We start from the raw sequence: 72,089 nt of genomic DNA, 5'->3' as shown, positions 1-72,089 counted from the left end.
GAAGCGCAAGCAGACTCCACACTCAGTGCAGAGCCCAACGCGGGGCTCCATCCCATGAACCGTGAGATCACGACCCGAGCCAAAACCGAGAGTCGGTCGCTTAACGGACTGAGCCCCCCAGGCGGCCCTGTGCGCACCCTCCCTGACCCATTTGGGTCTTGGATTTCATCCGACCATGCTGCAAAACAGAAAGAGCCCACAGGTTTTCCTAAAAGTGACCCCATCTTCACGGTGGCTGCAAAGGGGGCAGGCCAGCCGAACGGAGATCCTCCGGACTTGTGCCTCTGTCTGTCCTTTTTGAACATTGTGTATTTCCATCCTAAGAAGAGCCAGTCTTCGGATGCGCCTGGATGGGCGCAACTGAGCACATATTAAACACACGAGCCAGAGCTTTCAGTCACCCCCTGAGCTGGCTCAGCTGGTCTGCCCTTGAACTGCCCATTCCTTCCCCTCCCGGGAAGCTCCCCGGCACTGACTGTCCCCAGGCCCAGCCTCCCGCCAGCCAGCACGAACACACGGAACGCTTCATGAGTGGGAAACAAACTTCTGCTGTGTGAAGCCGCTGACATTTTAGGGTTCATTGTTATAGCAGCCAGCACTAGCCTAGCTGATTTGCTTGGTTGGCCTCTTACCACTCCCCTACGTAACTGCCCACGTGTCTTTCTCACCAGGCTGGGAGCTCGGTGAGAAGGGACCCAGTCTGATTTGCCTGTATGTGTGGAGGGTGATGATCGTGTCTGCAACACGTGTTAATTGAATGAATGGACGTTGAAACGTGCTGACTGTCGAAAATTGTAACCAGAAAGAGAAGCTGAACGTGTTGTTTGACATCTTTCCCGTGAAAATGGGACTGGAAATCCTAGGAGGATTCCTGGAAGAGGTAACTAGAAATTAAAAAAAAAAAAATTCTTTTTTTTTTTTAATTTGGATCAATGGCAAGGGAGGAACAAGTCCTCTGGCAGGGACCACAGTAGACATGTGGGGAGCTGAAACTGAAGGCAAATTGGCGTGTATGGGGGAGGGATAGGGTCTTTGGGAGTGGGAGATGAAGCACCATAAAAATGACTGGGAGAAAAAGGAAGGAATAGAGGGGAGCCTTAACTCTGGGCATGCTCTCTGCACAAGTGCTCTCCCACCCCTTACCCTTTCTCCACCCCAGGAGGGCCTCTCCGAGCTTTTACAAATGAGCCTCGGAGGCTGAAATATTTGCCAGAAGCCATGCCATGGGGAGACCTGGTCTGTTCCCACCCCAAGGCCCTGCTCTTCCCTTCATCACACCCACAAGACGGGACTGCTCTACAGCAGAGAGAGGGGGCCACCTCCCACCCGGCCACAGCCTCTCCTCCTCCCAGGTGAGCAGACTGGCACGACTAGAGGAGCACTTAGAATCAGGACACCTGCGCCTAGGCCCATCCCTGCCTGCGACTGGTCACCTGACCGTGAAACGGTCCCTCCTGTGAGGTTCAACTTGCCCCTCTGAAAAATGACAGATTGGGGCCAGAGGACCTCTAAAGGCTTCTCGCCGCACAGGATCCCCGGCCCTGGGCAGGAGCGTGTGAGCCACACTCTTACGTATGAAGGAGAGAGGCCTTTGCCAGTCCCTTACCAGGGAGGGCTGGGAAGCAGGAAGACCGTGGTGAGGGGGCAGAGTCAGAGCAGTACAGCAGGAGGAGAGACGGGCCCTGACGGCAGCTACGTGTGGCCTTCGGAAGTGGAAAAACCCATCCGGGGAAAGAAGGTGCGGGCTTGGGGTCAGCAGCCCCAACTGTGCCTGCCGAAGAGCCCAGGCTCAAGCCCTCAGTGAAAAAGAGGGAGAGCTCTGCTTCTGTGAGGTCTTTTAGTTGCAAGAGATGCAGACATAAACGTCTCTCTCTCGGAGCCAAGTGCATACCGTGAATGCTTTTGACAGAATGGTTCTCCTTCAGCATTCCTAGTGATTGAGATAAGTACATTTATTTCCCTCCCCACCACCATCTTCGCTGCTCTGGATATGGGACGAAGCTTAGAGTGGATGCCTTTTGGTAATTTACTTTCTTGTCGACTCTTTCATCGGTGGATCTTTATTGAGCACCTGGCATCTTCCAAGTTCTGTGCTCGGTGGCAGAAATACAGTGGCAGGAAAGTCAGTCTTCGTGGAGTTGGCATAGCGGGGTGACCAGGCAGTGATGGTGGTTAAATATACAAGACTCTGTAAGCCAGGTTTTCCCCAGAAGGCATGAAACCAGAGAGATACTGAGACAATGGTCAGATAGAGGGCCTTACTTGAGGTAGAATGCCCAGGGAAGGCCTCTCTGGAAAGGGCCGGCTGAGCTAGGATGTGGCTGGTGAGAAGGAAGCCACCGCACAAGGAGCTGGGAGGAGGGGCCTTTGTAAAAAGACCCAAGAGACCCCGGGGAAGACCGATGCTGTCTGGCACCCAAGGCCACTGAGCTTTTGCTACTTACTGCCTGGGGCAGAGGCATTCTGGGGACAAGACCCCCAAGGAAAGGCCACGACCAGGCAAACTCTCTGGGCCACAGGAAATCACAACCTCTGATTCCGGCGTCTGTCCTCATCAGTCCTGATGTTTGACAACTATTTCCTTCCCACCCCTGGCCCAGCCTCCAAGTGCAGAAACCCCGGAGCACGCCAATGAAATTGATTTAGTGCTGGCGGTACATTCTCTTCCCCAGCCTCGGGCAGAAGAGATTTACGGCTCCTGGAAGTACTGCCCCTCCCTGCTTCCTGTAAATCTCCCACCACATTTCGGGCGGCTGGAGCTATTTGGGTAACCTTTATCTGAACCAGAACTTCCTCGCCAGGAACTTCAGAGGGTACCTCCAGGAAGGACGGGAGAACCCCAGGGGCTGGCTTGTTTTGGGGAGGATTCCAGGCCTGCTGAGGACAGCTGCTCGGCAGGCATCAGGCAGAGAACAGAGTTCTTCTTTGATGCCGTGACTGCCTTTGTGGGGTTGGCACAAAACCCCAAAGGAGCATTTAGGGTTTATGGAGGGCGTGCGGATAGGCAGTGCGTTATTGAGCCTGAAAGCCGGGCCCCTGGAAATAAAAAGGATTCGGGGAATCGTCTGAGGCCAGATGCTCGGGGCTGCGAGGGAGCTGTGCATTGTGGGAGAAAAAGAACGGCTTTGAGTCAGACGGGTCTTGCAGATGTTATATTATATTATATATCAACGTGTTCACGGGCTGTCTGCCTGCCTGGAATCTCGTCTCTGTGAGGCCAGGTCTTTGATCATTCCCAGATATATCCACAGCACCTAGAACCACACTTGGCTTGTCATTAGCACTCAGTAAGTAACTGGTGAGTGCATCGGTAATTCCAGAATATATTCTGGCCCCCCAGTGTGTGACCTTGGGCAAGTCACTGCCTCTCGGAGCCTCGGTTTTTTTTCTCTAAACATTGGGATAAGGACGGATCGATCAAAATGTGAAAGGAGCTGCTATTTGCTTAGACACGTTCAGTAAATGTTCTCTCCCTTCTCTTTCCTCTGCTGCCTCTCTCTGAGGCCTGGGACTGAAGACAAAAAAAAAAAAAAAAGCCTGGGTGCTTTGCTTTCAAAGCGGTAGGCGCTGAGCCTCCCGGGGTGGGCACATCCCAGGTCACAGGGAGACCTCACACTGGTCAGGTCACTTAAAACGTGTGTTTCTTTGGGATTCTGGGACCGAGAGATTTTTAAAGTCGCCTGGTGCACAGAGGCGCTGTGGAAGGGCTTAGTGGAGGGTTGGGGGACCTTCGCAGCCCTGCAGGAGGCTGAGGGAAGGGACAGCCTGCCAGGGTGGCCGCGAACTGCGGGAAAGGGCACAGCACTCTGAGTTCCAGGACAGAGTCCCCCTGAGCAGCTGCCAGGCGGGAAGCCTTCTGGGACCAGCTCTTCCTTTGACCAAAGGGAGCGGGACGGGTGCCCCCGGAGCACCCACGTCCTGTCTCTGAGAGTGCTGTCCCTTCTCCAAGTGCTGCCGCCCCAGACCTCAGAGGCCAGGTCTGCACCTTCCTCCTCTTCTTTCCTAGGCTCCTTTCACAGAGCCAGGTGACACAGGAGGGGGTAAGAGCCGTCCAACCTCCCCCGGGGCCTGTGGTGACATTTATCCCGAACAGGCTAGCCAGTGGCTGCTGTCTTTGCCCAGAAGGAGTAAAGGGAGCACCACTGAAATTGCTTCAGTAAACAGCCCAGTCAGAGCAAACCCCGGGCCTCATTAACCACAATTAGGATTTCTGCTCTGGCTTCCAAGGAACTCGGCTTGGGACCCAAGACTGTTTATTTGAATAAGACCGTGGCCGGGGCTGTGGGAGGGGAGGGACAGAGGTGGAGGTGGAGGTCAGGCGGCAGGCGTTGGATCTTTCTGTCATTCTGGACACTTTAATAATGGGAAAACCTTTGACCTGAGCCCTCCCAGATCCCTGGATTCCAGAACCCAAATGACTACAGGGACGGCAGTTTTGAATCTCCCTCAAATTCTTAATTGAATGGGATAAGGTACCCAAAAGTGCCCTGGGCCTAGCAAGGACTCAAGAGACGCTTGTTACCTCTTCGCAGTTTGGTCACGTCTAAACCACAAAAAGGAAAGCTCATTTTTCACTAAAACGCTTTGTTCGGGTCACGGTATCTTTCACTTGGCCATTCTTTTTTTTTTTTTTTTTTTTCCTGTATGAAAAGCAAACAAGCAAATGAACTACCAGATCTCTGATAGTACGGCTTATCTTTTAGGTTCTGAATACTGCATTTCTTCTAACATTCCCCTCCCCCGCCCCCTGAGATTCTGTTCAACCTAATTTGTCCCTCGGATCCTGGGAGCCCCGTCCACTTCCGTTATCCCGCACGGCGGCAACAGAGCTAACGTTTTTCTTAGGGCTTTGCCGTTCGCAAGGTCTTTCTTTTCCTCCACATAGCTTTTCTTGTCGGAGCCTCCCAAGAGTCATTTCACGTTAGTGTGATTAGTGCTTTCACTTTAGATCAGAGCAAAGAGAGGTTCCGAGAGGTTAGGGGGTCCTGCCCGCTATCTTCAGGCCAGTAAGGAGCTCCCTGACCGCGAAGCCATTCAGCTAACAACCACTTACGGAGCACCTGCACAGTGTGGGCACTTGAGATACAAAATGAGTGACACGGTCCCCGCTCTCCACGTGCTCGTCCTCTGGTGGTTTATTCGGCTGGATTTCCGTGGGTCTCTTCAAGCAGCTTGCACCGGACTGGACGGGGTCCAGTTGCTGGTGTTTGCTGGTTGGCTTGGCGAATGAGCGAACGTGGGACGTTTCAGGCTCCGCCAGCTCCCACTGGGCCGGGGCTGGGGCTGGAAGCCTGTGTGCTGTGGGCACGGCACTCATACTCTTAGGACCAGGGATCAGAGCACGGCTGGCTCCACGTGCCTCCCTGGTGAACCACAGAGTCGGACGTGCCTAAAGAGGGTAGGAGCCAGACCCGCAGACCAGAGAAGACCTCTGCCTTTAACCTGACCCAAGGGTCCTCGGGCCAGGCCACCCAAGGTTCCGAATAGGCTAACAATACTAATGGACAACCGCCCTGGGTCTGAGCAGAGTCCACGGACACATTCATCCAATTCTAAGTGAAAAGCAGGCTTTACTCCCTGAAACTTGAATGATTACCTGCCAGTCTATATGTTTTTGTAGAGATCTAGAAAATATAGCTGGCAGGTTGATTAGAAGTCAGCAGCAAACTTTCTTTTGTTGGGTAAGAAAGCAGGCCAAAAGAGAGTTTGTCTAAGCTCATTTGGCATATTCTAGGACATATTGTAAGATGGGGCTGGAGACCAGAATTGGACAGGGAAAGAGTCTCAGCTCTCCGTTGACTTCCTGTGTGACCTTGAGTGCACCCTCTATCTCTGGGCCTTAGTTTTCCATCTGTAAAATGGGAGGTGGTCACTGTAATCCTTCTAGCCCTAAAAGGTAAGTGAATCTAGATTTTATACTCCATGTGCAAAGATTAGGCTGTATGGAACATTAGGTACCAATGTAATGAGCTACGATAATCACCAGGCAGATAAGTTACCTTTTCTCTGATTAGGTGATCTGGAAAGAGGAAAGGACCCCCTTGTAATGGTGAGTTGAATTCATGCAGGCTTTTAAAGAAGTTTAAAGAAAGGCCTTTTAAAGGAGTTTAAAGAAAGGCCTTGTGACATAGATCAGTACCTGGTCAATGCCAGGCTCTCAAACATTTGTCGAATGAATGAAAGGGAGTTCCAGGTGTGGGTTCTGAGGAGGCCTGTCTACAGATGGACGTCAACTGGTCAGACATATGTAGGTCACTGGGAGCTGGTGAGTGCAGAGATGAGAGATGGATAGGTAAATGGGCACAACATACACCCGAGACCCCGACCTAAGAGGCTCCATTGGTGATGTTCTCTCTGAGGAGTTTCTGGGGTCCGTGCTCAGAGCAGCCCAAGGTAACAAGCCAAGCCCTACTGCCACTCACAGGGCCCCCTTTGTGTTCACCTGCTTCAGACCAGGGGCCTCTCCTTGGCCGCTGTGGTCCCTTGTCCTCCGAGAGCTCTCCGGGGACATGTCATGGGGAAACCCTAGTGGAGCGTGAAGGTCGAGAGCAAAGGCCCGTGGGAGGAAAGCACAGACTTGACCAGTCCAAATCCTCAGCCCTCAGAGCACATGCTCATCCCTCCCCACTTAACTTCTTGGGGCTCCCATGGAAACTTTTCCTTCCCTCTGCTATATTCTCACCTGCTTCTCATGCAAATGTGTGGTTGGCAGTCTCCCTTGCTGACCTGGGAGGCTGTGCGTCGTCTCCATCCCAGTGCCTTCCCCGACTCAGGGCCAGGCTGGGTTCGTGGTCATGCAAGGAGTGGCCGAATGAATGAACGGCTGATTCTACCACCCACAGTGGGTGGATCCCCCAAACTGCAAAGGACGCCGAGTAAACAAGTGTGGCCCTCCATTGTGGTTGATAACATTTTTCCAAATGGGAATAACAGTGTGTATCTTACATCATGGTACGGCAAGAGGTTTTAGATTTGAACAAGAATACTTTCTTTAGCAAAAAAACCTTCCTCTTTGCATGACCCTTTCCAGTTTTTAAGGTTTTATCTTGATTCTCTCATTTTTTCTCAGAGTATCTTTGATAGGAAGCTGGGATGAGGATCATCATCTCCCATCTGGGGAAGGCACCGAGGCTCGCGGAAGTCAAGTGACTCATCCAGGATCATGTTGAGGGTCAGGGACAGCACCGGGGTCAGACCCAGCTTTCCTGGTTCCCCGTCCTGGGCTCTCCCCAAGTCATGGTTTTCTATTTCTACATTCCCCCCGTGGCCATGTGTAAAAGAAGCTAGGAGGCAAAGAAAGGTTTGCTCAAAGAACGCTTAGAAAGAATGATGTTCTTAATTAATAACAAAAGCAAACGCACACTCTTAGTGGGTTCATAAACAGCAAGCTTCAACCTAATTGATTAAAATGCCCTGGCACCAAATTAACAATGACTTCAAAAACAACGAAATCCAGCCAAGGCCACAATAAAACTGTTTTCCCCCCCTTTTTAATTATCTTTGTTGTTTTCAAATTTGCCCGAAACTCTTCCGTATGTCTGGGCAGGTCGCACCTGCCACTGTGACCAGAGCGGGAAGGCAGTGCGTGTGTGTGTGTGTGTGTGTGTGTGTGTGTGTGTGTGTGGAAGCCCACAGACAGGGGGTTTTACTCTGAAACTTGCCAGCTCTGTGACCTGGAGCAGGTCACCAAATGACGATAGCCCTTAGCATCTCCGCCTTTAAAATGTGGAGGGCAACACCTGTTGTATAGACTCGACACGGAAGATGTGGGTAACACAGCCAGCAGAGGGTCTGGCACATGGTAGGTGAACGATAAATGGACATTCACTTCCTCTTTCTGCATACGGTCCTTAAAGGACCTCAGAGACACTTTAAACACAGGAAAGAGAGGTCGCCCAGGGGTGGAAACCTAATGGCCAAACTCCGATGCCCCACGTTACCTGCTTCCTGCAGGACTTTTGCGATCAGATCCTCTGTATGTGATGTGACATGAGGCCTGTCATGTAACCTCTCTGAGCCTCAGTTTCCTGATCTGCTAAATGGCCATCCCAATACCGACATCGGTGGCCAGGCTCCGTGAATGGTGGCTGTTGCTATCACGTGGACTACAAGGGGGGCTTGGAAGAAGGCGTCAGACAGCCAGATTCAAGTCCTAATTCTGCCACGTACAGGCATGCTGTGTCTGCTCCGGGGCCGTGTTTTCCTCGTCTCTAGAAGACAGAGAATGAATCCTGGCTCTCCCACCTGCAGGACAGCTTCGGGGACCCAGGAGCCCAGGGATGATGTCCACCTTGGCTGCACATCACGGCCACCCAAGGAGCTCAACAACTACTCAGTGCCGGGGATCCACCTGCCTCCGATTGGCTCGGTCAGGATTTGGGTGGCTGGGACCCAGGCGGACGTGTTTCTTACACATTTCGGGTGAGTTTAACGTGCTCCCAGGTTGTGAGTCACCGGGATGAAGATGTACCCCTGTTTTCTAAATCGGAGAACCCTGTGCACACGCGGGGGTCAGGCAGGAGGGCCCCCCTCCTGGTCCTGCTCTTGTGGGGCAGAGAATTCTTGGGGCCACCATTAGTTCCTCTGCCGCGGGGTCGGGAGGCTTCAGCTTCTTTGATTTCCTTTCAACACTTCCCAGGATTCGGTCGCATCTGAAGAGGGAAGCAGGGTGCTGGCAGTAACCGGGCCATGCTGACTTTAACCTTTAAAAAAACAAGCTTTATGGTGAAGACCAAAAGGTCTTATAAACCTTAATGAGCGGCATATGTGAAACACATACGTGAATTGCTTGTTTGAAAAATATTTCCCGGCTAGCCTTCAATAGCATAGCCTTATTATTCTAAACGGGGAGCTTGTCTTACCAGAGGACCGAACAAAACCCCAGTTGGAGATAATTATCTTAGCAGAATTCCCCGTGGGTCCCTGGGGAGGGGATGGGGCGGGAGCCTCTGGAACACATGTGCTAACTTAGGCCGCCTTTGTCTACACAACAAACACAAAAGCTGGGCTCTCGGCAGCGAGGAGAATTCCAGCTCCCGAAACGGTGACCTCAAGACTCATTCCGCGGATGGCGAATAGGTTTGTTTCCACGGGTGGGGGCTGGAGGCGGGAAGGTGGGGGTGGAACACACGTGCGTGTCCAAACTCATGTTCCAGGCAGGAGCTGGGAGGCGCGGGGAAAGACATAACGGAGCCAGAAGTCGAAAGACCCAGGCCGTGCCGGCTAATTCGGGCTCGGGGACGTGACTTTGAGCAGATGGCCCACGCTGTGGAGGTCTCAGTTTCTCCGTGTGTGAAATGGGGTCCCTGTGATGATTCCGCGGGATGACAAAAGTGAGGAGAAATGATTTGATCCAGAGTCCCGTGAAGGAAAGCGACCTCTCCCTCTCCTTCAGTCCCTCCCGGGGGCCGCAACCTGCCTTCACTGCGGAAAAGCAGAGGCTGGAGACGCTGCCCGAAGCAAGGATTTCAGGTTCCCAGAGCTCCCTGTGTCGGGAGGCTATTCAGGTGCCATCACCTGAAGGTTCGGGCGGTCAGCCTTCCCAGCCTGGCACCCCGATGTTCAGGGAAAGTGGGCCACTGAGCCTCAATTAGCTGGATAATTGCTTCAATTCCCCACTGCTCCCTACCCCTTAATTATCTCCCTCTTGCCCCCAGTCCTGAGCTGAGGAGTGCCACTGAGCCGCCCTTTTCCCAGGCTGGAAGCCACAAGGGGAAGCCACTTCCCTGGGACTTGTCCCACGACTGCAGGCAGCCTGAGGAGAGGCAGGCAGGCCCCATCAGGCCCAAAGCCCTCTTTGATCCCCGTCTTCCCGCTCCAGACCTCCTCCAGAGGCTCGGGATAAACCTGGCTGTGGGGGTATAAGTGGGGCAAGGGGCGGAGCTGGAAGACTGGGTCGTGGAATGGACCGACCCAGACACTCAGAGGAGTAACCCTGGGCAAAGGACTTGAGTTTCCCCAGCCTCCGTTTTCTCATCTGTAAAATGGGGCTAAGAAGGTCTCTCCGGAAAGATGGTGGTTGTCAGGGTCGAGTAAGTTAATTACCCAGCACGCATGCATAGTTAACCGCAGGGGTGCTCTCTTAAACAGCCCCCTTCTCCTTCTCCTTCCTGACTCCTTCCACCAACGATAACTCTTCAGGCCAGTGAGGCAGCTGAGTGACGTGGGAAGCGGTGCAGAGCAGGGGCCGTGGGCAGCCAAGCCCCGGACGCGCTTTGCGCCTCAGTTTCCCCACGTACAGCGTTACTCCCTGAGGGCGCGTGCACCTTCTGATGTTCTATGAGGAGCGAGGAGAGAACCTCCTCCAAACCCCGAGATTCCACCTCCCAGGCATCGCCCCGTGTTCGGCTCCTCTCCCTGCCTCGAACGCACGCACCCTGCATATGTTCCCACCAGGGTAAACAGAGTCATTAACACTTTATCTTAATTGCCACTAATGATGGTAAATTTGCTTGATTACGTAAAACGGGGCTTTCTGGAAACATCCTAAGCTGAACTGGAACATTTAAAATTTCGGCTAATTCCAGCTTTGCAGCTGAACCTAATTGGTCAATTGTGGGTTATTAATGGAGGATCTGACTTCTCCGAGGATAGGCTGCTGGGGACAAATGTGGGCCAGGAGCGAAAGGAAAGGGCCACCACCCAGATTAGGGCAAGGCTGGCAAAGGAAGAAGCAAAGGATGGATTTTTCCTTGATTACTCCATTCAATTCTTGCTTCAGCCATTTTCATGGGTTTCCTTAGGTATTCGTGTGGGTTTTTCCCCCCACATTTCATAAAGTGTTTTAAATCCATCAAATTGGCACTTTTATGAAATTTACTAAAAGATTCAGAGTTGGTTTTGTCTTCCACCCATCTCCTCACCGTTTCATATACACATTGATCGATTTTATATTAAGGTATCTCTTCCGTTATTTTTTTTAAACCGGAATTCCATTTTGGGTTTTTTGACAACGCTCTCTGATTCTAATGCTTAACTTTTCTCATTTAAATTGCTTCCTTTAAAAAAAAATTCAATAGATTGCCTTGAGGCCCGTGGTAGTGTCTGAATGACAAATGCATATGTGTGTCTGTTTTATTCAACAATCTAAAAGTTAGTTTGCCAGGATCTATGGTTGAAAATTTTAACTTAAAAAAATTGCGACCCTCCGACTCGACTGCTACTTGTGCGGCCACAGTGGAAGGAGGAGACGGTGTCCCAAGCTTTCTCCTGCCCAGTGCGCTCCTCCTCTAGAATGCTGGGAGCAAGCCTCCCAAAACACACAAAGTCAAGGGCTAAAAGGTATTACTGTATATGCTCTTGCCCAAGTAAATCTGACCCTTATGTAGTCACCCTTTCCTTTCTCACTCTTTTTATAAACGTTTTTTATTTATTTGGAGAGAGAGACAGAGAGAGGAGTGCACGTGTGCTCGCAAGCGAAGGAGGGGCAGAGAGAGGAGAGAGAGAGAGAATCCCAAACAGGCTCTGCACTGTGACATGGGGCTTGATCTCATGAACCGTGAGATTGTGACATGAGCCGAAATCAAGCGTTGGATGTGTAACTGACTGAGCCACCCAGGTGCCCTTCCTTCTCATACTTGAGGACTTTCCAGTTTATGAAACCCTCTCGAGTTTTTTTCCCAGATGATCCTACAACAGCTTTATGAGGTTGAGGCAGGTCAGTGGTTGGAAAACCCACTTTACAGATGAGTCCACTGAGGCTCACACTGACTGCCTCCAGCCTCCATTCACATAGATTCAAATCCAGCTCTTTTGAGTCAGAATCACCAGCTGCTCTGCCAACAGTGGAGGCTGTCAGGTTCGAGAAGACCACAAAAGGAAGGCGGCAGTGGAGGGAGAGGCTCGGGTTATCAGCCCTCCACCCTGAGGTCCGTGGCGTCACTCCCTCAGTCTCTGGCTGTCCTTTAGGAAACGATGACTGTGAGTTTGTCCACATGGGACCTGTTATGGACTGACTTACGCACCCCCACCTCCCCCCCACAAGTCGTAGGTGGAAACCCTAACCCATGTGATTGTATTTGGAGACAGGGCCTTTAAAGAGGCCCTGTATGGGTGAGGCCCAGATCCAATATGGCTGGTGTCCTTATAAAGAGAGGAAGGGACACCAGGGACTTGAACTCACAGAGAAAAGGCCATGTGAGGACACAAAAGGAAGATAGCTGTCTACCTGCCAAGGAGAGAGGTCTCGGGAGAAACCAACCTGGCCCACACCTTGAGCTTGATCCTCAAGCCTCCAGAACTGTGAGTCATCAGTTTCGGTTGTTTAAACCCCCATCTGTGGTATTTTGTCCTGGTGGTCTGAACAGACCAACCCAGGGTCTGCCCGGTCACTTTGTGTCTCTCCCTGCCGACACTCTGGCAGGGCAGGGGGGCGGGCAGGTTAGGATGGCTCAAGATGCTAAAACCTAGTCACCTTAGAGCACTTTGCTGCAACCCCACTGCGGGAACAGGGCTGCCCCTGGGTATGCAGGACCCTTTGCAAACATTTTTTTGCTGGGAGATTCATGCGCCCACATGAGACCCAACGGGTCTCATACTCGTGGTGTTACTGCAGACATCAAATTAAAGGACACTGAACTATCACTCCTCGGGGAAATACAGGGGTAGGTTCCTGAGAGCCTCTGGTCACATTTTTGTGAACTGATCACCGCATAACCTTGTTTTATGTGCTTCTGTTTAAAGACAACTTATTCAATACGTATTGTTGATTGATTAACATTGAGCTCATGTCCAACGGCACTGCAACTCATGCCTGAACCCGTGTCCTCTCTGTTAGGCACGTCACGGCCTTCTCATACTCAGGAACACTAAGAGACTTCAGCACTGTGCTTGTGGTGAGCAGGATTTTAAACAGTGAAATCACCAAGAAAAAGCACAAAAATTCAGGAAAAAAGAAAGCGACACTAAATGTAATTGAAAAAGACACTTTTTCGGGGCACCTGGGTGGCTCAGTCGGTTAAGCATCTGACTTCAGCTCAGGTCATGATCTCACGGTTCGTGAGTTCGAGTCCCGCTTTGGGTGAGCTCGAGCCCTGCATCGGGTGAGCCCTGCTTCTGTCTCTCTGCCCCTTGTTCACTTGTGCCCTCTCTCTCCCTCAAAAAAAAAAAAAAAAGACACTTTTTTACAGTACAAGAACTGAGACCAGATAGGTCATTGTCTTATCCAACCTCAGCTGGTGGGAATGTGCACACTGGGTGACTCAAGTTTTTTACCACTCTGCACATTCATGCAAATAACTGCAAAAGCATCTTGGGTATTGGGGGGCACCTGGGTGGCTCAGTCAGTTAAGTGTCCGACTTAGCACTCCTAGAATGTAATCTCTTTCAATGTTGACCTTGCCTTTCACACACTCCTAGGTTACTGGCTCAGGTCATGATCTCACAGTGTGTGAGTTCAAGCCCCACATCGGGCTCTGCACTAACAGTGTGGAGCCTGCTTGGGATTCTCTCTCTTTCACTCTCTCTGCCCCTCTCCCATTCTCTCTCTCTCTTTCTCCCTCACAATAAATAAATACACCTTAAAAATAAAGCACCTTGGGTATTGGTTTTGGGGCTACAAATAAATTTAGCGAGGAAGAAAATTTGCAAATATAGAACATGTAAATAATGAGGATCAACCGTATAATGGCTTCTTGATGAAGATTTTGAATGATAGTAGAAAAGAGGTACTTATATGTTTGTTTATCATCTTTTTAAATTTTTTAAAACATTTTTGCTTATTTTGGAGAGATAGAGTGCAAGCAGGGGATGGGGAGAGAGAGAGAGAGAGAGAGAGAGAGAGAAGCAGACTCTGAAGCAGGCTGCAGGTTCTGAGCGGTCAGCACAGAGCCTGACGTGGGGCTTGAACTCATGGACAGTGAGATCATGACTTGAGTCTGAGTCAGACCCTCAACTGACCGAGCCACCCAGGTGCCCTTGTTTGTTTATCATCTAATCAGTGCTGCTGAAGATTCCCAATTAGTGTCCGAGCACTGTCTGTGACTGCTGAGATCTAGGGATCATTTCAACAGGGTCTTTACTAACAAACGCTTGGTTCCTGGTTAGTTGCCGATCTCCCACTTAAAGAAAAAGAAGAAACACTATCAGTGCTCACAACACTATGGCTCGTCAGGATGTGCTTGTATGGAAACCATCTAGAACCTCTTGCCTCTTGCAGTTTCCTGATACCATTTGTTGAAGGCTGGTTCCATCATCACCAGTGTAAGTCTCATACAGGAAGATGTAATTGATAGCTCATGTTCCGGTCATGTTAAATTTACTGTTCAGAATTTTGTAACATAATTGTAGGATCTTGAGGTCTGTGTGTCATTATCACTGCATTCCAAGAATGTAATCTCTTTCAATGCCGACCTTGCCTTTCACTCACTGCTAGCAGTGGGGAGGATGGGCAAAGGACCTGTGGCACAAGAAACGTCTGTCTTCATCTTTCACAGCTTGATATCACCTGGGGAGAGCATACATCCCACATCAACTGGAGGCAAGAGAGGACATTGATTGGAAGGTCCCATTTGGTTTGTGTAGCAACTGTCTTCAGAAGGCCCAGGAGAAGACAAGAGCAGCCACCCACAGAGGACAGCTTGGTAAATGGTATGGAGCCTGTGGAGGGAGCGGATTGCCACTCAGGGTGCCAACGGTGGGGATGCAAGGGTAAAGGTTGTCTGCTGCCCTCCCCCCACACCTCTGTTGGGTAGAGTAGATTGCAGGAGGCACTGTGATGGGAATATGAGTAGTCAAGAGTGCATGGTGCATGGGCCCATATGTGCAGCTCAAGCCTAAGGGTCAGCAAGGATATCCCAGAACCCTGAAGTCCTCCTATGTCTATTGTGAATCACCCCATATCAACCTGAAGCCTCCATGTTGGCAGTCCATTCTTATGTGATTCTAGAAAAGAAATACAATGATGGCAACAAGAGTGATCTGGTCACCAGGCTGCCCTTCTGGGGCTGGCAATAACCATAGGAACCCCAAACAACCCCGTGGGTACAAGGCTTAGAGTTCCTCAAGGCATCTGGTCAACCTTGTATGTGGGGTTGGGGGGATTAGAAGGTCAGAAAGCACCCCAATGGGGAGAAATGAATGCTAGAGCCCTCCCCAGTGGCTCTGCCAGCCTCCAGCATCCCAGGCACGAAGGAGGGTAGGACTCAGATAATTTTGAGAAGGCGTTCCAAGTGTAAAAGGAGCGATCAGGGTGTTGCAGTAGTCCAGACAAGAGCTTACGGAGGCCACACATTTCCGTTATGAGTGTAAATCAGTAGATTTCTTTTGGAAGACATGTGGTAGAAACTACCAAAGCTATACCTACACACACCTTACGATCAGCAGTTCCTCTCCTGGCTGTGTATTCAGTAAAAATGGCTGCTCACTAAAGGATTTGTGCAAAAATATTCACAGCAGCATCATTTATAATAGTAAAAACTGGAAACAGCTCAAGTGTCCATCAACAGTAGACTGGGTAAATAAATCGTGGCATATTCATACAATGGTACACTATGTAACAGTGAGAGAAATCTACCCACAACAACATGGATTAATTTCCCAGACGTTATGTTGAGTTAAGAAGCCAGCACAAAAGAATACATACTGTATTGTTCCATTTGTACCAAGTTCAAAAACAGGAAAAACCAATATATTATGCTGGAGGTCAGATACAGGTTACCTTGGGGGGGGTATTAATTGGGAAGGGGCACAAGGGAGTGTTCTGGGGGTCCTGGAAATTTTCTACAGCTTGATTTGTGTGTGGTTTTGTGGGGGCGTACATATGTAAAAACTTATGGAGCTGTGCATTTAAGATTTTTATACCCTCTGTATGTAAGATATATGTCAATTATAAATCCTAAAAGGTGTGTGTGTGGTGTGTGTGTGTGTGTGTGTGTGTGCATGTGAGAGAGAGAAAGGGGGGAGGGCTGGAGGGGGCTGGACCAAATTGGTGGCAATGGGGATGGTGAGCCATGAACTAGTTAACTGGAGAGATGTTAGGTGCTAGGGCCTAACTTTAACCATACAAAATGTGTCTCACTGTCCTCATAAAGGAGGAAACAGGCTCAGAGCAAGTAGGTGGCCAAGTAGGGACTTGAGCCCCACGCTGCTTAATTCCAAGTCTGGGAGCATCCACTCCCGCTGTGGCCACATGCTCAGGGAATGTGATCCCATTTTCTGTTCTTGGGTGGCCACTGATCCCTCTAGGCTGGTCATGACAATCCAATTCTACTTGCCAGAGAGTAGTTTAGGGTTGGCAGGGGACCAAGATCTTCTCAATTAGATGTGAAGAGCAGTCGTCCGGGGGTTTCCAAGAAAGTTGTCCTTGCTTTTAAAAGGAGACATCGGGAATGCACGCTTCTTTTCTATCTATGGGCATTGTTGTGTCTGGATGTGTTGGCTGGTTGCTCAGCTGACATTTCTAGAGTTCGAGGGGACTAGCTAAAGCCAAGGCTGACACCCTGAGGGGGAGTAGAGAGATGGGACATATCTGGACACTCATGATACCTCTAGCCACTACAGTAGCCAGTCTAGACCACCCTACCTCAGGACTTTTCTAGTCCTTCGGATTACAGTGAACACTGTGAAGAATGCTTCCCGCCCTTTGGGATCTAATATGTCGGCTGTTCTAACAGCATTTGTGCAAACACCAAAGCAAGCCCATGTGAAGGGTTGGGAGCCAGGTGGTCAAGGAGGATTTCAGGATGATCGTATGGCTACAGGGCAGCTTTGAAGGATACACATGATCGGAGCAGGGGAGAGTGACAGAGGGAAGGCCAGGAGGAGGAGGATTTCGCAGCATGGGACATAGACAGGTGCTACTGGTGCCTTGTGCTACATGCCCTTGGCCAACTGTCGGTTCCACTGCTGGACAGTTCCTGTGCATGCTGACTGCTTCCTATCTCAAGCACCCACTGCATTTCCTAGCTCCGTAACTGGGAGCTCCTTCATCTTAGGAGTCTGTGTGTGTGTGTGTGTGTGTGTGTGTGTGTGTTTGCAGGGGGTTAATGCTTGAAGATCAACCCTGTGGTAGGCAGCTTCTAAGATGGCTCCCAGTGACCTCTGCCCCCATGTTGTACCAGAGTTGATCGGGTGGCCAACAGTGAACCACAAAAGTAATAGTGTGTCATTTCCAAGATTAGGTGATGAGACTACAGATTCCATCTTAGGTGCTCGTTCTCGTCCTCTCTCTCAGATCACTCACTCTGGATGAAGCTAGGTCGTGAGCAGCCCTATGGAGAGGCCCCTAAGGCAAGGAACTGAGGTCTCTTGCCCACAGCTGTGTGAGGCTGTCATCTTGGAAGAGGACCCTTCAGCCCTGGCCAAGCTTTCAGAGTCGGCAGCCCCAGCAGACAGTCTGACTGTGACCTCATGAGAGACCCTGAGCTGGAACCATCCAGCTGAGCCAGTCCTAGATTCCTCACCCAGAGACCCTGTGAGATAATAAATGTATGTTGCTGTAAGCCAGTAAATTCTGGGCTGCAAAACTGTTCCTCAGCATTAGATAACAAACCCAATTCTTAACCAATGAGAGAGAGAAATACATGCCTCAGCCTTTTATCCTTTGGGGGAATAATTCTGTATCATGATTCAGAGGGTTCCCAATGGATCGGGTCTTCGTTACCATGGTGAAAACCAGCTCAACAACATACCTCTTTCTAACTTTCCCCCTAATCCTGTCTCCTCCTCGCTCCGGCTTGCCAGGATCATTTCCCAAATGAGCAAACTGCACTCGAATACTTGTCTCAGGCTCCGCTTCGGAGGGAACTCTAACTAAGACCAAGGACTTCATGTTCAATGGCTTAGAAGCTAGAATATGAAAACTCCATGAGGGGTAGGGGAGACGGGACAGGTTGGCATGAAAGTTTTGAGGAGTATTCATGGGCAGCGCAAAGTTCCAGATTACTTCACTCTCCTGGGAAGACTAGACCAGTCCTCTTAGCCTACCTGAAGGGGCCGGGGGCTGTGCTGCCCACATCTTTGGCAGCAGGGTGGGAGGGGGTCAGGGGGTGCATCTCGGTTCTCCTACCAACTTGCTCTATTCAGAAGTTCTCTTTACCTCTCTGGGCCTTGTTCCCTCATCTTAAACGGGGCTCATGCCACTCACTGCTCTAGACCCCAGGAAGACTCATGAGGGAAGAACCGTTAAGTGGTGAGGGCGCCTGACGTGGTCTCAAAGCCCCTTGCACCCCGATCCCCTGGGACCAGCACCTCGGGGTGCTTCCGAGGGGAGAGTGACCTGGTTTTCGAACCACATCAAAATCGTGGAGACTGGGAATGGGCCCGGCTGTCAACATTAAGATCTATGTGCTCATCCTTCTGCCGTGTCGCTCAGAGATGGGATGGGAGGGGCAGACTTCTCACGTTGGAAAGTGACAGCATCATTTCCTAATTATCACATTTGGGGGAACAGATGGGGAAGCATGTGGAGGAATTATGGGCTTTTTTAAAAAGGGGGGGCATGTTTTCTAAAGAAAGTTGCCACAGAACATTTCTACCCTGTCGTCCTGAAAGCATTTGGGGTTTACAAGGCAGTTAGTAAATAGGATGCTTTTTTACAGATGAGGAAACAGAAGTGGAGGGCGGGGGCTGGGCAAACACTTACTGAACACCTGCAGTGTGCCAGGCATTTCGTATTATTAATACACGTAAGGTTTATAGCAACTCTGGGCACCTGGGTGGCTCAGTCGGTTGAGTGCCCGACTCTTGATTTCGCCTCAGGACATGACCTCACGGTTCATGGGTTTGAGCCCCACATCAGGCTCTGCGCTGACAGCACGGAGTCTGCTTGGGGTTCTGTCACTCTGTCTCTCTCTCTCTCCCTCGCTCTGCCCCCTCTCCCTTGTTCTCTACCTCTCTCTCAAAATAAATAAGAATAAACTTTAAGAAAAAGGTTTACCGTAACCCTGAGAGATAGGCATTATGACCCGCTTCAAAAACGAGAAAACAGAGGCTCAGCTATCGAGAAGCAGAGCTGGGATTTGACCCCGGAGTTGTCTGGCCCCAAAGGCTCCAAAGACCCCTTTGCCACGTGGAAACGAACGTCCTCATACTCCTGGGTCAGTGTGCAGGTGGACATACAAAGGCCTGGCACAGTTCCTCAAAAAGTTAAACACAAAATCGCCATCTGACCCAGAAAATTCACAACGCGGGAGACACCCGAGAGAATCACAACCAAGGACTCAAACGGACCCTTGCACACCAGTGTTCACAGCGGCCTCATGCACAGCCGCCAGAAGGTGGAAATGACTCAAGTGTCCGTCAACAGATGAATCGACAAACAAAATGTGATGCACGCACACCACACGAGTACTATTCAGCCATAAAAAGAGATGAAATCCTAAGGGACGACAGCACGGATGAACCTTGCAGACATTATGCTGAGAGGAATAAGCCAGACGCAGGAGGACAATACTCCACTTCTCCGTGGTGCCTGGAACAGACAAAGACACGCAGACAGAAAGTGGGGGCTGGGCAGGGTGTCACGAGGACTTGTTGTTGAATGGGTACGGTTTCGGTTTGGAACGATGAAAATTTTCTGGAGACAGATAGTGGAGGTGCTCGTACACATTGTGAGCATACTTAATGCATGTTACTGAATTTACACTTAAAAATGGTTCATGGGGCGCCTGGGTGGCTCAGTCGGTTAAGCGGCCGACTTCGGCTCAGGTCATGATCTCGTGGTTTGTGGGTCTGAGCCCCGCATCGGGCTCTGTGCTGACGGCTCAGAGCCCAGAGCCTGTTTCAGATTCCGTGTCTCCCTCTCTCCCTGCCCCTCCCCTGCTCATACTCTGCCTGTCTCTCTCAAAAGTACACATTGAAAAAATTAATTTAAAAATGGTTACAATGGTAAAACTTCACGCTGTGTCTATTTTACCACACTTGAGAAACAAAAGCCTTGGCACAGGGCGGATTTCTGCTCGGAGTGTCGTGGGAGCCTGGGCGGCGGGAGTTGGACTCTGACGGGACGCATCTGGGTGGCCTCCTGCAGGAAGCAAGAGCGACGTCTACGTGACAGACATAATGGGGAGAAGGCTGGGAAGGAATGGGCTGGGCGACTCTGGAGGAGTCTGAGGGCCGAGAGGTGCCCACCTGCCCCCGAGGCCGAACGGAGGGGCAACAGCGCGGTGTGGCACAGAGACGCCTCCTCAACGTAAATGGAGCCAAGAAAGGCAGCACCAAGTGATCCCCTGCGACAGCTCAGACCTCCTACCGTCTGTCATCACCACCGCCTGGTCTCTTCACTCTCGGATAGGCTGGCCGTGCGCCTTCCTCCACTCCCTGTGGCCTCTGCTGCTGAGACCAGCTCGAGGTCCACCCGCACAGATACACCGGATGTCGGCTTTTCCAGGTTTCGAATCACTGCCGAAAAGCGCTAATAGCCACACAGATTAAGGAAGGAGGATTTGCTCCTAATTATCTAGGAGTGATATTTACTGGGGGTATAGTCTGAAAGTTTGTGTCTCTCCAAAGTTCATATGTTGAAATGAATTTCCAAGGTGATGCTATTAGGAGGTGGGACCCTCGGAGGGTGATGGGGGCGCAAAGGTAGAACCCTCATGAATGGGATTAGTGCCCTCAGGGAAACGGCCTAAGAAAGCTCTCTATCCCCTTCCTACGTGTGAGGACACGAGCTGAAACCGGACCCACTTGACTGTGCTTGTACCCTGATCTCAGACTCACCATGGAAGGCTTCCTACGTGCAGGCACCACGTGCATAGCACTGTTCCTCATATCCATGTGGCACGTCACAGTTACAAAGATTTCACCCCTTGTATCCTTTGATCCCTTGAACACACGGCGAAGGAACTATTATCTCCGTGTTACAGATGTGCAAAGTGCAGTTGTGAGGTTGTGTCTCTGACCCAGGTATCCTCATGTTATGACGCCCTGCTCTTTCCCCACTACGGACTCTTCCTTCTCTGGACCCAGCTCATCTCTTGAGCCTGGGGGTCATTCCAGGACCCTGCTGGACCAGCACGACCCCAGGCACGGCTCGTCTTTTCCCACCTGCACACTGTCGCTCCTGTTTTTCCCTCTGCCCGACACGCTTTCCCCATTCTGTCTTCCCACACTCCAGCTCAGCTCCCACCTGCGTGGGGACTTTCCTGAGTAGCCCCAAAGCTTTGCTTTTCCTGATCATTTCCACGCTCCTCCTGTCTTTCTCCCTCATTCACCACGGCTGGGAGAACGTTTTCCCCTTCACCTGGTCCCAGTCAGAAGACCTCCAGTGTCTTGATTCTGACAGTCACTAAATGTGATCACGTTGAGCCACCTGCTTGATCAGAATCTCTAGCTCCCCCTCTGCAAAATGCATGTGCGTATAATGCCTGGCCGTCCTATGATGAGCTCCAAATCAGAATGAAATAATATACTTTGAGTAAATAATACACCCACTAGAATGGCTAAAGAGAGAAAAGAAAAAAGAAAAACAAGAGAACTGAGAACACCAAGTGCGGGCAAGGATCTGGAACAGCTTTCATGATGCTTTGATAGGGGGTGCAAAATGGTACAGCTGCTTTGAAAACAGCTGGATGGCTTCTTATAAAGTTAAACATACACTTATGTGACTCAACATATGACCCGACAATCCCCCTCCAAGGTGCTTACCCAAGGAGCTGAATATCCATATTGCCATAAAAACTAGTATGTGAATATTTATATGGGGCTGTATTTGTAATCTCCAAATACCGGAAACAACCTAAATGATCCTCGGCTGGTGAAAAGGTAGACAAACTGTGTAGACCCGTACAATGGAACATACGACATTCCGGAAGAGGTGAAACTATGGGAACAGAAGACAAATCACTGGTTGCCCGAGGCTGGAACTTGGGAGAGGGGTTGACGACAAAAGGATCCAGGGGAATATGGCGGGAGGGAACTGTTCCGTATCTTGATTGTCGTGGTGGTTTCATGACTGTATGCTTTTGCCAAAACTCATAGACATGTATGGAAAAAACCCAATTTTACGGGTTTTAAACTATGGCCCAATTTTTAAAATGAACACAAGTAAGGGGGGCCTGGGTGGCTCAGTCGGTTAAGCGTCCAAGTCTTGATTTCGACTCAGGTCATGGTCTCACAGTTCGTGGGTTGGAGCCCCATGCTGGGCTCTGGGCTGACCGTGCGGAGCCTGCTTGGGATTCTCTCTCTTCTCTCTGTCCCTACTCTGTGATGTCTCTCAAAAACAAATAAATAAACATTTAAAAAGTAAAATGAACAATATATTAATTAGAGAATGGATGACACTACGTCTGGGCCGAAAGGAATGATAAATATCAGCTACCACCCAGCATCATGACCTTATCAGTGTGCGTGGCACCGTGATCTTAAACACGGGTTCGACCGTGTCTCTAGAAAACGAATCTTCAACTGCCTCCTGCTAAAACTTTATCAACAGCTCCCCTGGGGAAGCTTTTGTTTTGATTCTAATACTCCCAGAGATTCGGGTCCCTGAGTCCTGGGTGGAGCCAGGAGGTCCTCTGGGCAACCCCAAAGCGTACCCAAGCTTAGGCACCGTTAGCCTTTAAAGTCCTTGCCCCGAGTTCCCACTCCAGACTATTCCAAAAACCTGGAATCCTGTCAGGCGTGGCTTCCCGGAGCATACCCCGGGCCACCACATCTGCCTGCCTGGGGTGTGCTGGCCCTGAGCTGGGCACCCCTCTGCCCCTCCTTTACTCCTACAAGAGCGTCAAGATGTGGAGACGGGACCTGGCTTCTCCTTTTTCTCCAGAAGCATCCTGCCCTCACTGGCCGGTCCCTCCCTGTGCCCTCAACACCGCGCATGTCCGTCTGTCAGAACACCGGCTACCCCTCACTGTCCAGCTATCATGACCCGAGCTTTTGTCCTCTGAGCTGCCAGCAAAGAGCCAGAACAGGGCAGGTATTCAGTAGATGTTTCTGTAAGAATACAGAAACACCCCCCCCCCCCCCCCCCCCCCCCCCCCGCTTTCAGACTTTGAAGCCTTTTTACTGGAGTATAACACACACACAGACACAAACCCTAAGAGTCTGGCCTGATCAGTGTTGATGAAGCAAACACTCTGTATCACCAGCTCAGGGAGCAAGGCCTCCCCACGCTCCTTCCCAGCGGGAGGTAACTTCCTGTGACTTCTAGAACCATCATTGCTCTCACTTCGGGTCCTCACATGGATGGAAGCATATGATGCATACTCTCTGGTGTCCTCTTTGCACCATGCTTGTGGCTTCGAGACGCATCTTTGTTGTGAGACTCAGGGATGGCGTGGGCAGTAGTGTTCGTCCTCGTGTTAACCTGCAGGCTGAGGGGTGCCTGGGTGGCTCGGGTGCTTGCGTGTCCCCGGCTCTTGATTTCGGCTCGGGTCACCGTCTCACAGGTTGTGGGTTCGAGCCCCCTGCTTGGGATTCTCTCTCCCTTTCTCTCTGCCCCACCCCTCCTTGCACTCTCTTTCTCTCAAATAAATAAACATTAAAAAAAAAATCGCTTTCAGGTTGAAAGCAGGGTGGGGGAAAGAATTCCTCGTCCGGGTGGGCCCTGGGGTCCTGAGCCTTCTCTTCCCCACTGTGCAGGGGTCCAGTGGCCATGACCGTGGTAGGGTGAGCCCGCCCCTCTCTGGCCGCCCCCTCCCCACGCCACACCCGCGTGTCTGTGGCCGTGAGCTAGCAGTGATTTCTTGGGTCCCTCCCGTCTCTAGCTCTTGGTGCCTTATGCTGGCTCCCCTCCCCACGGAGATGACCTCAGGCCGGGGGAATGCCAGGCTGATTCGATTAACGGGAAAGAGGAGGCTTGTGAAGCCACAGGACAGGCGTGCCACCACACTGACCCCTCAGAGGCTGGTGATAATGGGGCGCGGTGCCGGGCGGAGGCCAGGGCTGGCCCCAGCAAACCTGATTACGGGGTCTCTGGCTGTAGCCTGGCTGCATCTCTCAGAGAGAGCACTCTTTATTCCCCCAGGCAGGTCCCGGACAAGCAGGTTTAAATTGAATCAGGCGCTGGTCCCTGGCTCAGAAAGGGCCATTCACTGGCCCTGCCGTCCCCTAGCAAAACAGACCCCCGGACCATATGGCGGTGTGGGGAAATCGGGTGGCCGGGTGGCTGGCGGCCAGGCCTGGCAGCAGCCTGCACAGGCCAGCTGAGAAGGGCTGTCTCCAGGGTCCCTGGGTCCAAGTGGAGCTGGGGGACAGATGCTGGGCTGACAGCCATCGGGGATGGGGCAGGCCGAGAGAACACGGAGGGAGGGACAAGCAGGGGCCCTGGGTTGTCGTCCAGCATATCTCATAGCAGCGCTGGAACCGTGGAAAATGGCTCCGCCCCTCGTGTGTGGCCTCACGTGGGATATGAGAACAGTGGTCGGGCTGCTGGGAGAGTGACACGGATGAGGAACGTGCCCGGAAGCCCAGGCCAATGCGAGGGCGTTATGTGGGTCTGAGGCCCCTGTAAGCAACAGGAAAGCGTGGTCAGACCAGCCACATGGTCTGCCCTCTCTGCCAGGCCGGTGGGCCTCACCCTGACATCTAGCTGTCTGTGCGGCTAGCCCGTGGCCCGTCGGGAACCTGCTCCTGCGACATCGTCCTAGAGGGACCCGAGACACTGCTCCCAGATTTATGGGTGGAGAAATTGCCCTTCAGAAATGTTAAGTGATCTGCCCCCGCAAAGGAGGGACTGGAATTCAGATCTCAACCCCAAAGATAGCAGCTTGACTCTAATCATTATTTTATTTTATTTGTATTTAAACTTTTGAAATGCTTATTTATTTTTAAGAGAGAGAGACAGAGCTTGAGCAGGGGAGGGGCAGAGAGAGAGAGAGAGAGACAGAATCTGAAGCAGGCTCCAGGCTCTGAGCTGTCAGCAGAGAGCCGGGTGTGGGGCTTGAACTCATGAACCGTGAGATCATGACCTGAGCCGAAGTGGGACACTTAACCAACTGAGCCACCCAGGTGCCTTTCTGATCATTATTTTAGAGACAAGGAACTGGTGGCCAGAGAGGAAAAATGATTCCTCGAGGTGCGCCGTGAGCCTCCATTGTAAAGCCTGACCCCAACTCTGGCTGCCTGGCCCCCAGCCTGCTCGGGGGCTGGCCAGGGCTGTAACGGCAAGACAGGAGCACAGCAAGTCGTTGCTTTGGGGGAGCCTTGGAGCCGAGGCATTGAAGGCCCAGTAAAAATGTGAAAATAAATCCTTAAATACAGGTTTGGCTTCCACAGCGAGGGTGCTAAACTCAGAGCTAAAAGCTCAGCTCCCAGGTAGGCGGAGGAAGCTCTGATCCCACCGTCCCCCACCACTCTGCCCACAGTGGGTCTGAATCCAGGTCTCTGTCCCTTGGTGGAGCTGATTGAGGTCCCAGCCATGAGCACCCCAGAGCATCACCTTGGTGTGCTTGGCTTCAGATCAGACCTGCCTCCCTCCTCCTGTTTCCATGGAAACACCTCGGGACCCATTGATCAACTCTCACTTGAGGCTTTCATTAGCCCGAACGTTGGGATAAGTTTTGATTCAAACATGACACTTTTTAACGCAGTGAAAAACTCGTTTTGTACAAAACCCCATTATGTGGAACAGACACGCGGGGTTGATGGCCAATTTAGTTAATAGAGCTCTGCAGCTGACATTGAATTAAATCTGCAGGAAGCAGCCTCCGTTTTCCCGGGCAGAGTCACGTGCAGATCCACAGAAGGCTGGGGGTGTGGAGGGAAGGTGCCCCCCATCTGCCCCCTGCCGACCCCCCTGCTTTGGCCACACTCCCCTCCCCAGCTCAGAAAGCACAGAGAGCCTAGCACCTCTCAGGGGCTCTGTCACCCAAGGATGAGCCCAAGACCTCTTGTGGGTGCTCACGCCTTTCCCCCTGAGGGTCGAGGCCTTCCTTGTTCCTGGTCTCTCGCCCTTGACCCTCACAGCTTGCTGGTATTTGAATACACCGTGTTCTCGGTCCAGCCTCCTTTACCTGCAGGGGAGGAGTGTCATTCCCCCTGGTAGGAAAACGCATTTCACATTAACTATCTGTGCCTGTATCTCCCTCTTCATTGTCTCCAGGCATCGCTAATTATTTCTGAGCCTCAGTCTTCTCTGCAAAATGGGGGCAGTAACTCCTGATATCGAAAAATAGCGCGTGTCATGACGGGAGGCCACGCTGCTCTCTGTGCCTGCATTTTCTCATCCGTAAACGGCACCTGACAACACTGCTTCCGGCCCTGGATTGCCAGGATTAGATGAGGTGATATGCAGGGTGTTGTTGGGACAGTAACTCCATGTTGCAAGCACGTGATAGACTGTGACCATCTGCTCTTTGGAATGGGCCCCCACCCCCTGCCCCTCATTCTTGATAATGAGAGACTGTCTGCAGTCTTGGCCAGGGGGCAGCATCAGAGACACCGGGACCTTCCCTGGCTGGCGGGGGCGGGGGGTGCCTGCTGGCACAAACCAGGGCCCCTCCCTCCCTGGTGGGGCAGGCCGAGACAGGTCACCTCTGACCTGCATTTATCACAAGAGCTGCCCCTGTCCCGGCACCTGGGAGCGGGTTGTTCTGGAAAGCTGCTGTTCTCTGCTGGGGGGGGTGGGGGGGGGGGGGGGGGGGGGGGGGGGGGGGGGGCGGACTGCGTGAACCCTCCCCGCCCCTCGGCCCGCTCATCCTGTGCTCTTTGGGCCTCGTCCCAGGACCCTCACCTGCACCATAGGACACCCAGGAGTTCATCCAGGCCCTTCCACTGATTAGCTGTGCCAGCTCAGACAGCCACGTCCCCCTTGGCGTCTGTTTCTCCTCTTACAAGCTTTTAGCTGGGAGGGCGGGCGGGAGACGGCAGTGTGCAGCCGACACCGGCAGAAGCGCGAAGAGGATGATGAGCTGAGGGCCCGAAGTGGGTGCCGTGGGCTGGTGTGGTCCCACGCTCCTTTTGGGTTGTGGGGTGTTGAGGGCTGACAGGTCCCTGCCTTGCGAGTGCAGGGTCCCAGCCATCATGCAGTGACTGGTCCGGGCCCCCGCCTCCGTCCAGAGCAGCTTCCCAAGTGCAGGCTGGGGCCTCTGCTGCGAGGGCATGCCCGCTCGGCTCCAGTCCCTGCCCAGATTTGCTTCCTTTGCTCCCGATAAGTCTTCCGTGTGCTCATCTCGGACTCTGAGTCGCCTTCCAGGAGCCTGAGCTACAACGGGGCCTTTCCAGACCTCACACAACAGTCAGGGCACTTCGAAAGGGCCTTTGCCTACAGGGTGTGTGCCTGGCCCTGGGGCTGCAGAGATGCACGCAAGACCTTTGCTGTCCAGTCAGGGTGCAGACAGGCCGGCCCGTGACTGCAGGACGGTGACTGCAGGACGGTGAGCCCAGGGCTCCGAGAGAGGTTTGTACGAACGCCATGGGACACATGGGACAGAGGCCTCGATCCTGCCTGCCGGGGGCTGGTGACCCTTGGAGGGTTAGGGTCCAGGAGAGGAGGCAGTGCTGAAGCTGGCTGGGAAGGGCGACGGGGATGTGGCCACGGAGGTGATGGGCGGGCGCGGGGAGCAGATAAGGCAGACCAGCACTTCACCCTGGAGAAGTTGTCTCCTCTGGGAAACCAGGGGCGCGGGACGGACCAGGGGAGAGATGGGGTGCAGAGACGAGCACTCTCTGCCAGAAAGCGTTTGCTGTTGTCTTTCACCCCCGGGCTCAGCAGTGGGGGAGAAGTGGTGCCTGGCAGCCGGCCAGGCCGGGCGGGAGCCGCGCACAGACCCGCCGGGCGGTGTGTTCCCGCAGACCAGCCGGGGCCCTAAGCAGCCTACAGCTGTCGTGTACAAGACGCTCTGGATCCCGAGGCGTTTACAGCGAAACGTCTGGGAGCCTCGGCCTCACGGTGGAGGGACAGACTGTACCAGGGGAGGGCCAGTCTGGCCCCGGAGCCAGGCCCCTCTGCCCTGGACCACCGCACCACCGGAGTCAGGACGTCCCCACCCGCCCCCAGCCGCCCGGTCACTGCCCGGGTGTCATGACCACCTAGAGAGTCCCGCCTCCTAGAAGGTTGAAAGCCGAGCAGGGGTGAGGATGGTGTGTGGGTGCCACCAGCACTGATCAGTCTACCACAAAGGCGGCTGCTGGTCAAACCCTTGTCTACTGTTCCAGGCACGGTTCTGGGTCTCCAGTCCTTGTCCTGAAAATGGGCTGCGGTCTGGTGGGAGAGAGAGTGATCAGTGACAGCAGTGACAAGGGCAATGACAAGTCATGCGGGGTCCCCAGTGGTTCATGGGAGCATAGCAGACAGCCTGGCCCCGGTAACGGTAATAGATGAGGGGGGTTTCTCAGAGACCTTGAAGGTAGAGTAGGAGTTTGCAGGTGAAGGAGCGAGAACCGTGGGAGCAAGTTCTGGAGGAAAGGAGGGGCAGGCCGAACGGTGTGAGACAGGCTCGGGAGAGGCAGAGGAGTCCAGGCGGCTGAGCCCTGAGGGATGGGGGAGACAGGGAGGGAGAGAGTGACAGAGGAAGGCAGAAAGGGATAGAAGGATGGAGGGAGAGGGAGAGAGGAAGTTTGAGGGCAAGAACAAAGAGGAAGACACTGATTTCTCTTAGAAGAATATCACGTTTTGCTCCTGAAGCTATGGGGGGTGGGAGTGAGGGTCGATTCAGCCTTCTGGACATTCCTAGCAGCTCAATGGGGGCATTTTTCGTGGGGTTGAAGACAAGCTGCGTCAATCAGGGTCCAATCAGGAGGCAGAAACCACAACGATTCGCGAACACAGAGAGGTTAATATGAAGACTGGTCAACTAGGTATATGTAGCTGTGAACTGGGGGTTGGGAGGCTAAAAAGAGAACTCTCCAGTATCTCAGAGGCAACCAGGTCAGAGGCGGCCTACCGCCCCTCGAGTTCCAGGAACAAAGGGGAGAGCTTGGGGTATTTAAAACTGACATTTAGAGGAGGGGACCTGCAGAGCTGAACCCCAGGCGTCAGGTGGAGCTGTGTGTGTGTGTGTGTGTGTGTGTGTGTGTGTGGGGGGGGGGTGGTTCTCTGAGCTGGAAGCAGCGTTCTGGGAACGAGACCTCTCTGAAGAAAGGGTTCTGCTTGCTGGTGCCGGGGTCCCTGAGGTCGAGGGCAAATTAAGCCTGGTCTGCAAGAGATAGAAAAACTAAACACTGGATTCAGCTGGTGCTCCAGGAAGGCACTGCCAGGGCCGGGGTGAAGGAGCTGGGAAGAATGCGGCTGGAGGAAGAGCAAATCGTTAAGCCCTGGGGCTCCCCCCACCCCACTCCTATTAGCAGACACCTCTAAGGAGCCAGCTGGCAAGGCAGAAATGTGGTTTGCAGAGCCCCATCCCCAGGACCATGGGGCTGATTCCAGAAGATTTGAAGCCGAGAGGCAATATGGCTGTTGCGATTATAGAAAGCACCCGGGAGGGAGCCTTCTTCGCGTGTCGAAGGGCAGCAAGCTTGGGAGGAAGAGCACGAGTGGGTCTCAGTGCAGAACATGTGGCAGATACAAGGAGAGAAGAGAAAGAAAACCCACGCATAGTTCTGCTCCCCACGATGACCTCTGTTAACATCTTGCCGTATCGCTTTCCAGTAATTTTTTATACAGAGTCTTAAAACATGGCTATGATCTTACACATACAATTTTACAACCTAATTTTGTTTATGTGGCACATCATACAAAAACACACAACAGATATCGAGGTCCTAACCCCCAGTACCTGTGAATGTGACCTATTTGGGGAATAAGGTCTTTGTGGATGATCACGTTAGGATGAGGTCGTATGGAATAGGGTGGGCCCCTAATCCAGCGGGACGGGTGTCCTTAAAAAAAGAAGGGGGAAATTTGAGAAGACACACACACACACACACACACACACACACAATGAAATTATGCTGCTACAAACCGCTGAATGCCAAGAATTCGCAGCAGCCACCTGCACCTAGGAAAGAGGCCTGGAACAGATTCTCCCCCAGAGCCCGGAAGGATAGACTCCTGGCCTCCAGGACCATGAGACAACCAACCCCTGTTGAACCCCCCAAGTCCGTGGAACTCCGTTTTGTCCCCTCCTCTCCACCGCCTCTCCGTCTGCAAACTAATAACAAACAAGAAGAGTGTAAGCGTGGTCCCGTGTTTTTGTAAGCACTTCCTAAACGTAATTTTAATCACATTTAGTATGCCGCTAACGGGATACAGCCTCGCTTACCCGATTTTGGACATCTTTGGCAGTTGTAAATAGCATTATGCTGGAAGCACTGGCAATTAGATCATGATGGTGATTGTCCTCATGTTGTTTTCTTATTTCAGATTATTTCCTTCAGAGAGGTTTCTTGAAGTGGGATTATTGGGCCAAAAGCTCTATATTTCTTTAAGGTTTCAAACAAAACTTTTGACCCGTTGTAAAGTTAACCCTCTTGCAGATAATTTGCAAAATAAAGGAAAGGATGGATATGACAAATTAAATCACACCAGCCAGGGATGCCCTGTGCAATTGCAGCCTATTGTGTTGCAATTATTTTTCAGGCTCTCGGTACTTACTTCCAAATCGTTTTCCATTCAGTTCTATTTCCATCAACACATGAGAAAAGTCTGTCTTATAGCATCCTCATCAGTAATGAGTATTATCACCTTTTGAGATCTTTTTGAGGGCGCCTGGCTGGCTCAGTCAGTGGAGCGTGTGACTCTTGATCTCTGGGTTGCGAGTTCGAGCCCCGTGTTGGATGTAGGGATCGCCTAAAAAGACAATCTTTTTAAAAAATGTTTTTGAATGTCATAGTTTTGCTTGAGAATTTGATTTCGAGGGGATTCGATGTTACACAGCGCTTTGCAGCTATTGTTTGCCCTCAGGTGTATTGTCTAATGAAGCCCATTTTCCAGAACTGTTTAGAATCAAAGTCTCAAGATGGTTTTCTTTTTTTTAAATATCATTTATTGTCACATTGGCTTCCATACAACACCCAGTGCTCGTCCCAACAGGTGCCCTCCTCCATGCCCATCACCCACTTTCCCCTCTCCCCCACCCCCCATCAACCCTCAGTTTGTTCTCTGTATTTAAGAGTCTCTCAGGGTTTGCCTCCCTCCCTCTGTTTGTAACTATTTTTTTCCCCTTCCCCTCCCGCATGGTCTTCTCTTACGTTTCTCAAGATCCACATCTGAGTGAGAACATATGCTATCTGTCCTTCTCTGACTGACTTATTTCACTCAGCATCATACCCTCCAGTTCCATCCACGTTGCTGCAAATGGCCAGCTTTCATTCTTCCTCATTGCCGAGTAGTATTCCATTGTATATATAAACCACATCTTCTTTATCCATTTGACAGTTGATATGGACATTTAGGCTCTTTCCATAATTTGGCTCTTGTTGAGAGTGCTGCTGTAAACGTTGGGGTGCAAGTGCCCCTCTGCATCGGCACTCCTGCATCCCTTGGGTAAATCCCTAGCAGTGCTATTGCTGGGTCCTAGGGTGGGTCTATTTTCAATTTTTTGAGGAACCTCCACACTGTTTTCCAGAGCGGCTGCACCAGTTTGCCTTCCCATCAACCAGTCAGAGTGGCTAAAACGAACAAATCAGGAAACTAAAGATGATTTTCTTATGTATTTGTATAATCTCCTTTTACATTACATATTAACCTTATGTTACATCGGTCACAGGTCCCCCCCCTTTTATTTAACATGTTAATATTTGCCATTTTTGAGGCATATTTTATGTATTCCAGTCTACTGACTGCTCTCTTTGTGATGTCTTCCCCTACATTGAGGTGATATCCCCACTCATAATGTAAAGTGTTTTATATGTTCTACGTTTCTTATGGTTTTATGTTTTTATATTTAATTCTTGAGCCTATCTGAAATATATTTTGGAGTATGCTATGAAGTGAGAATCTACAGTTTTGAGGGTTTTTTTAAAAAAAATAACTTCATATCGTCCCTACGCAATCTACTGAATAACCTTCCCTTTGTGAGGCCCCCTGCAGCGCGCATTAAGTTCCCACGTCCTCCAGAGCCAGTGTGGATCCAGCTCTCCTCTCCCACTGATCGACTGTGCATATCACGCTAGTACCCTACCTTTGCGCATTGTTTTAGAGAGTGGTGGGGCAGGTCTTCCCAATCTGTGTCTCTAATTTTGTTTGTTTGTTTCGTTTTGCCTTCATCTACTTGCATCCGCTTTCCGTCCAGGTGGCATTTGGGATGGGGGAGCCGCCCTTTGGAACCCTGTCTCCCAAAGTAGAGTTCGCTCCTCCTCTTGCTAATGTTCTGACACCCCACGGAGCAGCTGGTGGAGAAGAAGCACCGAGATTGCGAGCACCGGGCCTGTGCTCATCTCGGAAATGGGGAAACCTGCATCCCCTGAGGCCTGAAGAACACAGTCCTGGAGGAAAGGGAAGGGTAGCATGCCCCTGTCCCCCACTATTCGCGACTGACGAGTGGGCCTGCCTGGGACAAGCCTGACAAGAATCACCCGGGGCTTGCCTCCGTTCCTGGGTCCACCAGACCTGGGGAACTAGAATCTCTAAAGGAGGGGTTCAGGAATCTGTGGGCCTGAGTCATCATTCGTATCAGAAAATGCTGAAGGGGCGCCTGGGTGGCTCAGTCGGTTAAGCGTCCGACTTCAGCTCAGGTCATGATCCCGTGGTCTGTGAGTTCGAGCCCCATGTCGGGCTCTGTGTTGACAGCTAGGAACCTGGGGCCTGATTTGTTTCTGTGTCTCCCTCTCTAAAATGCTGAAAAACAGAGTGCTAGGAGAAGGCAGATCAAAGACTAAGACCAGGAAGCCATCCAGAACCACCAAGAGGGCAAAACTGGCACCAAGAATGCAGTGGAGAGCAAACTCTAGGAAAGCCTCCTGAAAGGAGCTGAATTCCCTCTGGGCCGAAGATCTCAGAGATAGGATGCAATGGGAGAGATGATGGCCCTCACGACACAGAGGAGCAGCTAGGATTTTGCCAGGCCTGGGCGGAACAAGCAGAAGCGTTCCAACTATTTTCAGCAAACATTTACAGAGTGCTTTGCTGGGTAGAGAGGACACACAGACAAACTGGGTGTCGCCCTGTCCTTAAAGAGCTCAAAGACAGGTAAACAGAAGATTACTGTCGGATGTGATAAGTGCCACGATAGAGGGATGGAAGGAGGTGGAAACCCATTCGGCCTAGAGCGGTCTAGAGACACTTCAGAGAGATGACCTTGCATTGGTTGGGTAATAGTTGGGGTGGGCTTGACAGGTATGGAGAGAAAAGTCAGAGGACTTTTAAGAAGGGGAAACAAACCGAGGAGGGCTGGAAAGCAAGAAAATGCTTGGAAAAAGCAGCACGCTTGGAAAAAGTGCAAGTGGTTCAGTGTAAGACGTGCCAAGTGTGTTTGTGCAGAGGCCAGGCTCAGAAGCTTGGGCTTAATTCTGAGTTCAATAGGGAACCACGAGAGGCTTTAAATAGCGCCATGAGGTGATTAGATTTGCATTCTAAAGAGATCACTTTGGCTGCCAACAATAGATTGGATTTAAGAGGGACAAAATCAAAAGTAGGAAGCAGGGTACGGGAGGTTGTTATAAAAGTCCAAGCCTCAGGGCGCCTGGGTGGCTCGGTCGGTTAAGAGTCTGACTTCAGTTCAGGTCATGATCTCATGGTTCGTGAGTTTGAACCCCGTGTCAGGTTCTGTGCTGACGGCTCGGAGCCCTGAGCCTGCTTTGGATTTTGTTGTGTCTCCCTCTCTCTCTGACCCTCCACCTCTCATGCTCTGTCTCACTCTGTCTCTCAAAAATAAATAAGTGTTAAAGAAAAAAAATTGAAAAAAAAAAAAGGTCCAGGCATCAACTAAAGAAATGGGAATGGGTGGGTTCAGCCGAGGGGTGTGGATGGAGAGAGAGAAGATGTGGGATTGGAACTTCTCTTAAACGTTGTTCCACCTGCAGGATTTCTAGCATTCAAGGACCCCTTGGATGTTACCCAGGGTGGAGTCACTTTCCCCTCTTGCATCGCTCAGTCTGTCATGCTTGCCTGGAAGGTAAGACACGACGCGAGGCTCACCAAAGCTGTATCTGGTATGCTTTAAAAATGGGACTAAACCAACATTTACTGAACCTTGGCCTAGGAACCCACATTTTCTTAACCTTTAAGACAATTCTGTAAAGCTTATAAACTTGTTGCCAATTTGCAGATAAAAAAAAATTGATCTAGAGAGTCTAGAAAGATGCCCAAGTATATAGAAATATAATGCATCTTGGGGCGCCTGGGTGGCTCAGTCGGTGAAGCGTCCGACTTCGGCTCAGGTCACGATCTCGCGGTCCGTGTGTTCGAGCCCCGCGTCGGGCTCTGGGCTGACGGCTCAGAGCCTGGAGCCTGTTTCCGATTCTGTGTCTCCCTCTCTCTCTGCCCCTCCCCCGTTCGTGCTCTGTCTCTCTCTGTCTCAAAAATAAACGTTAAAAAAAATTTTTTTTTAAAGAAATACAACGCATCTTTATATATTGATCTTGTATCTTGCAACCTGCAAAACTCACTTCCTAATCCTAGGAGCTTTTCGTGTGTGTTTATTTCTTTGGCTTTTCTACATAGGCAATCATGTCATCTGCAAATACGTTTTTGCTCCTTTCTTTCCAATTGGATCCCTTTTTCTTTTCCTGTCTCATCACACAAGCTATAAACTACAATGTAGGGTGTTGAGTAGACATGGTGAGAGGGGACATCCTTGTCTTATTTCTGAGGAAAAGCATCCAGTCTTCCACCAGTAAGTATGATATGAGCTGTGGGTGTCTTATAGAAGCACTTTGTCAGGTTGGGGAAGTTGCCTTCTATTCCTGGTTTACAGTTAAAAAAGGGCAAATGTAGGATTTGAACCCAGTCTCTTAGACACTGGAGCCTCTGTGCTCAGCTCTTACAGCAGCAAGAATATTTTTTTTTCCATGTGCTGCCAGTTCATTTTACAAAAAGCTATTCCCCCACCTCCTGAATTTTTTTTTCTTTTTTCTTTACTAGGCAGTGGGGAGGAACAGATTTCTCAAAGCCTGTTTCACCAGAAACTTCATGAACGTTCTGTGTTGCTCTAATGTACAGGTTCTTATTTCTCATCAGCTAGACTCTTCATTAATTTCATCTAAGTGGTGTAATTAAAGAAACTGTTAATTGGTGTATTACTAAGGTGCCATTATGGTATGTGACAAGCCTTAATTAGCATGTGGTCTGGCACTCAATGTTCTCGACGAATCACTCGGAAACAGAGATCATTCTCTCAAGAGCAGCACTTAATATGAACAGAAAGGTAGTGCAATTTTAAAGCAATGGGGAGAGAAGGGAGAGAAAAATAATTTCCAGTGTTTTTTTTCTCGTGAAAATGGACTCTTCCTCGCCCCACTTAACAACACCCTCCATGGTGAAATGCACAGAGCTAGAGACCATGTGTTGAACTCCACTAGCTGCAGAATGTTGTACAATGAAATCGCAGACGTCTCTTTAGCCAATGTGGCTGCTCTATAAAATGGGTGACCTCTAGAAGCACGGGGACCCCACTACTTCCTCTACCTAGAATGTCCTGGAAAATTTCTACCCACATTGGAATGTAAGAGTCACCTAACTTATTCTTTATTTTATCAATTCAGCTATTCTCCATCCAATAAATATTTCCTGAGTACCCACTGTGTGCCTAAGGCTCCAAAGAGATCAAAAGAGGAATGTGACAGGGCCCTGCCCTTGAGAAGATTCCGGATGCTGTCTGCACACAGCATTGGCAGCAACTTCCACGGGCACTTGGCACATGGCACAGTTACTGGCTTTCCACCATCATCACACTTCAGGGATACTGTAGTGCTCCAGGGAGCTCTTCCTTTTTTGTATCCTTGGCCCTCAAACACCTAGTACAACACCTGAAATGTGAATTAACAGGCTGTTAATACGAATCATTCTGTTTTCCTTCATGGCGTTGAAATGAATGGTGGGATGTAGTGGAAAGAATACTGCTTGAGAATTTGAACACTTGCCAGCTGGATTAATCTAGACCCATCACTTTATCTTTTTGAGCTTCAGTTTTGTTTTCAAAATGGAAATGAAAATAAGTCACATAATATCAAGACTGATGTGTGGCTCAGATGATATACTTTATACAATGACATATGTTAAACTGAAAAGCACCACTCAAGTCAATTATTATTAAATTGTTAGTTATCGATGAGAAATTTCACCCTGATTATTTTAAGATAATGCCCCAATCATTAAAAAAAAAAAAAAAAAAAAGCTTCCTCTGTTCTGAAAAATTTCGAAAGTAGTTGATTTCCACAATTCAAGGAATTTTCCACCATCTAAGAGCCTTACGGATCAGAAAGAAAATCTTTGAGACAGGACTTCAGCCAATTTAGTAGAGATCTCTATTAAATACAAACTCATTGATCGTGTTCGTTTGTTTCTTTGTATTTTTTTAAATCCCATTATCCATCATTTCGATTCAAAGTTCATCAGTCTATTATTTCTACTACACAACCAGTACAAATAACTCACAACCAATTTAATTACCTCGTTACAAAATTTCAGTTTTAATTCAGATCAAACAATATTAGCTGAGCTTGTGCCAAGCACTGAGCTAGGCGCTAACAGAATCATGTCTGGGTTTATAAATTGGTTTGATTTCTAAATATACTCACCTATTAAATTGCTATCATAACTAAAAATGATAGCCAGTGACCAGAAGCCTCACTTCCATAGTAAAATACTTAACAGCCAGTAAGTAATGGTAACTAAAAACTTAAAAGATACCGTCCAGGTAGGATGCATTCTGGAAAATTCTTTTTCCCACTTGGAACCACAGGTAACCATAGAACAGCGTGTGATGGAGGGTTCAACTGGACTTTTATAGTCTTCGCAGATCTTGAGGTACTTACAATGTCCACAGCCAAAAGAATGGTGAAAAAAAGGAGTTGCCACAGTCCTGTGGGTAGAACACATCTGTTCTTTAAAGACTGATCTTTGAACGTTTGCAAATGGAGAGTCTGAGAGGACTCCGCAGGGAGCTTAAAAGTAGTGACACTGGAAAGCCTTTGGTTACAAAATGATGAAACAGTCGTGTCCAAAGAGAGAGAGAGAGATGAACCCCAGAGCTGCCAAGTCAGACAACTTGATCGAGCACCGTTCACATCACAGACCCCAGGGGGTGTCATTCATGGAGAGGGCACCCTGCGCAGGCCGTGACTGGGATTCTGAGTAAGAACTTTACCCAGGTCCTACTTTTTGGGATTAGTACTTAATTACCACCAGAACCGTTTCAGAATTACACATATATGTTATTTTACTTAAACGTTAGCATCTTTGTGTGTGTGTGTGTGTGTGTGTGTGTGTGTAAATATACAGCTATATTAATAAAACTTGGTTCATCTGTACATAACTCCATCTGAAGACTAAATCAAGTTCTTGAGAACCACGTCCTTGAGTGCCAAGTTAAACAGACCTACAGATATCATCAAGGACAGAAACCTGAACTGGGTAGACGTAAGTAGATTTCCTGGCTGGGTAGGTCAATTACCAAGATATCAATGAGTTGGTAAAACCATCTCTGGGTCAGCCAAGGTCTACCCTGTAAAAGTGTTGGGGGAAAAAACTGCAATATCGTGAAATGTAATTTATAGACACTGCTGAATTTATAAATTAAGAGCTTGTGTATTGGAATACTTGACACTTTGTCCAATAGCTTCAAAAAAGCATGTAATTACGATCAAAGGGTTAATGCCTAACAGTTTTATTCTGATATCAAATTATTCAAAGTCAAGACAAGAGAACTCTATAAATATATTTTGTTATGTCAGCCTCTCTCCGATTCTCAGAAACTTCTCTCGACGAATGCCATTATCCAAGGCTGCAATTGTCAGACTGTGCATGCACAGATAATGGCTATTCGTTCATTGTATAACTCCCGGCGAGGAAACAGTCTCAACTCCTCTTTTAAAAATCTCAACAGGCCAAAAAAAAAAAAAAAAAAGATTGAAGACAATAGCTTTTAAGGGCTTTCTAAAAGGGCATAATTTTCCAGAGGCATCTCCTTTAACCCTGTAAGAATCCAATGTTGCTTCCACGCAGGTAATCTTTTTGAATCCTTGTAAAGTAGGCAGCAGGCAGGTACTCCAACCTTTTATTTTGGATATCAATTGACCAAGTAAATGTCCATACACTCAAAATAAATGTTCAGTGGAGCCTCTATTATTCCATTGAGAGAGGCAGGATTGGACCTTATCCATTCTTTTAAAGAAATACTTAATCATGCTTATCAGGTGCCAGACAGTGTTCTAGGTGCTGAGGGTCCAGCACTGAGTCAGGAGACAAAGACCCTGCACTCATGAAATTTACATTCTAGTAGGGAAGCCAGGACAAACAAATAAATATATAAACAAACAAATAAATATATTCTAACGTGATCTCGTGGTCCGTGAGTTCGAGCCCCGCGTCGGGCTCTGTGCTGACAGCTCGGAGCCTGGAGCCTGCTTCGGATTCTGTGCCTCCCTCTCTCTTTGCCCCTCCCCCACTCGTTCTCTCTCTCTCTCTCTCTCTCTCTCTCTGTCAAAAATAAATAAACATTAAAAAAATAAAAATTAAAAAATTAGTAAAAGCATGGTAGTTGTTTTTCTTTTTTAAATGAAAGGACAGGGAGAAAGTATTTGCAGTAGGCACAGCTAACAAAGGGTCTACGTCTAGAACCTGTCAAGAAATTTGGAACCTAGTCAGAAGGCAAACAGTCCAATTTAAAAACAAGCAAAAGACTCAATAGACATTTCAGAAAGAAGAGATACACATGGCCACCAAGCACGTAAAAAGATGTTCAACCTCCTTCCGTCTTCAGGGAGATGTAAACCCAAGTTACAGTGAGATCCTACTACAACCCAAGTAACACGGGGAAACCTGTCTGGAAGACTTACAGCACCAAGCGTTGGCAAGGGTGTGGAGCGACAACATTTCTGTATTGCCGGTGAGAGTGTGAATCGGGACAAACGCTTTGCAAACCAGGTTGACTTTTTCATGTAAAAAAATTAAACATAAACTTACCCTATGGCCCAGCAATTCCACTTTTAGGTAATTACCCGAGAGGAATGAAAACATCTGTTCCCCAAAAAGACTTGTAGAGTGATGTTTATAATAGCTTTATTCGCTCTAATAAAAAACTGGAAAAAGAACCCACAAATGTCCTTGAATAGGTACATGGATAAATGAACTGTGGCATACTCATACAACGATAAAGAACAACACGGATACTTGCAACAACATGGATGAATCTTAAGATCATTCTGCTGAGGAGGAAGGAAGCCTGTTGTCAAAGAATTCATATTGACACTGCTTATATGAAATTCCAGAGGAGGCAAAAGTAACAGGCAGCGATAGGAACGCGATCAGAGTGGTCTGGGAAGAGAGTGATGGGGCGTGGCGGCTGGGAGTGACTAAGGAAATAAAGGAACCTTCGGTGGGGGGTGAAGGATATAATCTATGTTTTCGTTGCGGTGATAGCTACCCGGGTGCCTACGTTTGTTAAAACTCACCACACTGTCCACTTAAAACGCATGTGTTTTGCCATTTGCAAATCATACTTTGATAAAACAGAGGCATGTTTTTATAGGAAGGGATGTCAAACTGAAACGAGAAACTTACTAAATGGGTTTAAAAGGAGACCAGAACCAATAGGGAAAATTGGTAGATTGGAACGTAAAGGAATGATCCGGAACATAGCACAGAGACAAAGAAGGAAAAGGCAAGAAGGACTCACACATTCAGATTGGCGTTCTCCTAGGAAGGCAGTGAGCGGTGAGTGCCCCAGCTGAGGCCACAAGGAGCAGAGAGGAGCCGCCCTCCCCTGGCTAGAGTCGTGGGCAAAAGAAGCCACTGTCGTTTTTGGCCGCCTAGAATGAGCTAGTTTCTCACGCAGCTGTGGAAACCTGGAAGGGATTTGATACCAGAAGTCTGGTGTTATAACAACACCTAACTGATGTGTTGGCTTTGAGCCCCAATGGTGGCAGAAGCCGAAGGATCTGGAGGAGGCCTTTGGTGTAGACACGAAGGGATGTGAAAAAGGTGTTACCAGAAGCTGGAAGAAAGAAGACGCTTGCGTGCAGGAACATATTAAACAATATTATCACCTGTGGTAACGTGTAAATTAGAAAACGTGCCTAATGCACCAAAAATCTAGCCAGAGGAATTTCCAGGCAGAATGGGGCTGCCTGGCATCTCCAAGTTGCTTATAATAAAATGAAGAGAGCAGAGAGCTAAAGCAATGGATGGCTCTGTAAATATAAAAACGACACCCACACGGATTGAAAGCTTATGTCCCCACAGAAACCGACAGAAAATGTTGATAGCAGCTTGATTGACAGTTGCCAAAACTTGGAACAACTAAGAGGTCCTTCAATAGGTAAAGGGATAGGGGCACCTGGGGGGCTCAGGTCATGGTCTCACTGTTCGTGAGTTCAAGCCCTGCATCAGGCTTGTTGTCAACAGTGAAGAACCCACTTCAGATCTTCTGTCCCTCTCTCTCTCTGCCCCACCCCTACTCATGCTCTCCTGTGTGTGTGTGTGTGTGTGCGCGCGCGCGCACACACACTCTCCCTCTCTCTCCCTCTCTCTCTCTCTCTCAAATGAATAAGCATTTTTAAAAAGTAGGTAAATGGGGGCACCTGGGTATCTCAGTCAGTTAAGCATCCAGCTCTTGACTCCAGCTCAGGTCATGATCTCACAGTTCATGAGTTTGAGCCCCACATCAGGCTCTCTGCTGACCTCGCCTGCTTTGGATGCTCTGTCTCCCTCTCTCTGCCCCTCCCCCATTTGCAATCTCTCTCTCAAAAATAGATAACCATTAAAAAAAAAAAGTAAATGGCAAAATAAACTGTGGTACAAATATGCAATGGAATATTAGTGATAAAAAGTAAGTCCGTTATCAAGCCACAGAAAGACGTAAACTCAGATGCGTATTTGGAAGTAAAATAAGCCAATCTGAAAAGGCTACATATTATGTGACTCCAACTATATGACAGTCTGGAAAAGGTAAAGCTATGGAGACAGTAAAAAGACCGGCGGTTCCGAGGGTTTGGGAGCAGGGGGATTAATGAGAGGAGGACAGGATGAATACATAAATTCCAGAGGCTCTGTAAGAATGTTCGTAGCCGCACTGTTTGTCATAGAAAACTGGGAGCGATGAAAATCTCCGTGGACAGTAGGATGGATAAATAACGTACAGAACGTTCATATAATGCACTACTATGCACCGTGAAAGTTAATGAAACTGAGCTGAATGCAACAGCACGGATGAATCTTAAGAGCACATTGAGTGAAAGAAGAAAGCGCATCTGTAGTATGAGTCCATCAATATAATGCTTAAAACTGGCAAAACTAAACCCCATTGTTTAGGGTTACATACATACGTGGCAAAACTAGGAACTGTTTGCCATAAAATTTGGAATGGTCGTTACTTTTGAGAGATGGGGAAGGGAGTGTGCACAAGGAAGGAACACTCTGGGGCGTCCTGGGGTGATGCCAGTGTTCTGGTTCTCGACCCGGCCGATGGGTGCACAGGTGCTCGCTCTAAATGTATTTATTTTGCTAGACGTTGATAGGCTTTCTTTTTTCCTCCTTGTGTGTTTGTGGTCTTCCACAATTTAAACAAAATTGAGAAAGAGTTTAAGTAGTTTTCTCAGGTTCAAAGGGCTAGTTTCTCACAGCTTCATGCAGAGCAGCCTTTCACGAAAACCTCTTAACATCTACACCACAGAGGTGTCTCTTTTAGTTAATAGTAATTACTTAATTCAGAGAACGCTCAGTTAACGCTATGTTGTTTTGCCTGTTACCCTTTCTACCTGCCTGCCCATGACTTTCATCCAGGCGTCAGGCTCTCCTTTGTTATCTTTCCGAATTTGTTTACAATAATAAAAGGGATTTCCCTCGTGATTTGCAAGAGCCTGGTTTGGAAGTAATAATGAATGGAATGGATATTGCTTCTTAATCTTTGCATTATTGCTGGGACAAACCTAACTTCCCAAAGAGTTGGATGCCCGTGTCCTAGGAGGAGCCCGGGCAACGGAGGAGACTGCAAAAAAGAAAAACCCAGAGGCTACTATTTTAAGATTTTATCTCACCACATATATTTTTGCCCAGTGAAGGAATCTGTTTCAGTTTGAGTGCTAATCTGGAAGTAACCTATCCAGCCAATGGGAACTGGGTTTTAGCACCGCGACCCCTCTCATCAGAACAGGAGCTGTCCAGGGAGACAGTCAGGTGGATCCCTCCATCCTCAGACTGGACAGAGATAGGATTAAAGAGAGAACTGGTACAAAAAACTGAAAGACAAACCATTCTCTGTTGATTCAAACAAACAAACAAACAAATAAACAAACAAACAAACCAACACTAGCTCCAGATATAGTAGAGACAGCAGAGCCTTCTCAGCAATAGGATGATGGAGTTGTAGATTTAAAGTTACTTGTGAAAAAATACGTAAGAAGAGAGGTCCTTATGTCAAAAGACACATGCTACCTAGAACAAGAACAGCATGGAACTCTCAGGAGAGGAAGTGCAGGGGTTAGAAATCATATGGCCCTGTCACAGAGCCCAGAAGCGTCTAGAATCCAGAACCTTCGAAGTCCCAAGCCGGCATTCTTCCTCCAGCCTGGATGCCGCCGGGACTGGCTGGGGTACTTGGGAGACTGCAACATCTCAACGGGTTCTGCCGACAAAGAGCAAAGGCGAGGCTGCTGCCCAAGCAGGGGCGACGGTCCAAATGCTGGGCAAGCACCTTGTGCTGAGTGAGATCAGCTGAGGGATCTCAGGCTGCTGGTAAAGCTTGGAAGCCCCTTAAAGAGAGCTGAGAGTTGGGGAGTGAAGGGATTCGCACACACCAACCCACAATATGCTACTTTGGCATATGATTATCTGGACCTGAAGACACTTGTGAAACAGCCGAATTAAGGAAGGCTCTCTGCCCTCCCCCTTTCCACCTAACTGCAGATCCGAAGATTTCCCATGAGAAAAGTGCCCTCCCTGTACTAGGGAAAGAAGAACATTCTTATCACTGGAGACTGGCGTCAATGCCAAAATGGACATGGAAAACAAACCTACTGAAATGGCCCATATCTTCTATTAGTTTCCTGTATACATTTCCCAGTCACTGTCACAAAATTTACTGACCCAGCCCATGCCCTTTTGTCTTGTTCCAGCTCCACAATTTATTGTCCTTTGTGGAAAAAGTATATGTCTTTGGGCTGAACGCCTCTTAAGGTCTTCATTTTCTTCTTGAAGACTCCCATGTAATCATACAAATATTAAATAACGTGTACATTTTCTCCCGTTAATCTGTCTTACCTGCATTTCATTCTTTGGTCCAGTCACGGAACCTAAGGAGGTGGAAGGAAGAGTTTTCCTCCCCTACAAGAGCAAAGTCAACTGTACCCTGACAGCCAATTTTTTGACCCAAAGTTTCTTCCCTCACAGCTTCGTGTCCGGGAAAAACCTCTGATGCCATTTCAGTGAGCTAAGTGTGAGTGTGCAATCAAAATTAAAAAAAAGAAAAAAAGGAAAAGAAAACAAGTGCATGGAAAGGTCTTCATGGTGTCAGTGAAAATAGAAAATGCTTCTTAGGGGCACCTGGCTGGCTTAATTGGTAGAGTGCGCTACTCGTAATCTCAGGGTCGTGAGTTCAAGTCTGACTCCTGTAAAGAAAGAAAGAAGGAAGGAAGGAAAGGAAGAAAGGAGGGAAGGAAGAAAGAAAAAAAAAAGAAAAAGAAAATGCTTCTTGAGAACAGGACTGTTAACTTTCTCTAAGTTTGCATAGTATTTGGTGAGCCCTTCAGGGTCAATTATCACTCATCTGAGGGCTGTGCAATCACATCAATGACCGCTCGATAATCCCCGTGGGATGAATACAAACCATCATACGACTTGCAGTTTGCAGTGTTCCCACATCTCTTCCCTTGCTCCCATGACTCTGTGGTTTGCTGGGAAGAACAAGACCGTCATACCACACATGATGGAAGCAGACCCAGACGGCAAGAGCAGCCTCCTCAAGGCGACTCAGCAGCTCATTCCCCAATCACTTACCACGTACCTGTTCATTATGGTAGACACTTCACACATATCATTTGATTGAATCTTCAAACATCCTGAGAAGTAGAAACCACCCTCACTTTAGAATTATACTTCACGTTAATGTAGAGAGAAAAGCGTAGCCAAGAATATCCCAAACAGTTCTGAAGATGATGAACAAAGTGAGGGGGGTGGCAAATCTTATTGAATATCAAGGACTATTATACTGATAGAGACATATATCAGCCATGCTAACAGAGACGATGTAGTGTCAGTTCAAGAATAGCCAGGTTGACTGTCGAGCAGACAGGCAAGGGTAGACTGGTGAGCCAGGACCAGACCGGCACATACATGGATCTTCACGGATGACAGAGCAGGCATGGCAAACCAAGGAGAAAGGATGGAATTTTAATAAATGGTGTTGGGACGACTGGTTACCCATCTGACAAATAGGATATTAGACTCCTTACCTCACACCATACATAAAAATCAATCCCAGGTGAATTAAAGATGTAAATAGGAATGATAAAACTATAAAATATTTAGAAGGGAAGCACAAGAGAATATGTTTGTGATCTAAAAATAGGAAAGAATGGGGTGCCTGGCTGATTCAGTAGGTAGAGGGTGCGACTCTTGGTCTCGGGGGTATGAGTTTGAGTCCCACATTGTGGTAGAGATTACTTAAAAACAAAATATTTTTTAAAAAAGTGAACAAATAAAAACTTAGAAAAGGAAAGAATTTCGTGAACACGCCAAAAGATATACCAATAACAAAATGTACAACTCACAAAGAAAAAGGTAAATAAATCTGACTATACAAAATGTAAAATTCCTGCTCAAAGGACACCACAAAGGGAAAACAACTTTCACAAACTGGGAAATGCCCACAAACTTGGAGAATTCATTTCTAATACATGCAACAGACAAAACATTAATTATTATCTACACCTTAAAATAAACCCCATAGAAAACTTGGCAGAAGGCTCGAAGAGGGCACCTTACCTACCAAGAATCTTCTATAATCAATGGACATATCAAAAGGTGCTCAATTTAGTTACCAATTAGGAAAACACAATTTTAAATTGTAATGAAATACATTTCACACCTGCCAGAGCAGCAAAAATTCAACACTCTGAACGTATCAATTGTTGGTGAAGTTGAAACCGCCTGGATATTTATGTGCTGGTGGCGGAGGAATGAATTGGCATCATCACTTTGGAAAGTAATTTGGCTTGGCATGAGAAATGCCTGCATAGACCGCAATGGTTCGTCTCAGCGATCGCCCTGCAAAAAGTCTTCCACTTGTGCATGTGGGGATACTGAGGTGAGTGATCAGGGCAGCACTGTTTGTAACAGCAACACCGGAAGCCATCCAAAGTCTGTCATTAATGGCTAATTAAATGTATGATGTATTAGTATAACCCAGTAGCACCCAGAAAGGAAAATGAATGAATTGTAACTGCGTGGCACCCTGTGGCTAAATCTCAACAACTGGATATTGAAGAAAAGGAGCAAATCACCGAGGAATACGTAGCGTGTCTGTGTCTGTTTCTGTGAAGTGCCAGATCAGGCACATCTAAGCAAGGCATTGCGTAAGGATGCAGACATACGAGGCAAAACACTAAGGAAAATCAAGAGGACACTGAAACCCAAATTCAGAGAGGAAGGAAACTCGGGGGGCAGGGGTGGGAAGAGATGGGGCGAGGTGGTGGATCGGCACCCAGGGGACTTCAAAAATACCGATATAGGTGTGATGGGAGCAAGGCTGTATCCTGTGGTGGGGTCCGTAATGGCAAGAGACAAACGACCTAAGAGGAATGAATTAAATTAATTATAATAGATTCCTGCAATGAAATAGCATGCAGTCATAAAAAAAAAGTATTAAGGGCATTCGTTATGAACAAATATGGAAAAATCTCTGCCATGTTATCTGGTGGGGAAACAAAATTGAGAACGGTGCTTACGATATGCTGCCATTTGGGTCACAAAGGAGGAAAATACATCGAGCGTCCTGGATGGGATGTACAAGAGCACATCTGACAAGAGTCAGACAACCCTGGCTTTGTTTGGGAAGGAACTAGGTAGGTGAAAAGTTTCCACGTTAGGCCAAGTGAATAAAATATCTAATTCTAAGATGTAAAAATGTTAAGGGCTACATGACTCATGTAGCATTATATGGTGTTCAGAACTTCCTTGAAAACACTCCAGCAAGTTTAAAAATAAATGTCTAAACAGATGAGAGAAGATGAGCATAATATTGATAATGCTGAAGTGCGGATATGATGAAGGGATGTCCGCCTTTGAAATCTTCTCTAACGGGAAGTTATATAAAGAAACCTGCAGAGTTCTGGGTCAGAACTCAGACTGAGCACATGTGCTGAAATCCTCTCCATCTCCAGACCCCACCAAAATAACATAAAATGCATTTTGAAGCCATATTCACAGCACAGCTTGTCATTTAAAATTCTGAAATCCAAACCAGAATCAACCTATAGGGATGGTCCCATAAATTATCGTGTAGCCACCTGAAGTGAAATTATGCATCAGGAGCCCAGAGTCCAAAGCTAAATAACCTGACTTAGGAGGAATTTGTTACATTTGGGGGACCAAGGGTGGTAAACACGTCCCTTTAGTCTCCTCCACTTGCAAATGGAGGTGGTGGGGGCGGGGAGGATGTGAGGGTCCCACCTGTCCTGGGATGAGAGCAGGGTCTCTTTCCTCAGGTGTGACTTGACTGAATTCTGAGGGCTGAGAGAGTATACATATTCTTCTGGAAAAGACGCTGCGTATCCAAATTGAGATAGATCACATTTTTAACACCAGAAGACTTGAAATGATCCGCATTTCCATCAGGAGGCGACTAATTGAATAAGCTATGCTAGATCCATGCAGTGGAGTATTATGTAACCAGAAGATGAAGAACCAGCTAACCACAGTGAAATGGAGACATCTCCAGAATATGCTGTTAAGTGAAAAGGACACTGGAAACAAGAATATGATGCTATCACTTGTCAGGGGACACAGTGGTGTGGAGGGTTACACTCATGTGCTTGCCTGTGGTTCTTTTCAGTGGAAGGAATAATACAAAACAAATAAAAAGGATGACCTATAGGGGGAGGAGGAAACCGGGAGGGGACACGGAAGGATGGTGACACTGAGGGATGATAGACTTGTCTGGACAGACGCTGTTTTGCCCTCGTCTCCTGAAGCTTCTCCATGCCTGTCTTCACTGCCTTCCTCGGTCTGCTCTGCCCAGCGCCGGCCCCCAGATTCTGTTCTGGCTTCTTGGAGCTCTGCTTTTCTGAAAGGAATTTGGCTTTGCTGACATTCTAGGTTATGTGGACCTGATTACCTCCACGGTGCATCCTGGTCCCCTAAGCTGCTACCCTGGATCTCCAGGTGGATGCTGGTCTTGAGTCCCAACCCGTCTCCCATGTTGAGCCACAGATGAAGCAAACCCAGATCCTTGACCATCCCAACTCTTGTTACCTGGGCACAACGGATAGGCACATAACAATTTCATGGGTTAAAAACACTGGGCCTGATCACCGGATGCTGTGACTCCAAGGTCCTCCCAAGACCCCTAGCCAGGCCTTTTACAAATGAATTTGTCTCTTGCTTCTAGAAAGAGTGTATCAGCAGGTTCGTTGCCAGCTCTACTCATTAGGGAGCAAGGGGTAGGTGGTTCAGGCTCAGAGGGAGGAGGCCAGGAAGGTCAGAGTGCACTGGGTCACTGGGCCGGGGGTTAGACAATTAGAGGGCAGGAAGTGCGTGCATGCGTGTGAGTGCATGGGTGTGTGTGCGTGTATGTGTGAGACAGAGTCAGAGACAGAGAGAAATTGTTCAAAGCCTTTCTTTTCCTCTTTCCCGTCATAAAGAGAAAGAGAGACACTTGGGATTGCAATTGTGGCAGAGACTGCGTTTCTCAGGCCCCTTGACTCCAGATGGGGTCACGTGACAGGGCTCACCAATGGAACTTGGGCCACCCCTGGGCCAAGGAGGCTACGAGCCGGTATCTGTCTCTTGTTCGTCTTCACCTTCTGCGGGCTGGTGCACACGAGCATACCGGAAGCCATGTATTAAAGATGGCGGAGGATGAGCCTGGCTGTCGAATTGGCGCTTGGAAGAAAGTCACCAGAGACACTCATTTGAGACTTCATGTGACTGAGAAACGAAACAAAACACTTCTCCTTGGTTTGACCCAGTGTACATTTTCCGGCTGATTTGTTAACGCAGCTGGCTCTACCCAAAGTAATACATGCAGATTTCCCAACAGAGACACTTTCAAAATTTGCACCCCAAAAGAAGAGTGTGGGTTCCCCCCTATGGGTTCCTCTCGTGGCCAGCAGCAGACGATGGGCACAGGGCTTGGTGGTTCAGGCGTCACCCAGCCTTCCACCTGTGGATTTTACTGTCCTGAGGACATGGCGGGCAAGGCCATGTTCCTGTTTTTACGGAGCGCAACACTGAAGCTCGCGTGGGTGAAGTGACTTGTCCTCCCTCTTTTCACTGTACTGGATGGCCCCGGCCACAGAGTTGTGCGAACTCCAAAGGGCTCACGAGAGCCCCTGATTATCAGTGTGCACATTCTCGAAACCACACTTCGTGAGAAAGTGGAGCTGGCTCTCCGGACGGGACCGGACTTGGTGATTTGGCTTGGAGATTGAGCTGGTGTGGCCTCATTGTCCACAGGCACAGGAGGAGCCACTTGGGGGACAGCAGGGTGTCTGCGGGAGGAAATCGCAGAAACCTCCCAGAGCCAAACGTCTGTTTTCACACCAGCTGCAAAGTGCAAAATGATATTAAACTGTCAACATCTTTCCCCCGGTCTAAAGAATCTGAAATCCTATCTGTGTCTGTCTGTCATCAGATCTGTGGTACGGCTGGGTGGCCGTAACACCGAATCTCGTGTGCCTGGGGCCGACTCCCATGTTTCCAGGCTTTGGGAATCAGGGCAGAGCCCCCTCACTTGTCCTGGACCTCAGCTTTCTCCTGGGTAACGCTGACACTTCAGGCCTAGGAGGTTTGTAACGAGGATTTTAAAATATCATGCGTAACAATGCTTAGTAAGCTGTGAAAGACAGAACTAACGTTATCTCATTGAGTGAGATACTGTGTGTGAGACATCTACCCGGGGCCCGCTGTGTAAGTAGATGGTCAGGTGAATGCATTTTCATTTATTTCCAGTGTTATTCCTACCAGGATTTTTGTTTTGTCCCAAGACCACGCCCACAACGTGAAGTCTCAGAGGATATTAGTGCCTCTTCTCATCCTATATTATCGCTTATCGTCTCCTGTTGGCCCGCTGTTGCCAAAAATGGCCGCAGCGACATTTTCAATCCCACATAGGCTCCTAGAACCTTGCCACTTCCTGGCAGGAGGTAGCATTCATTTGTCCTTGAACGTGGGTGGGGTGCCGTGACTGCCGTGTCGAGTAGAATGTGGCAGAAGCGATGCGGCCTGATTTTGGAGGCTCGTTCGTAACTACTAGGTACCTTTTGGGATGCCTGCCTTTGAGATCAGCCACCATGCTGTGAGGAAGCGCAAACCAGCCCTCGCGAGAGTCCACGTGGAGAAGCCCACAGGAAGGGACTGGGGCTCCCACCAATAGCCGGCATCAACCACCAGACAGGTAAGGGAGCAGACCTTTAGGTGATCCCAGGGCCCAGGCTTTGAGTCTCCCAGCTGAGACATCGTGGAGCAGAGACGGGCCGTCCTTATCTAAACTCCCAACCCACAGAATCAGTGAGTACAGTCACTGGTTGCTTTGTGCTGCTAAGTTTTGGAGCAATATTTGGGGGAGCCGTCGCACCTGGGACCTTCCCCCAGTGGACCAGAGACCTGTTGAGGAGGGAAACTGCCTCATTTACCTCTTCCTTAACAAGCTGAGCAGGGGACTCAGCAAATGGTGGCAGCCTGGTCCTTCCAGAAAGATGCTTGACACCCCTTCCAGTCTTTCTGGAAAGCCTCTGTGCTCAATGAGGCCAGGACTTCCAAGGTGTGCAAAGGCGTTTGCTCATTCACCGACCATTCACTGAATGTGTAATGGACCAGAGGGCTGTGCCAGAGACAAGACAGCGAGCAAATCAGAGGCGTCCGAGGCCCACGCGAGTCTTCCAGTTTGGTTGGGGGTGGAGGGGGCAAGTTACAAGCAAAAAAGGGACGCACAGTTATTCTCAGTTGTGATGAACGCTGCTGAAGGAGATACACAGGGGGAAGGCGGTGAAGGGCCGACGAGGAGGGACCTGCTCGGTGGGATGGCAAGCAAGGGCCTCTCAGAGGAGGTGATGCATGGGGGTTGGGGGGAGAACATTCTAGGTGGACAAAACAATTACACGCAAAGGCCTGGAAAGAGTCGGGGATGTTTGGGGAAATACAAAACCAGTGTGGTGGGGTGTGGTGAGCCAGTGCAGGGCTGGAAGACGTGGGAAAGGCAGGCCTTGGGAGAGCTGCTTAGATTTTCCTCTGAAGGGTGTGGGGTCCAGTCCCCAGGGAGGACACGAACTCCAACATCAGGCTGGGGGGCCTGTGTACGCATGTTTTCTGCCCTCAGTTTCTGGGGAGTGGCCAGTTTGTGACTCCTCTCTCTCTCTCTCTCTCTCTCTCTCTCACACACACACACACACACACACACACACAGCACACCCACACAATATCAGCCTAAAGTAGGTAAATAAGAAGGAACTTCTGAACAACCGAGTCATGGCCACCGAGTAGACACCCAATTGCCCTACCCTGCACCTGGCACTGTTCCAAAAGCCTCCAGGCCTCACTGAGCACCGTCCACTCTTACTTAGCACCCGGCTCTGACAACCCTTGTTATCTGCTTGCAGAGCTGTGAGAAGAAGCAAACTAGGAGGGATTCCTGGAGGAAGCCGCCGGCAGTCCTCGATGAGTGGGTCCCTCCACCTTGTAGGCCCTCATTCCTTCTCCCGTGCGGCCCCATGCTCGGTGCCCTTCGAGGCCAGCCTCGCGCGCGAGGTCTCCTTGGGTTGACCCAGAAGATGGGGCCCCCCTCCCTTCTCCCCCACGAACCGGAGCCCTGAGTCAGGGAGGAGGCTACCGGTACGGGAAGAAGCCAAGAACTTCAGGGCAGGGCGGTGCGAGCACGCAGGCCGACCCCTGTGTGCCCTGTCTCTTCCCCCGGCAGGACACGCTCTTCGTTTAACAGTCCCAGATTAAGAAAGCAAGGCCGTGTGTAGCATTTTAATGTTTTCTAATAAACGTTTTGTATTTAAGTGTGTATAACTGACATAGAATGTCTATAGGTCTTAGAATCATTTCTATTCAAAATGCTAGAATAGGGACGCCCGGGTGACTCAGTCAGTGGAGAGTCCGACTCTTGATTTTGGCTCAGCTCACGTACCTCACGGTTTCTGAGCTCGGGCCCCGCGTCGGGCTCTGTGCTGACAGCATGTGGCCTGCTTGGGATTCTCTCTCTTCTCTCTCTGCCCCTCCCTCTCTCAAAAATAAGTAAATAAACTTTACAAGGAAAACACGCTGGAATAAAAGTTCAGTGTTTAAAACGACAGTAATAACGATGACAATGACTGGCATTTGTGTTTTCTGCTTAGCTGCTGTTTACCGGGCACTCTCTACACCCATTTAATCTTCACAATGGGCGTTAGCTTTCTAGAAATGTCACCTGTCTGGCACCACGCCCCCTTCCTCAGCACGCGCCCCTCAGAGCGTGCACGCTCAAACACGCACACACCCAGAATTTTCGAGTAGGTGCCTCATGGGTAGACACGGACGGTCGCTTCTTACCCTCCCCGCACCCAGCGAAGAAAATCCACATTCTGCTGGAGTGGGAGCAGGGAACAGCTGCATGAGACCCGAGAGGGAACAGCCCACTCTGAGCGGGGACTTCGGGGAGCGTCGGGAGAGGCAAAGACTGAGGATAGTCCTGGGGCCCGGCCGGCGGGAGCCGACGCCCGGGCTCTGCCCTGTGCACGCTGTGTGGCGGTCTGTCGGCTGTCTTCCGAGTGTGGTCCCCTTCCCATCTGTTGCTGCCTGAATTGTGTTTTCCCACGCCCAGGCCTGCCCAAGCTGTCACCAGCTGTGACCAGCTGTCAGCCAGTTGTTAGCACTCTGCCCCTCTCCCTGCCACGTGACAGCCCCCCTCGTCAGCCAGAGCCCAGAAGAACTTTCCAACAGGCGGTCTAGGGGACAGACAGCGTTTAAGACCCGAGCACCCTGTAGTTAGGTTGGAGACCCAGGTGAGAGACACAGAGACCCGGCCAGACAGACAGACACCCAGACAAACAGGAGTAGAGGAAGAGAGCGGGAATCAGAGAAAAAGAGAGAGCAACAGGAGAGAGGCATAGACACAGACGTTTAAAAAGCAGGGACACATGTGCACACACACACACACGCACACACGACGGGCAGGTAACAAAGAACCCTTTCCACCCACCCACCATGGGTCCCGGGGACCAGAAGCCCCGGGAGTGTTGCTAAGGGCCTCCTCAACCAGCTACCTCAAGTGTGGTCCACAAACCCACGCCAGCAGCCACGACCTCCCTGGGCGTGTTTAGACTCTCAGAGCCGGGCCTACAGAGGGCAGGTTACTAGTCCCAGGAGATTCGTGTGCACGCGAAGCATGAGGAGAGTGGCTCTGACTTGCTGCGCCGCCCTCTCCGCAGCCGGAGGTTTGAGGCTGACGGGCTGAGTGTGCCCTTCCACTGCCGCTGTGACCCGAGCTTGGGAGACAGAAGGGGCAGGGGGGGCAGCTGTCCGCTCGGCTCTGAGCACAGAGCCAGGAAGAGGGCCTGGGAGCCAGCACGCAGCCTGCTCTGCTGTCCACCCTTCCACCTGGCCCCTCTGTCCACGCTGTCTTCTCTCTTGTGGGTCCCTCCACCTTGTAGGCCCTTGTTCCTTCTCCCGTGCGGCCCCGTGCTCGGTGCCCTTCGAGGCCAGCCTCGCGCGGGAGGTCTGCTGGGGTTAACGCAGAAGATGGGCCCCCCTCCCTTCTCCCCCACGAACCGGAGCCGAAGTAGTGACCGCTGCCGACCCACTGGACATTCTGACACTGCCGGGCTGTTTTGCCGATGGCGCTCACTCAATACACACAGCAGGATTGCGTTGAGTACTTTTATTATCCCCATTTCACAGATGGGAACAGTGAGGCTTAGAGGGCTACCTGTCTTTATCCAACATGCCTAGGGGATACCAAATACCCTATGTGTCAAGGTGGGTGGCCGGCTAGTCTGTGGACCCCACCCCCCCCCCCCATCAGGCTTCTGGGCCCAGATGGTGGCCCCTGGACGGCGGGGCAAGACAAGCCCCGAGGGAGCAGGAGCCCACAGAATCTCAGCTGCCTCTCCAGAGATAAGGGTGCTTTGTTCTCCAGGCTCTTTCCAAAACCAAGGAATTCCACCGAGGCCTCTAGGCGGCCGGCTGCCTCCCCAGGCGCTGTACAATTGCCTCTGAAACATCAAGAATGACAGTCATTTTTTATTAATGAACTCAGGACCTGCTTGGTTCCATAAACAAAGCTCTTCCCTGGAACAACCCCTCTCTCCAGCTCTCAGCCTCCGGCCCCCTGAGGGGCCCCTCTGCCCACAGCCTGTCCCTGACTGAAGTTGGATAGCGGGTCCCCCACTGGAGGCTGCTAGGGTGGTCCTGGACCGGGACAGGAAAGAGGGCCCACCTGAGGACACCCCCAGCTCTGGGGCTCACAGAGCTGGTGCGGAGGGAGAAGACACCACCTTATCCACCCATCAGCCCGGTCTCCTGGGGCAACTGACCTCACCTCTTTGGAAGTCGGTTTTCGGGCCGTAAATCCGGACAGTGGTCCCTGTGCTGCCTATCTAGAGGGCTGAGGGAATCTGAAGAATGCGAAGTTTCCAGAAAGTGCAAAAAGATGGCATGACCTGTGTCCTTCCAACCGATTGAGGCAGGAACAGCCGCTGCTATAGAAAAGCACTTCCAGCTTTTACCTTGAGATTATACATTAAGCCATCGCTCAGGGAACACAATTTGCATTATACTGAATACAGTTTCCATCTTAAAAAAAAAAAAAACCTTGCTGCCTGTAGAAGGCTGTACTTTCTCGTTATAAAGAGCAGGTAACAAAGGCGGAAGGGGAAAAGCGGTAATAGGAAAATGAAGTCAGCTCGCCAGAGCTGATAGAACACAGGGGATTGCTTGAGAGCCATCCATGGATGGTAGTGGAAGGCCTTTTTTCACAGACGTTTCTGCAGGAAAAAATAACTTCCCTTTGGCTGGTCTGACACCCTCATGAAAACAATTACTTTTAGTACATGGTTTCTGAGATTTCATATGAATATTGACTATAATGCTCATTCTGTAGCAGGACAGCCTGCTTGGACTCCCTACCTTGTGCCGAGCCCTTCTAGCCTATTTCCTCTTTGCAACTATTGCACGAGGTAGTGACCATCTCCATTTTCCAGGTAAGAAGACTGAGGCCCAGGAAGGAGAAGTAACTTAGTTAAGGTTGCATAGTTGGTAACAGGGAAGGAAGATGAAGGCAGGGCTTTGGGTCTCCAAAGTCGTATTTTCTGCCGCAACAGTCAACCTAACTTCCTTGGTGTCAAAGATTCCCTCCGTGGCTCCCACCCATAAACACCAGAGGACTCAGACTAGCACAGGCGAGAGCCTCCTGTAAACTGTGAAGTCCTACACGGAGGTCAGAACTTTTTACATCAAAGCTCTAATTTATTACAAGTAATTTAGAGTTTGTTATTTCCTCCAACGAAGGCTTGCTTTTACAGAAGGAACCACCACAGGGTTCCTTGAATAATGAGCGTTTAAAATATTACTAAACAAAACTTTCCAGGGGTGCAATCTGCTGAAGGGAAGTGAGGGCTGGGAGGTGGAAATCTCTGGAACTGTAGGATTTTGTGAGGGCAAGAGGAGCTCAGCTGAGGCCTCCTGACGAGGACAAGTGCTTTTTGGTCACCTCAACCTGTTCACAGCCCTGGAGCAACCAACTAATTTTTTTTTTTAACCAACATGATTATTTACCATCATTACACATACAGTAGGTTACGTTTATGGGATAGCCTGAGACAGTTATGATTTCCAACGAGGCTCAGAAAGGTTTAGTGACCTGTCCGAGGTCATAAAAAAAGCATCGCGTCATAGGAATACACACCCATATGGACCAGCAACTCCACTCCTGGGTGTATACACAAAAGAATTGAAAGCAGGGACTGGAACAGCTCCTTGCATATCCAGGTTCATAACCCAAATAAATACTCCTAAATACAGAGAACAATTGGAGGGTTGCTGGAGGGGTTGGAGGTGGGGGGATGGGCTAAATGGGGAAGGGGCATTAAGGAAAACACTCGTCAGGGGGAGCACTGGGTGTTACACATCGGGGATGAATCACGGGAATCTACTCCTGAAATCATCGTTACACTATATGCTAACTAACTGGGATATAAATACATACATACATACATACATACATAAATAAAAGAAAAAAACAAATATCATCGAGGGGCGAATAGACAAACATAATATGGTATGCATGTACAAAGAACTATCATTCAGCCTTAAAAAGTTAAGAAATTCTCACATCTCTACAACACGAATGAACCTTGAAGACATTATGCTAAGTGAAGTGAATCAGACACAAAAGAACAAGTGTTTGATTCTACTTAGATGAGGTCCCTAGAATGGTCAAATTCACAGCGACTGAGAGTAGATGTTGGGGGGGGGAGGGGGAAGGGCTGGAACGAGGGGCTGGAAATGCGGCGTGGATGTTGAATGGATATGGGGTTTTCATTTGCAATAATGAAAAGTTTGGGGGATGGATGGTGGCGATGGTCACCCAACAATGTGAATGTACTTAATGCCACTGAACTATACACACAAAAATAGTTAAAATGGCAAATGACATTCACGTTTTATGTTTTATGTATTTTTTTACCACAATTAAAAATCAATGTCAGGGGCGCCTGGGTGGCTCATTCGGTTGAGCGTCCTACTTCAGCTCAGGTCATGATCTCACTGCTCCTGAGTTAGAGCCCCACCTTGGGCTCTGTGTTGACAGCTCAGAGCCTGGAGCCTGTTGTGGATTCTCTCTCTCTCTCTCTCTCTGCCTCTCCCCCACTCATGTTCTGTTTCTCTCTCTCAAAAATAAATCAACATTAAAAAAACAAAGCAACGTCAATGTACAGAGTAATAAAAATGGTTACCACTTATAGAGTACCCAATACGTAGCAATACAACCTTGCGAGGTCTCGTTACCCTTCCAGTTTTAAGATGAAGAAATGGAGGTTCAGAGTGGTTAGTGACTACCCCCAAAAGTCATAAAGCCAGAGAAATAAAGTTGGGATTTAAAGCCAGATCTTTCTCTTTCTTTTTCTTTCTTTCTTTCTTTCTTTCTTTCTCTTTTTCTTTTTAATATTTATTTATACTTGAGAGAGAGAGAGAGAGAGAGCGCATGCATGAGCACAAGTCGGGGAGGGGCAGAGAGAGAGGAGACCAAGGATCTGAAGCAGGCTCCAGGCTCCCAGTTGTCGGCACAGAGCCCACTGTGGGGCTCGAACTGAGGAACAGCGAGATCATGACCTGAGCTGAAGTAGGACCCTCAACCCACTGAGTCACCCAGGTGCCCCTAAAGCCAGGTTTTTCTGGCGATCTCTTTCTGGCTTCTCTGCGTTGCCTCCTCTCCTCTGAAAGCCTTAGGGCCCATCTGCGTGGCCTTCGGTAAAAGGATTTTGTTTCTTTCACAGAAAACTATGAACAAAAGGCATTCAGCCTTGGATTACTATTAGGGGCTGCCTCTGGCCCCATTTCAGGGTGGCCTGGAGTTAATTCCTCCCCACCCTGTGCCTCAGCTTCCCCATCAGGCAAACCGGTGGCTGTCCTCCCAGGGCATTCATTCCAGCACTCTCTCAACAGTGCATCGCCTCTCAGAAATGTCTGTAAAAAGAAGGCAAATTCATAGGTCGACCATAAGTCCCATTTTGTTCCAGGCAGTCCTGATTTCTGACTGTTGCCTTTCAAGATTATCCTGGTTTGTGTGATATGCTCACCCCACAAATTCACTAACTAGGTTTTGTTTGAGCAACATTTGGCTTCAGACCTCAGAGAGCTGCCTCTTGTAAATTCTTATTTCTCTTTGTTTTGAAACCTACAAGGTAAAACCAGCCAAAGTTTGTCAAGATTGATATTGCAGGCTTTGTTTCAAAGTCGCTCAATGCGGACAGTTGTATGTATCTTTGTTGAAAATTGCAAGCCAAGGGGCGCCTGGGTGGCTCATTTGGTTGAGCGTCTGACTTCGGCTCAGGTCATGATCTCACGGTTCGTGAGTACGAGCCCCACGTCGGGCTCTGTGCTGACAGCTCAGAGCCCGGAGCCTGCTTCGGATTCTGTGTCTCCCTCTCTCTGCCCCTCCTCTACTCATGCTCTCTTTCTCTCAAAATAAATAAACATTTTTAAAAAATTAAAATAAAATTGGAAGCCAAGATGTTTAATGATTTGGTTTTGTTTCAGAGCTTAAAACATTTTTCATTAAGATAGGGATTATTCTGTGATTTTAAAAACACAACAGTTCAGTACAATGTAGAAGTAGAGTGAGTCAAAATTTGTCCTGTTATATTCTTTGGCAGTTTATTGTCACTCTGAGAAGGATTTAAACTTTTTTATTTCATGGAAAGGCAACATACATTCCTTTTGATAATGTGAAAAATATAGAAAAATACAAAGAGACAACAATCCCATTACCCAAGGTTCCTACTATAAACACTTTGACATATACTTCTAGTTAGTTTTTTATTCATGTATGTATCATTTATCCAAAAATAGCACACACATTGTATTCTCTTCCATAACATACTTTCTTCATTTATATTTATATGTCAGACGCTTTTCTATTTTGTTAAACATGGTCTATAAAATCCCTTTAATAGTTATGGGGTTGTCAATTATATGGATATGTCAAAATTTACTCAACTCTGCCCCTAATGTTGGCTGTTTCTTTCTCATTTTTTGGCTTTGAAAAACCAAAAAGAACTGAGAATCATTCTTTTGGCGAGAGTTTTGGAGAACAAATTTTTGGAAGTGCATCTGCGAGGTTAAAGGATATGTTTCTCTAAGGCTCTTAATGCATATTCCTATCAGAGTCACTGTGGAAATTCTAAAGCTTCTGAAATAAATGCGAAACGAGACATCGAAGGCACAGACATTCTAGACCTCTTCCCCATAATTCATGTCCTCTGTGCCTCATCATAACAGGTTCCAAAGCCAAATGGGCCAGCTTGTTCTAATACCCGTAGTGTCCCAGGATGGTTGAGTTGCAGAGGGAAGAATCCAGGACGAAGAGATTGGACACTTGGTTTCTAATCCTGGCTCAGTGGCCCAAGTGTGGGCCATAAACAAGATACCTGGCTTTCTGGACCTAAGTTCCTCCATTCGTGAAACAAGGGGTCCAACCAGAAAATGATGAAAGTTCCTTCCTGCTCTTACATTGGAAAGGAAAGGAAATTGATGGAAATGCAGTAAAATATTAACATGAACTTCTAAATGATCTTAGCTCTGCCTGCTTTCTCTCCCCCTCATTTCAACCTCCCCATGTCTCACATCGTCCCCGTGCTTGGCTGCCTTTTACCTTTTCTTATTTTACCTTCTCTGATTTCACCCTAAAACTCACCCTTGGACAGGCTTCCGCTGGGTGGCCAACGGTGACCAAGCCCTTTTGAGTCCTTAGGAATTAGAAGTAATCTTTCCCCAATGTGCTTTTTTTTTTTTTGGCTGTTGTTTAGAACCTTTGAAATGCAAATCACTCCAACCTGCAGCTAAGGAAACTGGCCTCTATAGGGCCTCCAACTGACCTCAACAGCCTGGTCTAAGCCCCAAGTAGGCAGGACTCTGCAGCCTGCTTCCGAAGATCAAAGGGGCATTGTTCAGCTAAAGTTCACCACCAGAAAACCTAGATTAGCGAGTAGTTCCTCCCCCCTCATCGGCTTTAATATCAAACCTCTGTTAACATAGGCAGGACGCAAAGGCTCTGGCCACTGGGCTCCGAGCTGCTCGAGGAGAGAAGCTAGTATGAGATCTCAAAAGAGGGACAAGGTAACAGCTAAGGTTGCTTCTCTGATCTCGCTTGATATAGAACAAATCAAAGTGGTCAGGAGTGGGGATTCTGGAGTCGGCTGGCCCGCCAATACCTAGACATGGAATAAACTAAATGAATTCCTACAGCTGCGTCTAGGGGACAGAGGATTCAAGTATTTCGTGATTCATCGGCAGTCTCTGCCTCGCTCCTCCTCGAGCTAGTCCTGACTGGTCAGTGGAAGTCAGCAAGCTCTGGCCAGTGGGATGGATTCTGATCTGCCTGACCACTGCAGGTTCCCACACTTCCCAGACTGGTTGTCTGGACCCCTGCCTTCTCTTTCCTGTGCATGCCCCGTGGACACACACATTATCTCCACTCCCTCCTGGAATCCCACTAAAATGATAGTAAAGGAATGTAAAAGGCACAGGCCACAAGGACAGAGAGAACAGAAGAAGAGACTTACAGCAAACAAGAGATACCCATGACATTTTAGAAGCTGGAAAATAGGGCTTAGTGGTAACGGGCTTAGGAGATAGAAGAAGAATTTAACTTTCTTCAGTAGGCCCGAGTCTACTGGAGAAGAGACAATAGCAGCCAAGAGATGGCAACAAATCTTTAAAAGCACAAAGCAGATGGATTAATTGGATCTGACTGAGAGGAGAAACGTGAGTTCTAACTGACTTCAGTAGGCCAACTAGAAATAAGCTGATATGAACCCTACAACTATGGAAAGGCTCCAAATTGGAAGCCCCAGATCTCCCAGGAGGTGAGGGGTCGGAATGAGGCTAAAAACTTGAGAATTAGTGAAAAGACTTCTTAAGGGGCAGTTAGACACACACCCCCCCCCCGCCCCCCAGTTGCCCACCCAGCCCTCATGTGCCCATTTTGGCACGATGCTGAAAGTCTCCTCCCTAAAGAAGTTGAGTCCCAGAGGGCAGAGGACATGGCACAGCAGAGGGCAGTGGAGATGCCAGGCACAGCTGAAAACAGGATGCCATTTGCTCTTGAAAGCAAGGGGACAACATGAAAAATTTATACAACTGCAGACTGATTCCACCGCCTACCCCTGGGCTCCCGTCTCTGCTTGACTCCACAAACAGTAGCACGTCGCTTACACCACGTCTCCCCCTGCACGTTTTGGCAAGAGAATGGAGCAACCATCGTTGCAGAAATGAACTGATGAAAACAAGACAAAAAAAAAAATCTATAAATATTAACATTTGCACGTTTACCCAAAGACCCAGTCAGGTCCCTGCGTGATCACGTTATAATAAAGCCTACCAGTCAGCAAGGTTCATATATTTGCACAAAGCTGTTTAGGGCCTCAGACTTAAATAGGGATGTGCAGCCAAAGATCATGCCATTTGTGTGGAAAGTCTTTAATATGACACGGGAGCCAAAACAATTTGACAAAGGGAAAACCAGACCAATCAGAAGATGTTTGTTTGAAGTTTAGGAAATCCAGAGTCAATTTTTGGAGAAATCACAAAAGAAAATTTCTCAGAGCTAAAGGATTTGATGTTTTGTTTTGTTTTTTAAATAGAAAGGGTCCTTCAAGGGCCCAACACAATGTATGAAAAAAGAGGCATTGTTATAAAACTCAATAATAGTAAGAATAAAGAGAAAACCAAGGAACAAAGATAACCAGAAAGCTAGAAACTAAAGCACATGAAAGCAGTGTGTTAAAAATTCTGAGGGACAATATTTTCCAAATAGACAGTATAATACTCTTCTAAATTATCAATTAGATGTAAGTTTAGAAAAAAATTCAGACTTGAAGATCTCAAAAACTCATCTCTCATGAACCCTCCGTTGGAAAGTTTCTGGGGAATGTCCTCGGCCAAAATGAGAGAGTCAAGGATGTGACAGACATGGACAATGGCAAAGATGGGGGAGTGGGGACCAGATATATGGTCCCATCTGAAACAAAGAATGAGACAAAATATAGGAAACGATGGCTCTCAGGATATTAGACACCCAGATAACGAAGGCCATTGATCCCCGGGAGATGGAAGATGGGGTGCTGTGCAGGGACGCCGAAGCAGGTGATACCCAGAGATGGAGCTGGAAGTCTGGGGAAACCAAGTCAGCTGGCATTCACAGGGTAGAACCCTTGAGCAGAAAGCATTTTGCAGAAAGGGGAATCTTAGAGATCTGAAGAAGGTCTCCTCCAGCGCTGAGCTGAGCACTTTCCCATGAAAACCAGCCAGGGTCAGGGGAAGAGCCATTGTAGGGTTAGAGAGAAGAGGGCTGGCACCCTGTCTGTGCCCACCTGTCAGACTGCACAGTCCCATGGTTCTGGACGCATCCACCAGCAGACTAAGCAGTGTTTTGCCCCAGTGTTGGGGAAAAATGAACCCTAGACTTAACTATTGCTCTGTTCCAGTCTAACAAAGATTAGAAGCAAAAACCAAAGGGATTGTTTCCATGTAATTTAACCTCAACCCAGAACAGAATTCAAGAATGCTTTTAAGAGTGTAAAAATATCCAGTACCCAGCTAAATAAAATTTACAAATAAATATACAGACTTATTATTATGGAAATGTCTTTAAAAGATAAAACTACAGTAAAAATATTAAGAATGTATTATAAAGTTGATAACATATATAGAAGTAAAATGTGAGAATATCGTCACCAAGTCCTAGAGGGAAGACATGGAAACATATTGTTGTAAAGTTCTTACACACAAAGTAGTGTAACATCACTTGAAGGTAGCTGTAGAAAGTTAAAGATGCACACTGGGGACTACAAGACAACCACCAAAATAACAACACAAAGAAATTATAGCTGATAAACCAACACAGGGATTAGAATGGAGTAACAAGAAATACACAGTGAAATTCAAAAGAGTTCGGAAAAAGGGGAAAGTGGAACGAAGAGCACGTGAGGGAAATAGAAAACAAATAGTAATATGATACGCTTGAACCCCAGCACCTCAATAATCACACCAAATGTAAATGTCGGGAACGCTCTGTCACAGCCAGCCTCCAAGATGGCCGCCATCGAGACCCGCCTTCTGGTGTTCACGCCACCATATAAGCCGCTCCCATTAAGCGTGGACTGGGCTTAGTGAGTTACTAAAAATGAGGCAGGTGTGATGGTGTGATCGCAGACTAGGTTGTAAAAGGCAGGGTGGCATTTCTTTCTTTCTCTCTCTCCCTGGGATCAACGGCTCTGGGGAAAACCACACTGTGATCCGTCCGATGGAGAGGCCCTCATGGCGAGGCCCTCGTGGTGAAGGAAATGAAGCCTCTGGCAAACAGCTTTTTGGTGAGCTCAGAAGCGGATTGTCTGGTTTCAGTCAAAGCTTCCAAGACTGTAGCCCTAGCAGACAGCTGGGTTGCAACCTCATCAGAGACCCTGAGCCAGAACTGCCCAGCTAAGCTGCTTCAGCATTTCTGACCTTCAGAAACGGGTGATAAAAAGTCTCAGCAAACTAGGAATAGGGGGGAACTTCTCCAATCAGATTAGAGGCATCTACAAGACCCCCCAAATTACCCTCACACGGAGACTGAATGCTTTTCTCCTAAGATTAGGTTCAAGGTAATCATGTCCCCTCTCAGCATTTCTACGAAGCATTTATACTGGAGGTTTTAGCCCCTGCATGGAAAAGAATTAAAGGGCATCTAGATTGCAAAGAAAGAAATAAAACTGTTTTTATTTATAGGTGACATAATCATTTATTCAGAACATTCTTTAAAAAAAAAAAAAAAAGTCTTATTTATTTAAGTATTCTCTACACCCAATGTGGAGCTCAAATTCACGACCCTGAGATCAAGAGTCGGATAATCTACCAACTGAGCCAGCCAGGCACCCCTACAGAACATCCTTTTGAATCTGTAATAAAGCCGCTAGAACTACTGAGTTTCACAGGCTTGCAGGATGCAAGATCAACGTACAAAAATCAATGTATTGGTATAGACTAGCAATAAAGAATCAAATTAAAATTTAAAAATCAATGTAATTTACAATGACATCAAAAATACTAACCGCCTAGGGATAAATCTGACAAAAGGTGTGCATGATCTATGCACTGAAAACTACAAAATATCACTAAAAGAAATCCAAGAAGACCAGAATACATGGAGAAAGGTACGAGTTCATGCATCCAATGACTCAATATTCTTAATAGTCTAGTTTGTACTGAGTCTCAGTTCATACTGAGTCTCTACAGATTCAACATACTTTCAATCAAAATCCCAGCAAAGTTTTTTTTTGTAGGAATTGACATGCCAGTTCTAACATTCATATGGCAATGTAAAAGATCAAAACTCAGGTCTACATGAAAGAGCATCACATTGTAGAAGGAATAAGTGGGGATAAAATTAAAATGCTTATTTTTCTTGGGGCGCCTGGGTGACTTAGTCAGTTGAGCATCTGACTTCGGCCCAGGTCATGATCTCAAGGTTCATGAGTTCGAGCCCTGTATCAGGCTCTGTGCTGATGGCTCAGAGCCTGGAGCCTGCTTCAGATTCTGTGTCTCCCTCTCTCTCTCTGCCCTTCCTCCACTTGCTCTCTCAAAAATAAATAAATAAATAAATAAATAAATAAATAAATAAATAAACTTTAATATGTTTATTTTTCTTATTCTTGATTGATCTAACAGATTTTATTCAAAATAATACCAGCAATATATTTGATTATGTATGCATATATATACATATATATACACTTATATATAAATTAAATGCTTATATATAAATTATATATATATATATATATAATGCTTATATATAAATTAAATGAGCGATAGCAATTATTCAAGAGATAGGAGGGAGACATTCCGATTATTTTGTTATTATAAGATACACTACCTGGGAAGTGGTGTAGAGTTATTTGAAAGTAGACTTGGATTAGTTATAAATGTATATTGCAAATTCTAAAGGCATTGGCTAAAAGTAGTAAAAAAAAAAAAAAAAAAAAGGAAGGCACCTGGGTGGCTCAGTCGGTTAAGTGCCCGACTTCAGCTCACGTCATGATCTCACAGTTTGTGAGTTCGAGCCCCGTGTGGGGCTCTGTGCTAACAGCCCAGAGCCTGGAACCTGTTTCAGATTCCGTGTCTCCCTCTCTCTCTCTGCCCCTTTCCTGCTCGCACTCTGTCTCTCTCTGTGTCTCAAAAATAAATAAATAAGCATTAAAGAAAAAAGAAAGAGAAAATGAATTATATAAACAGTCAGTTAAAACCACAAAAGGCAGAAAAATAGTGGAGTCAAAGAAAGAGGGAAACAAAGAACCAGGGTAACAAATAGAGAACAGTACCAAACATGTAAATATTAATTCCCAACTCCATCAATGATCACTTTGAAAGTCATGGTTTAAATGCACCAATTAACGGGGTGCCTGGGTGGCTCAGTTGGTTAAGCATCCAACTCTTGATTTCGGCTCAGGTCACGATCTCATGGTGCGTGGGATCGAGCCCTGTGTGGGGCTCTGTGTTGACAGCCTGGAGCCTCCTTGGGATTTTCTCTCCCTCTCTTTCTGCCCCCACCCTGCTCATGTGCACTTTCTCTCTCTCTCTCTCTCAAAATAAATAAACAAACGCTTTTAAAATGCCCCAATTACAGACAGTAGATTAAAAAACAAGGGGCGCCTATATGTGTCTACAAGAAATTAAAACCACAGTGAGATACCACTAAACATCGGAGAGAATGTCAAAAATTAAAATGACTGACTGTACCAAATAGTGGCAAGAATGTAGAACAGTAGAGCCTCCATAACATTGCTAGTGGGAAGGTAATGTGCTGTGCTACAAACCATTTGGAAAACAATTTGGCAGTTTCTTAAAAAAAAAAAAGCAAAAAACAAAACAAAACAACAATTAAAAAAACCCTATAGGACCCAATCCTTTCCCTCCTGGCTATTTACCCATGAGAAAGGAAAGCATATGTTCATACAATAATTTTCACATGAATGTTGCTAGAAACTTTATTTTTTGATAACCAAAGACTAGAAACAACACAAATGTCCTCCATCTATATGATGGGATACTATTCCGCAAAAACAAACAGAACAAAAACAAAAACAAAAACACCAAGCTGTTGATACAGACAACACCATGAATAAACGTCCAAATAATTATGCTGAGCAAATAAAATGAGTTACAAACAAATACATACTCTATGACTCCGTTTATGATAAATCCTAGAAAATTCCAGGTACCCTTCAGTGACGGGACGCAGATCAGTGGTTGTGTAGGCATAGGAAAGAAGCAGAAGAAAAGGATTACAAAGAGACACAAGGACATTTGAGGTGATGGATATATTCAGGACCTTGATCATGGCCATGTAAAACTTACATATGTCAAAGTTTATCAAGTTGTACATTTTAATGCGCTAAATTTGCTGCTTGTTAATTACACTTCAATAAGGCTGTTAAAAAGAAAAGGGGCATAAAGCCCTGTTTAAAAAGACCTGGGATATAGGATTTGGGGGATCCAACACAAGAGATAGGAAATGGAGGTGCCAGGCAAGGGGTAGACCGAAGGCCTAGGACCCAGCCCTGCACTGTCAGCCAGATCAGAACAAGAGGGTGGAATGCTCCAGAAACAAATGAAAGACATACTTCCTTTGTGTATTTGAATGCACTAATTGAAACCCTAAGGAAATACAGTTCCATTGGAGAGTTTGGGCATGAATTAGATACATAGAGCAAGGTAGACAAAATTCACTGAGCTAAGTAAACAAAAGGAGGCAATTATTAATTGCAAGGGGGTCAAAAAGTTGCATCAGGTAGGAAATCTAATGGGAGTGTAAAAAGTGGCTCTATTCTAAACGTACTTGCATACACGTAAAGATGTAACATGATTGGGGCGCCTGGGTGGCTCAGTCGGGTGAGCGTCCGACTTCAGCTCAGGTCGTGCTCTCGTGGTTCCTGAGCTCTGTCAGCCTCTGCGCTGACAGCTCGGAGCCTGGAGCCTGCTTTGGATTCTGTGTCTCCCTCTCTCTCTGCCCCTAACCCAGTCGCATTCTGTCTCTGTCTCTCTCAGAACTAAATAAACATTAAAAAAAATTTTTTTAAAAAGAAAAAGATGTAACATTATTTCGCCAAATTCAAATGCTGGGAGGAATGGAAAGAAAGAGGTGGGAACTGATGTGTCGTCTAGTAGCTGGGGAGAGAGCCCACAAGAGGCCCCAAATCTCGACTCCCAGACCAAGAAGTCAAAAGACAAAATCTCAGAGTAATATATTAAGAGAGAGGATAGTTAGGTGAGGCCACAGGTGTGTTAACTAATCTTCCTGTGGTCCTGATTCCGCAGTGTATACGGGGATCAAATCAGAATCTGTACACCTCACACACACAGTGGTCGGTGTCAGTTACGTCTCAGTAAAGCTGGGGGAAACGGCGATGTGCACATATCACGGAGGCAGATGCAGGGAGGCCGGCAGAGATGCGGCCCAGGGAAGGAAAAGCAGTTGCTTCTAGGAAGGAGGACCCGGGGCAGTGAAGAAACTGAGGCAGGAGACTGCCGGTTGTCGTCAGAGCCAATAATCTATGGCTTTTGAAACTACGTGTAAATATCCCTTCGACAAAACAAAATTAAATCTAAGGAAATGTATGGAAAGAATCCCGGGAGAACACCGGTACCGATGAAAATGGCAGGCTTGCCTACTTTCCCCTCCTTATTTGTACCCGTCCAGAGCTTCCCCAAGTCTATTTATTACTTTCGTTTAAAAGAAAAAAAAAAGAAAAGAAAAAGTGAGTCAATAAACGCAAGTGAACAAAACCCATCCTGTTTACAATTCTCAGGAAGGCAGAGGAAAAGACTTTGAAAAGAAAGTCGCAACCGGGATGGAAAATCCCTGAGTCTCGGGCAGCTGGCCGGGCTCCTGGTCTGCAGCGCCCAGGCCAGCCTTCCCTGGGGAACTGCCACGGCCGCTCCAGGGTGCGGCCGGCTGCCCGAGGGCCTGGGGCCGTTGCTGCGGTGAGGGTTCGAGCCCTATGGCACCACCCCATGTGCATGCGCGTGTGCACCCACACCCCACTGCCAACACATACACACACGCACACACACGCACACACACACACACACATCAAAGGTGGGTATAAGATTCCTGACGTTGCTAACAGGCTGCCTTCTCGTGCATACACCTCAACCTCAGAAACCTCTCCCATTTGGAAACTGCAATTTTCTGGATGTTTCTCCTTCAGAAGGAAGCGAGGGGTAAGAGGGGGACAAAGTGAGTGAGAAGGGAAAGGAGAAGGAGTTGAGTGCTATTCTGAAGAGAACATTCCAGAAGTTTCCAGGGGAAAGGCTGGAAAATGGGTCCTTCCCACATATTACCTCACTGAATTCCAAAAATAATTCGTATCCCCTTTTGACAGAAAAGGAATCAAAAGCCAAGAGAGGTCAAGGAATCGTTTTAAGCTTACCAAAGTCAGAATTTGAATGCACAACTCTTTCATCTTTCCCTTCTCTTCTTTCTATCCTTCCCTCATTATTATTATTATTATTATTATTATTTATGTTTGAGAGAAGCGCAAGCAGGGGAGAGATAGAGAATCCCAAGGAGGCTCTGCACTGACAGCAGCGAGCCCAAGGCGGGGCTTGAACCCGCGAACCGAGATCATGACCTGAGTTGAAGTCAGATGCTCAACCGACTGAGTCACCCATCTTTTTTTCCCTTTTGAACATACTTCCATGGCACCCAGGCAGGACACTGAACCCTAGTCTGGGTCTCTGTAAACTTACACTTGAGAGAGAGAGATCTGAAAAATGAAATAAACGAGTGAGTAGTTTCAGGTGCTTGTTAGGGCTGTGCACCCAGGGAAACAGGGCGACATGATGGACAACCGGGCATGGGCGGAGCAGAGGTGGTCAGGGAGGGCCTCTGAGGAGGCAATGTTTGAGCCGAGCCCTGAATGACAAGCTGGGGAAAGACAGAGGAGCAGAGCGTCTGGCCTCGGGATGGCCGTGAGGGCCTGTCTGATGCGGGGCTCCCTGGGAAGGTGACCCTGAAAGTGTTAGAGGATGATGGGCGAGTGTTCTTGGGAACAGCACGTGTGAGGCACGTTGGCCGCGGACCCTCAGGAGAGGGTACTTGAGCCATGCTGGCCCCCTGCACAAGGACCCTGACCTTGCCACAGCAGACTCCCTGGAGTTGAGAACTTAATCATCTCTGGAGCCCCACTACCTTAGAATTAAGTCCTGAACCTGATACTCGGCCCTTTGTGCCTTCAGGTTACAGGAGATCATTGTCTCTTTATGTGCTACCAGGAGAACACTAGGGCTGTCACACTTGACCTTATTGATTAGTCACCTCCAGACTTCCTCGGTCTTTCTCAAATGCATCAGTGGTTCTCAGCAACAGCCTGTCCTGCTCTGTTGCTCCTCCCCACTGCCAGCTTCTTAAAGACCTGAGACACTGCACTCCCAGGGCATTCCTGTCCATGGGTATCCCATCCAAGTCCATCATGGGGCTTGGAGCTATGGCACAGCACCCTTGGGCAATCGGGGCTCCACCACAGTGCCGGGGGCCTCGTGGCCGCTGGCTGGCGAGTGAAAATCCCCAGCAGGGTGGGCTTCTGAAAGCATGCGTGGGCAGTGAGTTTATTCGTGAAGGTTCTCTCGATCAACCCCTTGGTGGGGGTGGGGGCAGTAAAGGAAGTTAGCCAGAGAAGTTGAACCCTAGCATCTTTGCAACAAGGGCGCAGCTAATATCCCAGGGGAAATCTGGAGCTGCGGTGGCTCTTCCCAGACCAAAGCAGGGGCACTGGTCTTTGGTACCTATGCATCAGCCAAATATTGGGTTGAGCTGCCTCCTGGGAAGGGCTGTAACTTTGAACGTGGCGATGATCTTCAGCCAAGGGTGGTGTGTGTGAGGGGGCTGCTCAGCTGGAGACATTGCTGGTAGCTGGGGGAATGAGCACTTTGGTCCCGAAGGGGTTTTGGGGGGTGCACGGGGACATCTACCATAGCCCCACTTTGGACCCTTGTAATGCAAAAAACAATTAGCTTCCTTTCCTCGTGAGGCATCCATAGAATCAACATCTGGAGGCCGAGAGCCCGAGGCCCATTACAAGTAGCAAAAGAATTTGGACAGGATGCGTTTAATCTTGAGTTAATGGTACAGTCCTCCGCCAAGATAAACTTCTCAACCTCGACGTATTTTATTTTGAAAAGATGTCATTGTCAGGTACAAGGGAAATGTGTCCTCACTTAGGCTGCTGTGCCAGATGGCATAATCACTGGATGGGGCCACTTGTTCGGTCTGTTATCTTCTTCATCTGAGGAGCTCTCTCCCCCACAGACCCATCTCCTGAAAAGCTGGCCACAGTTACTAAGTACTTCCCGCCTCTGACAGCTGCAGGAAAGCGACGCAAGGCGACTTGAAAGCAGACATTTTTGGATGTGACGTTTCTAAACATCAGATATGTTGGATTCCCCCTCCCGTCCCCGGCGCTGGGTGGAAGTCAGATGGGACTGACAGGGGGCATTTTGGCCTTATTTTCCATTCCTTACATTTTTATTGAGCACCTACTATGTGGCCACTATGGTGGTAGTTATTAATTCATAATGACTGCCCTTCGCTGCCAGTCATGGGCCAGGCACTGTGCAGGTCTCATTTACAATACTTGTAAGGACTGCAGGAGGTAGACGGGTGCCCAAATTATCCCAGGTGTCTCTGGAAAGGGACATGGAGGTTCGACTAGATTAAGCAACCTGGCCAAGTCAGTGGTGGGACCCAGCCTATGATACGGGCCTTACTTGTAAAGCTCAAGGGCTTGCCATCCATCACGGAGTCCAGTAAAGTGAACAGGAAATGAGTTCCCTGATGGCCCTGTGCCTGCTTCCACAGGGGGTACGGTCTACAGTGCCACGCACAGACCTGCTTCCCCCCGGGGCGTCCTGGCACTCTCGGCCAATCCTAGAGTTCTAGAACTCTCGGGACTGCCACTGGCAGTCCAGAACGTCTACTGCCGGGCCAGGCAGTTGATGACCAAGGATGGATTGCCTCTCGGCGCTGAGCTCCCAGCTCTGTGCCCCAGGAGAGCTCTGTGTGGCTGGTGTGTTTACCATTCGCACAGAAGCAGGAGGTCCTGGCGTCCCTTCTAGGGGCTTGGTTCTTCCCTCTCCACCCTCAGGACTTTCCTTTAGGGCTAGAGCAGAGCTGGGGATAGGATAGGATGGGGGACAGAAGTCCTACAGTCCACCTCCATTCCAGAATTTCAGAGCACACAGTGAAGTGTCAGAAAGAAATACCCTCTTTCTGGGGCGTGTTTCAGTGTCAAATCCCAGAGGTACGGTTGCTTAGTCTACCGAACTTTTTCAGAGACATTCTTCTACCCAGTGAAACTGGTAAGGCTGGAATCACCGGTCCCATTTTGAATAAAGAAGATGAGACTCGGGAAAGCTGCTGCCTGACTTGCCCAGGAGCACCTTCAAACACCAGGGCAAAGACCTCCTGAAGGACACAACTCTTTTTGTCCCCCACCCCCGTAGGGTCCGAGCCAGAAATCTAGGAGGGGACAGGGCAATCCAGGAGAGAGAAGGCAGCCTTCGGAGTCAGAAGAGCTAAGTTTGAATCCTGGGTCACTACCTGGGCGACGGTGGGTAAGTTACTTAGGTCCTCCCAGCCTCAGTTTTCCCACCTGTGAAATGGAGTGAGTAATCCTTGCATCAGGCTGTTCTGGGGTTTAACGGATGTCACAGCTGTAAAGAAGCTAGCCGAGGCTGTTTGAAAGAAGCCCTATATCTCTCTTCCCCTCCTCAGAGATGTACAATTATTCTTACCCAGACATGTGGTTAATATTAAACAGTTATATTTACCTGTCGACTAATAATAATTTGAGGCAACTGACTTAATGATGAGCCCAATATGATAACCCTAGAATATAATGGGAAGGAGACACTTGTCCTTGTCCCCTTTAGTCCTTGTCCGCAGGTGTCAGTGGCATTGGACTGGCACTGGGTCAGGCTGAGAACACCCTGAGCTGAGCACCACACCCAGGACACTGCTTCCTCTCCAGGGTCCTTTCTCACTCTGCCCTCTTACCCCCCCGCCCCACAACGCTGAACTTCTGTCCTGACCGTGCCCGTCTGACCTCTGAGCACCTTCAGTGCTCTTCCCTCTGCCAGGAACACACTCCACCAAGCCGAAGAAGCTCAGCTTGAATGTCACTTTACTCCTTCACTCATTCGTTCATTCATTTATTCATTCATTCACTCAGTGCTTACTGAGTACTCATTAGATTCTAAACAGTGTGCTGTTTGTTCCGTTCCAGAATTCCTTAGTGAAAATAAACTTGGAGTGTGTGCAGAAGGAAGGGAATAGGGTCCAGGTGCCCCCCACCCCTTCCTGGGCCTGGGTTGCCAATAAGGGGGTGAACTTGGCTACCTTTGTGAACTTGCTCAAGCCGTGACATTCTGGGAGTCAAAGAGCTCCCAACCCACGGCCAGCTGGACAGAGAAGGGGGTCTTAGGACACTGGTATTGCACTTGGCTTTGGTGAGCCTGTGCTCTGCTCCCTGGTGCAGGCCACCTGTCCAGAGCTAGACGGACGCTCCGTGGGCCTGTGCAGTGTATCAGGCAAACCCATCACTCCAGTCAGGCTCAGAGATGGATGAAAGTCCAGCCAGTCCACTGTGACAGAGACCCCTGGGATTGTTACCCTCACCTACCCTCCCAAGACATATTCTTTCTGAGTGTTTCAGGGCGGCCATCACGAAGCACCCAAAACGGAGTGGCTTAAAACAATGGTAATGTATGCTCTCATAGTTCCGGTGGCTAGAAGTCGGAACTCACGGGGCTGACAAGGGCCACGTTCTCTCTGAAAGCTGTAGAGGAGAATCATTCCTTGTCTCTTCCAGCTTCCGGTGGTTTGCTGGCGACATTTGGGATTTCTTGGGCTTACAGCTACGTGATTCCAATCTTTGCCTTTCTTGTCACACGGTTCTCCCCGTGCGTCTCTGTCTGGGCACGGCTGTCTTCTTATAAGGACATCAGTCATATTGGATTATGACCTCATCTGAATTACTTAAATCTGCAACAGCCCTATCTCCAAAGAAAGTTGCATTTTGGGGTACTGGAGGTTAGGACCTCAACATGTCTTTTTTTGGAAGGCAGCCCACAACGCCTCCCTACCACCTCCCGCAAGGAGCCTCTCCGCCTCTCCGGTGGGCATTGGCGTTGACCGCGGCACTTGGCCTTCAAATGTGTTGAGCTC

Source organism: Panthera uncia, assembly GCF_023721935.1.
Source record: "Panthera uncia isolate 11264 chromosome A3 unlocalized genomic scaffold, Puncia_PCG_1.0 HiC_scaffold_12, whole genome shotgun sequence".
NCBI classification, from domain to species: domain Eukaryota; kingdom Metazoa; phylum Chordata; class Mammalia; order Carnivora; family Felidae; genus Panthera; species Panthera uncia.
This window is presented reverse-complemented; position numbering follows the sequence as displayed.